At 33.8% G+C, this 72,089-nt stretch overlaps 2 protein-coding genes across 4 annotated transcripts; both read right to left on the minus strand.

Moving 5' to 3' along the window:
* Positions 1-29,978: 29,978 nt before the first annotated feature.
* Positions 29,979-31,475, minus strand: LOC127136935 (myosin-8). The gene is made up of 8 exons (XM_051063445.1): positions 31,381-31,475; positions 31,265-31,302; positions 30,970-31,096; positions 30,709-30,879; positions 30,486-30,614; positions 30,281-30,390; positions 30,050-30,110; positions 29,979-29,999 (listed from the first exon to the last, which is right to left on the minus strand). The coding sequence occupies exons 1-8, from the start codon at positions 31,468-31,470 to the stop codon at positions 29,979-29,981; spliced, it is 747 nt and encodes a 248-aa protein (XP_050919402.1). The 5' UTR covers positions 31,471-31,475.
* A 32,223-nt stretch (positions 31,476-63,698) lies between these two features.
* LOC127074931 (pentatricopeptide repeat-containing protein At1g60770) lies at positions 63,699-67,701 on the minus strand. Of its 3 annotated transcripts, none has more exons than XM_051016352.1 (3): positions 67,388-67,701; positions 64,885-66,135; positions 63,699-63,914 (listed from the first exon to the last, which is right to left on the minus strand). In XM_051016352.1, exons 1-2 carry the CDS (start codon positions 67,613-67,615, stop codon positions 64,891-64,893), a joined length of 1,473 nt encoding a protein of 490 aa, XP_050872309.1. In that variant the 5' UTR covers positions 67,616-67,701; the 3' UTR covers positions 63,699-63,914; positions 64,885-64,890. The 3 variants fall into 3 exon arrangements, with proteins under 3 accessions (XP_050872309.1, XP_050872308.1, XP_050872307.1); XM_051016351.1 differs by having other exon boundaries at positions 63,699-63,917; XM_051016350.1 differs by lacking the exon at positions 63,699-63,914 and adding an exon at positions 64,095-64,484.
* Positions 67,702-72,089: the final 4,388 nt, after the last annotated feature.

Consider the following 72,089-nt stretch of genomic DNA (forward strand, 5'->3'; position numbering starts at 1 on the left):
AGCCATCTAATTTCTAACAGGTTTGAATGACACCTTTTATGTTGCCAAAACTCAGGAATTTCTTATGGATCCTTTCCCATTCGTCGATTGCATTTACTCCATTGTGATTCAAGAAGAAAGAAATCACATAAACTTAGTGCCAATGAAGATGATTCCATTTTGGTTAATGCTGCACAAAGACCAAATTTCAAGAACAAAAGTAGTTTCAACAATTTCAAGAATTCCACTCGAGTTTGTACTTTATGTCATAGAAGTGGCCATACCATTTATTTTTTCTATCAAAAGCATGGTAGTCCCAATTTCAATAAACATAAATCCTCTATGAATGCAAGCCAACTTGAACACAATGAATCACCTTAACATGTTGATAAGAATCAGAAAGCTTCTTCTACAAATAACAATGTTCCTATTTCTCAAGCTCAATATGAGCAACTTGTTGCCTTGCTCGGACAATTGAATTTGGCAACCTTAGTTCAAGTCTCAACCACTAATCATATTTTAATAATTCATTCACTTGTGGAATCATCATCAGGTATCATGTGTAATATTGTTTCTAAACATGTTAATCATTCATTCTCAAGATTCATGAACTAATGATCATGTTTACTCATCGATAGATTTGTTCAATTCATACTATATTATCAAATTAGAAATGAGAGGAGGAACACGATGATGGTAGATCGTAGCTTTCTAAACCTTCTTCTTTAGCATTTTATTTTTCTGCAAATGTAAAGTTAGTGTGATATGAGTTAGAAATCACATAAAAGTGTTAACTAGTTCTAGAAGGATACTTCTTCTTTGGTGAATCTTGTCTACTTTTCCAATGTTTATTCCTTCGCTAAAGAAGGTGGTCTTGACTATGCTTTTACGGAATTTGGTTCGTTTTCTGATTGGGGAATCTTGAGTCTTTACGAGGATGAAAGAATAAGTGAAAAGTATGGTGCTTGCGCCATTCCTTTCTATGAATGATCTTTTTCCACCATGGGTCTTCTTCTCCCCTTCACTATGTTTGAGATAGGGGTTCTGAAACATTCAGACATGAATCCTTCACCACTCCATCGCACATGCTATTGGTGCAAGAATTTGAATGGAGAGCCTTCTGTGATCCTCTTCTTTCATCTATTCAGATTCCACCGCGACCCATAGACCCGGACAAGGTGTAGAGGATTTATCAACCAAGAATTGACAATTCATGGATTTGGACCACTTTTGGAGCTTCAATCCTTTGAGGACCGTTCTTACTGAAGGAGAATAACGATCCAAAGCGCAGCGAAATTTAAAAATTTATCCTTTAATGATCCTTACGAATGGGCATGATTAGTGATAGAATCATTACCTCTTGTGACGATCACGAACGTTGAACGATGACAACGCCTCTACTCAGTCCACACGAACGGATTCCTTCAATCTCAGTGCTAGCTGCTACGAATGAAGGCTTTGAGTGAGAGAGAGAGAGAGGGAAACGAAAAGTGAGTTCTCCAGAATGCTTCTGCACAAGGGTTCTATTTATAGAACCACTTGTGTGGGCTTCAAGCTAAAAAGCCCACTTAAGTGTATTTTGGCTCATATCTTATAATATGCCCAAAATTACTTAAGCGTGTGGTATCTTACCATATTTCGTATTCCATTTAAGTGCACCGTATCTTACGGTGTTCCTTAGTTACTCTATCTCTCATCAATCCGTCCTTTGTGTGTGACCCTGTAGGTTTTCGCGACGTTGGCAATTATATTAAATCACGCATTTAACATAATAAACAGTGAGCGGTATCTAGCAACACATCACTGCTACCCAAGACACGAAAATGTCATGTGATCTGACAAATCCTTCTGTGATAATAATTATGCGTATAATTACCCTTTTTTCCTTATGTCTATATTGAACACAAGGTATAGACCGTGTCATCCTTGTCCAGTTCAATATTGGGCCCATAGACATTTATCCTGTTACGCATGATGGGCAAATTCCATCTAGGTCACTCATGTCCCTCAGCATGCTTCGTGGAGTACCCATCAACTGTCTTTATGGTTATCCAGTTACGGACAATGTTTGATCAGCAATAAAGCACTCGACTCTACATCTAGGGTCCATAGTGGTTTCAGGTCGAAGAGTGGTATACACCATTATCACCATGAGAATAACTTATGACACTTTGCATAACTTTCTATATAGTATTCTCATAGCGGGTCAATCCGGTATAAATATTACTCTTAATATTCATACCTATGTTTAAGACTTGATAACTCCTTATCCATGATCCATGAGATGTGATCATCAGTCAACAAACATAATAGTCTTCATGCTTTAATGTTATCCCACTTCACAATAAAGCTTGACTACAGATACTTTAAGAATAATGTCCTTATGTTTAATGTGATCTCATGATTAAGTCATACTTGATACATTAAACGGACTAGATATTCTATGGACTTTATTAAACAAACATAATAAAGAAAAAAGCCTTTTTATTATTAATAAATAATTCGATACAAGTACCAAAAGTATTGGCCTCTAGGGCTTACACCAACACTTACTAAAACCCTTGTGTTTGCATACTGTAGTTTGTGACATCGGCGGAGGAGTGGATGACATATATGCCTATCTAATCATCAAGTATTGGGTTTTGGGTCACTTTCTACTGGAAAACTATCTTTATACATAGCTAACCTTACCGGGTCTGTTTTGGAGGATGAACTTAGTACTCTGGCTCGATATACCAATTGTGCCTCAACTACTTTGGCCCTTGGTGCATCATGTAACTAAGAGGCTTTTCGGTCTGAGTGGAATCATGCTGAAAATCAACAAAAAGAGAACAACATTCATGACCTGAAGCTTCAGAGGGATATGTTCCTGCATTAACTAATGAAAGATTCTACCTCTCTTTTTGGAAATTGTGAATAGGCTAACTTATCCTCATACTTCTCATCAAAATAGAACAATTTATAGAAAGCACATACAGATAGTTGAAATGGGCCTAACTTTTCCTTCTCATGCACCCTTGCCAATCAAATCTCGAGATCATAGTTTCACAATAGCTATTTATACGATTAATAGGCTTCCTACAACTGCCATGCCTAAGTTATCATCATTTTTATTTGGATTGTACAATAAGTTACCTAACTATAACCCACTCATTTGGTTGTGCACGTTTCCCACTTCTAAGACCTTACAATCAACATAAACTATAATTTATGAGCTTTCAATGTGCCTTTTTGGGAGTGCCTCTTACACATAAAGGATCCAAATGTATTAACAAGGAAGGTAGAATGTTTATCTCAAATATATGGTGTTCAATGAAACTATGTTTCCTTACTATGACCTATAGTCTCCATCACAAAACTCTGAGTCATAAAATTCATTTCAAACACAATGTAGTTCTATCTCTAGCTTTATGTATAACACCTCATTTCGTAGAACAAGCCCAACCTAAAGAACAAGTTCAACCTGCTAAACAAACACATACTATTTCTCACATTAATACAACCAATCACATAACACTACAAATGTTATTTTCTCAAACTGAGCCAACTGGTCTGAACCAAGTTTTACTTCCTGAACAAACTTATGAACCATCAAACATTCCAAATAACTCCCAAATTTTCACAAGTACAACCACTCATAATGACATCCCTGAATAAAACATTATCCCACCTTTGTTAAAAAATATCTTAGATCTCAAGTCACCTCAAGAATTTGAAAGTACTTCTTTTTTCTCTCACAAGTTCACATCTCAATTCACTAAGTTCCAATCTCTTTCCTTTCACAGCCATCCTCCAAATAACTCATTACTTATCAATGATCGTTGCAACACCTTAATCCCTTAATCAACATTTAATCAAATAATTAAAATGAAAATCCATAAATTAGAGTGTCACACATACTTCACCATAGCATAAAACATTAAATACGAAACATTCATGTGAAAGTAAGCAGCAGAAATAAACAAGTTCCATATAAAAGTTTCAACAACTGAAAAATCCAACATAAAAAGAACATATGGAAAATAAAGAGTGACATCTCATCCCAAGTTCTACATATCATACAGACTCCTCTAAGACCCATTGATAAAAGCTAAAGAGACATTGACGCCATCCTCTAACTCAAACGGCTACTCCTTTACCTGATTGTATATACTCCCGGAGAGTACAAACGCCACAACAACAAACATGGGGTGAGAATACATCTAACAAATGTTAACGGAAAAATTCATCAAAACAGGATAGTAATAATGAATATAACAGTATTCTCAATCATACTAAAAACACAATCAAATAAATCATATTGCAAATGCAATGCAATGCCACAAACTCTTTCTCAAAATGCATGTGGTACCCAAATCAATGGATTCAAAGGTATGTTACTGATATTCCCATGTCTCATTTTCCTCTCCGAATTGTGCCCCTCTCTGGACGTGAGACCTCCATAGTTCCTCTCTGAACCAGGTCATCACTGGACTGAAGTCCTACCTATCTCTGAAAAAATGAATGCATGGTTATAAACACACATCATGCAACAACATCAACATCACAAAATCACAAGTCTTAAAACATACTAAAAAATGTTCCACTCTTTAACCAATAATTCTCCATTAACAACCATCACTATAACCCCTTTCTGGATTACCATACTCAAATCGCCAATAAGGCTTCACTGAAATCCCTCTCTGGATTACTATTCTGAAAAATATATTTTTAAAACAATTACAATTATTTCTCTTCAAAATGTAAACTTATGTTATTACCCTAAACTTCAACTCATCAAAATACTCATTTAACTCAAAAGTCTCAAACCTCATAATTTTCAAAACGTATTAGAAACTCATAATTTCTCAAAAGCTCATGTTTTCTCAAAATTCTTCAAAACCCATAATTTCTCAAAATTCTCAAAAACTCAAAAGGGTTTAAAAGTTCACGAGTGATAACTCTACTAAGATAATGACAAGGATTTTCTCATTATACTCAAAAGTGACCCTAAGATCACCAAAAAGACTCTAATGTCACAAGATGCACAAAAATGCCACTAAAGGGCTCCGAAATCGAAAAACTCCAAAAAATGTCTGAAACTCGAAAAAACACTTAAATACTCGAAAACTCAAAAAAAAATCGAAAACACCCAAAATCAGGAATCACACTGAAAACGGCTGATTATTTGTCGTCGCAACGCCGGTGGAGCGTGGTACGGCCCACCCGTGATCACGAAAGATCGCGCCGCTCGCGAACTCACCTACCGTGAAATCACACGGTCTTCGACATTCCAACGCAGCCCAGCATTGTATGGTCTAATCAGCCGCCGAAGCGCAATGCGGCTCCCATGGTCGTTGTGGCTGCGATCTCAACGATCACCGATAGCGCCATTCCAGGGCGTCGTCCCCCCCCCCCCTCCCCCCAAACAGATTCTACCCAATTTTTCCCAAAAGTCCGATTTTAAAAAAAAAAAGTTTTTTCCGATTATAGTATGAGTGCTATCGTGGGGAAGTATTTGTTTATCGCCTCCATATGGATTAGTGCGATATCAATGTTGTTCAACAGTTACTAAGATTTTAAGCTTATATTTGCAAAATTGTTTTTAAAGCTACGCACTATAAAATGGATGATAGAAAAATAATGTTTCAGAGAGGTGAAAACTTGTCAGGATTGAATTTCATCTACCGATCAAATATGTAATTTACCAATCAACTATACACAATCATAAACCTTCATCAATATCATCACGTATCGCTCACAAAAGAGTTCATGCCTAAACTTCCAATGAAATTCCTACCTTATAGTTTAATCGACGATCTCTCGGCCTATTAAACAATATGGAGCATTAAGAATCGATACTCACGGTGAATGTTAAACCTAAATTTATGTCTGGAGTTTAGAATCTAGAAGAATGTTTATCCTAGATCTATATTCAAAGAGTATTTATCATTAACAGTTCAAGTCATAAGATAAATATGTAAACAAGAATAACATCGATAGAGATTCGTGAATAGATTGTATACAACGCCACAATTAATAAAAATACATATTATAACAGTAAACTTATATTTAATCCCATCAAGAGAGGGATTTAGCTACACATAGTAGCTAGATACAAAAAGAAAGATGAAGAGCAACAAGCACCCACCGCGATTTCCCAATTATAGAAGTGAATCCAACTCCGGATCTTCAAGAAGCACCCTTCACTTGTTGTTCTCTAAGCCTCACTCTCTCCAAAAAATGGTTTTTTCTTCAGCCCTAACTATATTTTTGGTAAGAGTCCAAGAAAAACAAAAGAGAAACCCGAAAATCTAATTTGGACTTATTTACACAAAGTTGAGAATTTACTGTCTCGCCCGACAAAGTCAGATTTAAGTGTCTTTCGTCTGGCTCAAACGTAGCAAACCGTCTTCAGCAAATATCTTCACTCGCCCGGTGAACAAGACCTCGCCATGTGAACTCAAAATCACAAGCCCTCGTCGGGTGACCAAGGCAAGATTTACACCTGGAATATAATTCTTTGGCCTCGCCTCAAGCTCGCCCGGAGAGCTCGCTTTCCCTTCTCCAGCTCTCGCCCGGAGAGCATGCTGAAACTTTCCATCTTGGCTTTGTTTCTACTTCTTTGTTTTGTGTCTTTTCCTTTGGTCTCTTGAAACATTTCCTGCAGACTAACATACAAATCAAGGATACCAAAGTCAATTGCAATTTATATGACATTCGATGGAAAACATGGGTAATTCAACAACAAAACCGCAAAATAGTCCGAAAAATGCCAAGTTTTTATATATCAATTATAACCCAATTTAGAACTTATCAAACTCTCCCCAACTTTGAACTTTGTTTGTCCTCAAAAAAGAACTTTACTAACCTAAAGAAACAAGAGCAACTACCAAGATATCAAGATCAACAAGTTTTTAGAAAATAAATGCATGGTTCAAACTTTCAAAATGTACAAGCAAAGTGATGCTTACCACTATACTATAACAAAACCATGATTATGAAACAAATTCTAAGTACAAAAAACATGTCAAAATTCTAATGCAACACAATTTTAAAAATGAATCACACCTAACACACAACTTCATCGATGGATGAAGAACAAACATGAGGGACTTGACTCACACCCAACAATCTTGCGAACATCTAGATCAAATTATGCATTTATCCAAAAAAAATCCATATTGAAAGTATAAAACACAAATCATAAGGACTTCAAGGGTTGTAATGTGGCTTGGGTAGAAAATAATGGTTTTATCTCAAGGTAATTGAAAGAAAAACTTACCTAATCAAATAAGAGTGATCATTTCTCACAATCTCAAGAATTCACAAATTTCATTACCTTTTTCCCATTGCTCAATTGTTACATCGTTTCACACAACTTATTAGCACACAAAAAATCTATTTTTTTCAATGTTTTTTATTTTTCTTTTCTTTCTCTTTTTTTTCAATTTTTTATTTTTCTTTCTCAACCTCATAGCAACAACATTTTTCTCCCCCAACTTGAATACAACCAACATTGTAATGTGAATGCTACCAAAATTTCTAAGGCAAGGGTTAAAATCCCAACCACAATTTATTGTTGATGGTTCAAGTGTTTCAAGAAACAAATTCAGAATCCATATAAAAAATCAATGATGAACTACTCTTTGTTGAAATCAAAGGAAAAATATCAAGTTCAAAATTGACATAGATTTTGACATTAAGGCTCAAAGGGGTTAACGAATTCTCGCTCACTCACTAGGTAGGTTACTTTTGGTCAAGTGGTTGTGCTCAAAATCAAACAAAATGTCTTGATCATTTTCATGCTTTCATACAATTCAACATAAATGAAAGATTAAACATAATAAAATTGAGTTAAAACAAGGATTGTTGGTATCTGGTGCATATAGTAAACAATGGAAGTTTCGTCACCTTTAGTTATGATCTAAAGTGATTCAAAGATGAACATGTATTGCAAAAGAATGAATGGAATTATATTTGTATAAATTAAAAGTTTCAAATATATAATTTACCAATTGTAAGACCCTAATTTTGACCCTAAGATCCCCCATGGCATCATATCATTGCTCATTACATTGCCTCAAGGATCATAGCTTGTTTGGCTCCTTAACCCTAGGATTGGGACTTGTGTGAGTGGTTTGAGACCACCAAGCATGCTTTAATTTTATATCATTGATTTTCTTATTCTGTTTACCAAAAGCACAAAAATATGTCACTAACTTATTTTATTTTGAAGCTCAAGCAATCATGTGTGCCCTTGCTCCTAGGAGGCTCCTATGCTCAATGAAATGGCCAGATGAAGATGAAAGAAAGCATGACAATGGTTCACAAAGCTCTAAATCATCATATATGTTTCCCAAGTATCTTAATTTGCCAATTTGATCAAGATAAACCAAAGGGTTTGAGGATTGTTTCCCAAGGAAACCCTAATTCAACTGTGCTTTGATTGTGCCTTGCTCATGAAGCAACCTCAACCTATGATCAAATTCAATCAAGGTAAGTTCTTTAATTAATCATTTTATGCATATATGAGCTCATATGAGTGTCCTCAATCATTCATTCATCAAGATTGGGAGGTTGGACTTGAGAAGTTGACCAGTCAAGTCATCTGACTAATCTGAAATCCACTGAGACCTAACTTTTGATGTGTTTGTCAAATGAAGATGATCCCAAGATAAAACATGTTCTTAAGAACAATATTAACAACTTTAATGTTCATAAAAAATCCATTTGAAACTTGGAAGGTCAACATTCATTTCAAAACATTATAGGTCATTTTGACTGAAACCCTAATTATGGGTCAACTTACCAAGGACCTAACTCCTTCATTTTTTATGATTTTGAGGCGAGACTAATTACATTGGAAATATTAAGATGTCTACTTCAAATTTTATGTTGGACAAAATTTCATAATCCTAAAAGAAACACATGTGATAATACAAAACATTATAGGTCACTTTGGACCAAAACCATTGAATCTTGAAAAAGTCCAACTTCAAGTGCCCATAACTTTCTCATCAAAACTCCAAATTATGCAAAATTTAAGTCCAAAATGATCATCTTGAAAATATCTACAACTTTAGTGTTGGAGGTTTTTCCATTTGAGGCTTGCATCATTGAAACAGAAGGGCTTGAAATTGGTCTTTTTTGGCAAATTTTTCAAAGGCATGTTTTGTACCTTAAACTTCATGACCAGTTTTCATAATTTTCCAAACTCCAAATGGATTTTTGCCCAACATAACTTTTGTGCCTTATGTCAAGACCTTTCGAACCATTACTCACATGCCTATGTTTGGATTTTTCATGAGTGAATTTCGAAGAGGGGAACATTTGTGACCAAATATGAAATTCACATGGAATCTTCATGCACAAGCAATTGCAATTCAAATTACACGTCCATTTCACTTCAGAGTGATATCAGCTTTCATTTCCAATTGGTTTTGGGCCTCACATACGCCTGTACAGGCCCATGCATGGAGGACCCAATGATCATGCACACGAGTATTTTCCCTCCTTGCCTTGCAGCTCAGCTATAAATACCATGCTTGCTTCATTCAATTTTCAACCTTAAGGCTACCTGAAGCTCTGCAGAATTGGAAACCCAGCCATTACCAAAGGAATTCTCATTTTTAATTTCTTATTTCAAGTTTGAATTTCAACAAAATCAGTTGATCTTCAATACTTATTCCTTAGCCTTGCATTCATATTACACCTAAAGATCAATTTGGAAGCAAGAGATTGAGTGGATCGTGATGTTTAAAGCTGCACTTCAAAGGTTTATCATCTAACTTTTTTGATCTGAATCTCACCATGTAATGTGAATTGCTTGTGTTCAAACGGTTTTCTAAAGTCCTCGTGTGAGAGGCAAGCCAGTGGTGGCTTTGAGTTTGCGTTTTGAAGCACTTCAATTTATGCACCTGGAAATTCAAGCTCAGATTTCTCATTCTATAGAGATCTTGAGAGAAATCCAGGGTTACAGGGGTGATGTACATCACCCTGACTTCATTTTGGTATAAGGCTCATGCATTATTGTTGAGGTTTGAAAACCTGCAACTGGTGGTCGGAATCAATTGGCTCACCGGAGAAGACGGTGGTTTCCACCACCGTCCCCACGTGGATGATTCAAGGCCTTTAGATCCCACTCCTCCGTTCTAATCGTGGCCATGCATTGTGTTTACTTTTTTAAATCCAGCGTGTGATGCGTTTGACTAATGCCTACCATGGAAGCACGCTTCTGGACCATTAGATGTTGCCACGTCAATTAATGAAGTCCATCCAAGGGGCGCTGATTTTCCTATTTTCTATTTTTCTGTTTTATTTTCTTTTAATTCCATTTTATTTCAAAAATTCATAACTCTTTTATTTCGAACCACAAAAAGATGAGACCAATGGCAAAAAAATTCTTGAAAAATCTAGTTTCATAATCTGATTTTTAATTATTTTTGTGATTCCATTTAATATTTTTTGTGAATTATTTTGTTTTTAATAGTTTTTAATTCATTTTAAATACTTTTTGATATCCAAAAATTCCAAAAATATTTTCTTAACAAATATGGATGATGATAAGTCTATGAAAAATATTCTCATCAATTTCTTAATTGATTTGAGATTTTAATTCATTTGTGTTATTTTTCTTTGTTTTTAATTGTTTAAAAATAGTTTCTGTTTTCAAAAAATGTTGAGAAAATTTGTCAAACCTTATTTGACCATGTTAGACTCATGATGATTCAATTGGACTTATTCAAGTTTATTAGTGTCGTACCCCAAATTTTGACCACCTTTTCATTTTTATTTTCAGCCGACACTAACACATCCAGAGCATACCAGTCATCCGGTCAAATGACCTAAAAAGTCAAAGGGAGACCATTTTAATTTTTTTTAGTCCCTCTTAGGAGTGAGTTTTAGTTCAAGGGTATTATTTAGATTTTTTTTTTTTAAAAAAGCATAATTTGTAAGAGCATGCTAAAGAGGATATTACTATTAATGTTCAGGAAAAATTAATAGGGTTAATAATCAGGATAATATGTCTTGTTTATAAAAAAAAAGTTGATCAATTAGGGGTAGTATTTACTTAATAAAAGTATAAATGGATGAAATTATAGAGGTTTTAATATTATTAATATAATTAACTCTCATTAACATATTAGTATTTTGGTTCCATTTTATTTAAACTAAATATATTGGTCAATTTGGTAGAAGAGCATGTCTAGGAGTTACAAGGGAGAGGTTTTGAGTTCAAATCTCACCTTTAGAACTTTCCCTTTTTTATGTTTTAACTTCAATTGCAATCAAATCTGTATTTTTAAAATTTTATTTAATTTTAAATATATTTTTAAATAAAATTTGCATTTTTATTTTAATATTCGAATATAGTATATTTTTAATCTAAAAAATAAAAAAATATTTCTTATTTTAATTTGTGGATTTAATATATTTTTAATTGAGAAAAATCTAACCTTTGCTCCTTTTTTTAATTTTAATCAAGATAAAAATAAAAAAAAATCAAAAAAATATATATATATACACGATATTAATATCATTGGTAAGAAGGGTCAAAATTGAAAATCAAGTTTAATTAGCATATTACTATTTGGATTCAATCCCATGCACATTATGGCACATTTGGTGGTGGAGCAAATCTAAAACTTAGAAGTGATAGTGCATGAGTTCAAATCCTATCTCCCTTATTTTGATTTTGTTCTCTATCCCTTTTGATTTTTTTTATTAGTTTAATTCTAGTTTTTACTATTATTAATATCATTAAAAAACAATCTTCTTGTATTAATTATTTTATTAAATTAGAGTTAATAGAGAAAATAGATATTATGATTGTTTTATTGTTAAATAAATTATTAGGATCAAAAATATCTCAAAAACAATCAAAATCAAAATATATTTTTATGGTAGAAAAAAAATAAAAATTTATCATTACGTTCTTCTTATTATTATAATATTAGTTATTTTTTTAATTTTTTGATATCTTTATCATTAGTATTCCATTATTATTATAATAATAGTTAATTAATTGGTTTTATCAGTAGTATTGATTATTGTATCAAAAACAAAAAGGAAACAATTTCTTTAAATTATTGTTTTTATTAGAAAAATCTTTTGTTTTTATTACTACAATTTTAAAAAAGTAAAAAAAAGCTAATAAAGTATTATCCTGAGTTATTTATATTTATTATTTGTTATTATTAAAGATCACGAGATTCTAAAATATTTCAAAACTCAAAACTCATCACACATTTCATACGACCAAAATCAAGTCCCCATTCAGAATCAATATCTCAATACGCAGATAAAATCATCCCATTCAAATCCCACATTTCCCACTTGTGATTTTTTTCCCTTTTATTTGTTTCTAACTTTATTTTTTATTTTATTAAAAAATCACAAATTGTAATTTTTTATTTAAATTTATTTTTATTTTTTTCTTTCTGTTTTAAGCATTTCTTAAATAATTATTTTTATTTATGCATTTTTATCAAAAAGAGTCATAAAAATTAAAAAAAAAAGTCTTATTTCATTTTTAAAGTTAATTTTCGTTTTTATTTTATTTAATTTTTAAAATATTATTTTTATGTGTAAATGCATTTTTGGTAATTTTGTCCAATTTAAAAGTATTAAAGACTAAATATCCTTTTTTATTGCAAAAAATTATTTAAAAAGAAATTGGAAAGATTCTGTTAACTTTTAATTTTAAGATATAATTTCATTTTTGGAAAAGATCAACATAAATGGTCAAAAACCAAAACCAAATCTCATTTTGATGAAAAGTTTTTATTATATTGATTAATATTTGATTTCTTACTATTTTGGTGGACCTAAGGTTTTTGTATAAATAAGGTCCAAAACTAACAATCAGGGGGAGGAAAAAGGGAAAGAGAAGGGATCGATAATTCACAAAATACATATTATAAAATTTCTGTCGGCACCTATTCGCAAAAGGGGAAGATCAGTTCAAAGACAAAAGAAAAAGGAAGAAGGAAAAGATCGAATCAAACACATAAGAAGGGAGAGAGTTCAAAAGTTTAATAATTTGGTTCACCGGGATATACCTTGATCCTGTAGGTTGGTTCTTTTTTTCACACCTTAATATACATATTTTGTTATTATAATTGCTTCGAAACTTTGTTTAACATTTTTTATGAGTTAAGTAAATTTGTATATAACTTACATTAGCTTTTATAATTATTTCAAATAATTATTAAAATATGTGAAAGTTTGAAAAGCCTTGTATTGTATCTATAAGGAATAAATAATATAAAATTATTTGGGATAATTATGGGATAGAAATTTGGGATAAAAAAAATTATGGATAATATGGGATAATTTTACGGGATAAAATCTCAGGGTTAAGGGATAAAAAATTATGGGATAATTTAGGGATAATTTTTGGGATAATAAATAGGGATAATTTTTTAGGGTTTTAGGGATAAATAATTAGAGATAAGGGATAAAAACAAGGGATAAAAACAAGGGATAAAGATAAGGGATAAAAATAAGGGATAAAAATAAGGGATAAAAACACAAGGGACAAACATGTTTAAAATTCTATAACAATTTCAAGAGATAAAAACAAGGGATAAAATTTATGGGATAAAAGTATGAGATAACAATTTCAAGGGATAAAAACAAGGGATAAAATTTATGGGATAAAATTATGAGATAACAATTTCAAGGGATAAAAACAAGGGATAAAATTTATGGGATAAAATTATGAGATAATTTTAGGGATAAATAATCAGGGATAAATTTTTATGGTTTTAGGGATAAATAATCGGGATAAGGAATATGATATTTTGTTACTTTATAATCATATAATATTGTTATGGGTTATTTTCTGAAATTAAAATAATCATCATATTTTTGTAAATTAACTAAGGGATAAAATCGGGATAAGGGATATATCGTATGACATCTCATTTAATTTTATTAATCAAATTAAGTTATATTTTCAAATCAAATGGGACAAGTACATGGGATAAAACTCTAAGGTTTTCAAGGGTTAAATTGGGGATAAAATCGGGATACAGGGTTATGTCTAATATTCTAGTATAATCAATAATTTATTTTCTTAAATAAATTAAATATTGTCTTTACAAACAATCATGGGATAAAATCAAATTCAACACACTTCAAACTATAAGTCATCTGCCCTAGTGCATCGAGGTATTTTTTTTCTTCCAAAAATCAATTACTTCTCCGCCCCCGATGCGTGAGAATTTTTAAGGGATAAAAACAATCAACAAACAACTTTTTTCCACCAGAACTACGGGACTCTGATCCTTCAATGAACTTGGAGGTACGTAGGCATAGAGTTGTAAACTCTAGCGAGTACAATAATCAAAAACATTTTTAAGTTTTCCTTTCTTAATTAATCAATTTTCTTTTAAATGATAAAATAATTTTCAATAAATAGATAAATAATTAATAAAGCAAACATCTCAAGGACACATTAACCCTAAAATTAGAGGAGGATCCCATTGAGTACAATGGAGGTAAGGGGTGCCTAACACCTTCCCCTTATTTAACCGATTCCCGAACCTAGCATCTTACCCTTAGTTTATAGGTTTTATCATTATTTCCCTGTTCCTTATGAACGAATAAAGGATGGTGGCGACTCTGTCATTTTTCCAGCCGCGACAGCTGGCGACTCTGCTGGGGAAGACTTATACTTTTCCTAAAGAGAGTCAATCCTAACCTTGGGTTTTAGGGTTGTGTTTTTTTCTATGTGTATTTGCTTTCCTTTATTTATGTTTATTTATTTATTTATTCACTTTATTATTTAATATATTATTATGTCTGTCATATCATATTGATTGGGATTTTCAAAGGTGTGAAGCCAAAATCCAGTCTTGAGAAAAGATATAAGCTTAAGTAAGGGGTCGTCCTGTCTCGGCCACCGGGGTTTTCATCCCGTAGGGTCTTTGATGACGATTCCGCCCAGAATAGATCAATTCAAAAGGGTTGTCATGAGAAGGCCCGCACTCCTTCATGATAAAACTTTGAGTTCGGTCCATGACTCTGGGGACCTCTTCTAGAACCCTCTTAACTTAGGGTGACCTTATGTTATCAACCTGCAAAGGTTGTTACTAGGTCCCTCCTAGACGAGACTTATCCCAAAGGCTTACCGTAGGAAGGCTTGCTCCTTCTCATGGTAAAACAAGGGTATAATCCATGACTCTAGAGCTATCATCCTACAAAAACTTTATATCCTACAAGTGAGGGGATTGGGTAGTCTAAGCCTAGATCTGACATATCATAAGGAATCTACCCTTAACTAGGTCATGCTTGCATATTATCTTACATGTCTCAAAATTGTTTGTGTTTCCCATGCCAATTATTATCCCTATCTATAAGGAACCTTCTTAAACAAGGTGTCCTTATATTCAACATTATCCTTAAACCCATATGTGGGTTCTATATCCATCACAATCTCTAAACTCGTATGGGTTGTCTTATCTGTCATTATCCTAATGTGACAGTTGCATTGCATCTAAAAAAATACTTTTAGCATTACCTTCAAATTAAAAAATTAAAAAATATTTTTGCATACCCATGCATTTTCGTGCATTTGCATACATACATATACATTTGCATATCCTTTCCACTTTTACCCCTATCTAGCTAGCAAGTCTCCCGATGCTCGCAAATGAACTTGCCACATGTCTTAAGAAGAGCAAGTAACATTTAGGAGAGAAGGTAACCCTTTGCCTCGCAAGCCGCCGGCCTATCCAATGCTTTAAATACAACGAACCTGGATGATGTCACCGTAACAAGGTCTGCAACAATATCTTCTTCGGCAGCAACCTTATGCGCCTCATTAATCACAACAAAGGAAGCTTGGAAGGAAATTAGATCCTATACTAATGTCTCATGACTTAATTAGAGGTTTCCTAGTAGGACTACAACCGAATAATCTCTCTCCTCGTCTATACCCTAAAAGTCATTGTGAGAATGCTTGTTGTGAGCACAAAATATAGGACCTATAATTCACTTTCAAAGAGGGAGTCCCATTGGTGAATGGTTACCCTTACTTTAACAAAGTGCAAGGACATCAAAAAAAGGCATCCCCTAAAGACAGTGGATCAATAATGAAGCTCATCCCTGGAATCAATAGACTTTATCATTGCTAGTTGTAATTTCTTTTTTGCTAAGGGTTGTTTGTATTTAAAATTTGTACTCTTTGAAAAGTAATTTTAATAAAACGAGCATGCATATTTTTGAATCAATCCATTCGTTTACACTCTCTTCTATGCCATCACTTGCTAAAAAATCAAAATTTTCCATTTCACTTTTACCTCTTAACAAACTTAAGAGGAGAATGATGTAATAAATAACTGAATTTGCTGAGTATGCTTTTGATAGTAAGACCTGGCTGACGATGTAAGGCATTGTTTCGCTTCCCCAAACACTTGAGAAATAAGGAGTTAATCCGTAGTCAACCTCCTCGAGCCAGAAGTTGGTGTTTCTTTTTCAATTTATAAAAACCCTTAATATTAACCAGGGGCAGGGTAGTTTCAATTGAGTCAATGATGCATTCTAGCTGCAAGAGAATCATTCTATAATCACATCAGTAAGAGGTTCAAGCAACATCTTCCCCACACCATTCAACATCGAGGAAGCAATGAAAATACAAAAGCTCACAATAGCTAACATGGCAGACACAACTTTCAAAATATCAAAAACAAAAGCACACATGAATTATTCCAAAAAGAGCCCGCTAAGTCAAAAAAAAGGGAAACAACCAGAAAATTTTTGACTTAGGCAAAAGTTAGGGCATCATGTTTAAAAAAAAACCCGCTAAGTCAAAAACCAAAACGGAGTTGACTTAGGCAAAAGTTAGGGCATCCCGATGGACCACAATTCAAAATAATTGGTCCATGCAAAAATAGGGATTAAAAAGCAAAAAAAAGAAAAAACAGAAACAAGCTTGTAAGTGAAAGTAGGTGACTGCCACCTCAAGAATCTCATCGGTGCTTGAACCATTACCTCCATCATCATTACTATCAAAACTCTCTTGCAGATTGAAAGCATTTGTTGAGTTAATTGAATTTAGGAATGGAGAACATCAAGGAGAATGGGTGGGATAAAATTAAAATTTGAGCCTTATATCCTTTTTTGTTAAACCGTGAACCAGGCCACGTTACAACCTTCAAAAGTCCTAATTGAAGCTAGGTTCACTATGAAAGCATACTCGGAAAAATCGTTGTTAAGCTAACTCTGAATGTTTGTTATTAACCATCTTGTTCTATCACATCTTCCTTTGTGCAAACCTCATGGACATATATCATCTGTATACACCATATATATTTTCCATAACAATTTTCAATTTCAAAAACTTGCATGAGCATGATGTTATAATTACTTTTCAAAAAGAACATTTTTCTCACAAATCAATACTTAGCACCAAGGAAATATAAACAATGGTCTGATCAGGGGCATACCACTTTGAGACATTCCTGACTAGGAGCAAGTCACCTAAGGATCCTCCCAATTAGGGGGGAAATCCTTATGATCCTAGGGGCACGTCATTTGAAGATCGTACTGATTAGAGGTGAAACATTTCAATATTTGACACACGTATGTCAAGTAACATCCATGACCCTCATGATCAGAGGCATGCCTTTCAAGACTCTCATACTGGGGCATACTAACTCAAGGTCATAATGAGGCCAATCACTCCAAAAAGTCATCTAATCCGGGGCATACTTTTCAAAAATTCAAATAATGGGGCAATTCATATAAAGGTCACATCGCAACATTGTATGATCTAAGTTCCTTTTCAAGACACTCTTCCAGACCCTAATAATCAGGGGCATACTTTTCAAGATTTAAATACTGGGCAGTTCATATCAAAGTCATACCATAGCATGGTGGGATCCAATTTTCTTTTTAGGAAACTCTTTCAATAAGGCCTACAAATAAGGGCAATACCCTCCAAGGCTCAATCACTATGGGACAGACCGCCGCAAGGCTTAATCAAAAGAAATTTCTCCAAAAAAATGGTTCATCAGGGGCATATCATTCTAAGGGTCGATTATTTAAGGACGAATCTCTCCAAGGCTAATATTACAACATGACGTCTCAAGTGCATGGTATGGCTAAGTCACTTCAAATTCATATTGACATGAATTTCTTCAAAGACCTAACAGACAGGGGCAACTATGGGATACTGCAGGGACAATCCCTCTCAATACTTTCAAGATGCATGTACAAGATCTATAATAGATCAACAATTGTCAACGGGAAGCCATGCTAGCGTAACATCCTACCACCTTTTGAAAAAATAACTTGGTTACACAAACAACCTCTCTAATCCCTAACAATCCACGACCCATCACAGGGGAACTTGTGGAAACATTCAAATCATTGTCATGCATTAATCATGTCGCTACACTCTAGCATCAAATCATGCATATCATCTCATTCATTTAGCACATTCCCATAACATGAATCTAACATCTACAAAAGCCCAACCTCATTTGACATTCACCCTAAAAGCCCAACTTTGATTGGCATCTCACAAAAGCCCAACCTTGCTTGGCACTCAAGACCTACAAATGGCCCAATCTTCAGCGGTGCAACTCGAGACTAATACATCATGTGCATCAATCATTGCATTAATACATCATATCACGCGTAGCATATCCATTAATATGGACCATTATACCATACAAAAATTAAACATGCATAAATGACATAGCATAACATGCATACATAACATAAATACATAACACAGACTGAGACTTAGGACTCGTCGTGAGAGTCTGGATCAATCCCCAACTAAATCGATGATAAATCTCAGTCTAAGCTTCTCCCGAGCTTTTTTTTTAATTGTACACCCAGTGGGTTAGTCTTAAGGACAATTCCCCCGCAAGTATCCTTGGAACTCATTCTCCAAGCAGAAAATACTTAGCAGCATTGTCCCCAATATGCCCTAATGGTATACAATTCCTTCACCAGATCCTTGCAGGGATTTCTTAGGGCTTTCTCCAACACCCGCGCTCCTTAGGGAACCTCGCCTAGAAGCATATTCCCTAGTAGACAGTCATCTTACATGACACCAATCTTCCCCATTAGGGACATCGAGTTCTTTTGTCAATCTCCTTTTATTCACGTCTTCTTAGAGAACTCCTCAATAAAAGTTCTATCACCATTGTCACTTTGGCTCTTACACCACTGTTCACTTTGGTTCTTACACTATTGCCACTCAGTCACTTCCGCTCTTACGCCGTTGTCATTTACTCACTTTGGGTTTTACATCGTTTTCATCCAGTCATTTTGGTTTTTACACTGTTTATCAATTCATTTGTACAGTTTCTTATACCGTTTGTCATTTCAGTTTACGGTTCTTCTACCGTTGTTACTCCTTTTAGTTCTTATACCACTATCACTACTCTCGGGGTTTTACGACAATGATAATTTATTTAGCATTGGTTCTTATATCGAGGACGATTGAATTCTCAATCCCCAGCTATACAAGTACAATTCCCAAGCAAGAATGCTTATTGGGCTTCCCCAATAAGTAACCATCTCCATAGAGCCTTTTCAATAAAGGACTTTCCCAACAAACTCACTGACCGTGAGTCATCAAAGGAATATATCCACTAGTCTGTCATCCTGAATGATCGTTATCAACTATTGAGCGGGTCTTCACCTCTCACATCTCCAGATTAATTAACCTATCCCACACAAGGGATGCGTTCCATCAAATACACCAGGGTTTATCAAAGAGTTACACCGAAGTTTTTCAAGGGGTTCCACCAAGGGTTTCATAAAAGTTTTTTTACCAAGAGTTCTATTAGGGATTCCATCAGAAGTATAAAGGATTTTCATCAAGGGATATTTTCAAAGGAGTTTTAGCAAAGGGGTTCAATCAAGGGGTTTTCATCAGAGATTATCCGCCGAGGGTTCACTAGGGTTTTACCAAGAAGTTTCACCAAAGTGTTAATATCAAGGGGTTTCATCATTTATTTATCAAAGGGTTTCACCGGAATTTTCTATCAAAGGGTTTTGCCAGAATTTTATCAAGGGATTTTATCAAAAGGATTTTTTCAAGGGATTTTATCAAAAGGGTTTATCAGGAATGTTATCAAAAGATTCCATCAAGGGGTTCATCCAGAATTTTACCAAGGGGTTTCATCCAGAGTGATCGGGGTATCAGTAGAGTACTACCCGATTCCCATAAAATGATCGGATGATCATGGGAATCGTATGCAAGTTTCACCTAGAAGGGTTAAGATTGATCAAAAAGGGTTTCATTAATAGGTTTCATTAAAGGTATTAAGGGGTTCATCATGGTTTTATAAAAGGGTTCCACCAGGATTCCACGAGGTTTACACTATGGGTTTCACTAAGGATTTTATCAGGGGTTTCATCAAAGGATTCTATAAGGAGTTTCATCAAGGGGTTCTATCAAGGGGTTTTACCAGATTTCTACAAAGGGGTTTCACCAGATTTTCATCAAGGGATTTCATCAAAAGGGTTTTATAAAGGGTTTCATCTAGGGATTCCATCTGGTGTTTTATCAAAGAGTTTATATCAAAGGGTTTTGATCAAAATATTATCCACAGGGTTTCACCAAAAAGGTTCAACAAATGTTATTATCAAGGGATTCTATCAGACTATTATTAAAGGGGTTTCACCAGATTTTCATCAAGGGATTCCACCAAATTCTCATCAAGGGGTTCTACCAGAATTTTATCGAAGTGGGTTTCATCCAGAGTAATCAAGGTATCACTAAAGTCCTACTCGACTCCAGTGACATGATCAGAGGATCATAGGCAAATATCACCCAGAGAGGTTGAAACTGATCATCAGGGACTAATCAAGGGGTTCCATCAGGAATTCGTCAAAGGGTTTCATTAGGGTTTTACCATCAGATGTTCCATTAGAAGTTGTATCAGGGGTTTCATCAAGAGTTTTGCAAAGGGTTTTATTATGAGTTTTATTAGGGGTTCTGCCAAGATTTTATCAAATAACAATCGGAGGATCGTTAAAGTCCTACCCAATTCCAATAAACATGATCGGGTGATTATAGGAATTGTATGCAAATTTCACTTGGATGGACTGAAATTAAACACCAGGGTATTATTGGGGTTCCATCAAAGGTTGTTTTTGATCCCATTAGAGCATCAAGGATTGTTCAATCATTGTGTACTCCCATAATCTACTGACTACGTGGTCAAAATTAGGGTCTCTCTCTATATTTAATCATCTTCCCCCATGAGAAGATGAAGGCTCAACGTCATCATCCTCTCAGTTTGAAGCTGATTAAATAGGGGCAGCTGTCGTACCCCAAATTTTGACCACCTTTTCATTTTTATTTTCAGCCGACACTAACACATCCAGAGCATACCAGTCATCCGGTCAAATGACCTAAAAAGTCAAAGGGAGACCATTTTAATTTTTTTTAGTCCCTCTTAGGAGTGAGTTTTAGTTCAAGGGTATTATTTAGATTTTTTTTTTTTAAAAAAACGCATAATTTGTAAGAGCATGCTAAAGAGGATATTACTATTAATGTTCAGGTAAAATTAAGGAATAATCAGGATAATAGGATCTAGTTTATAAAAAAAAAGTATAACATGATCAATTAGGGGTAGTATTTACTTAATAAAAGTATAAATGGATGAAATTATAGAGGTTTTAATATTATTAATATAATTAACTCTCATTAACATATTAGTATTTTGGTTCCATTTTATTTAAACTAAATATATTGGTCAATTTGATAGAAGAGCATGTCTAGGAGTTACAAGGGAGAGGTTTTGAGTTCAAATCTCACCTTTAGAACTTTCCCTTTTTTATGTTTTAACTTCAATTGCAATCAAATCTGTATTTTTAAAATTTTATTTAATTTTAAATATATTTTTAAATAAAATTTGCATTTTTATTTTAATATTCGAATATAGTATATTTTTAATCTAAAAAATAAAAAAATATTTCTTATTTTAATTTGTGGATTTAATATATTTTTAATTGAGAAAAATCTAACCTTTGCTCCTTTTTTTAATTTTAATCAAGATAAAAATAAAAAAAAATCAAAAATATATATATATATATATATACACGATATTAATATCATTGGTAAGAAGGGTCAAAATTGAAAATCAAGTTTAATTAGCATATTACTATTTGGATTCAATCCCATGCACATTATGGCACATTTGGTGGTGGAGCAAATCTAAAACTTAGAAGTGATAGTGCATGAGTTCAAATCCTATCTCCCTTATTTTGATTTTGTTCTCTATCCCTTTTGATTTTTTTATTAGTTTAATTCTAGTTTTTACTATTATTAATATCATTAAAAAACAATCTTCTTGTATTAATTATTTTATTAAATTAGAGTTAATAGAGAAAATAGATATTATGATTGTTTTATTGTTAAATAAATTATTAGGATCAAAAATATCTCAAAAAAAATCAAAATCAAAATATATTTTTATGGTAGAAAAAAAATAAAAATTTATCATTACGTTCTTCTACTTATTATAATATTAGTTATTTTTTTATTTTTTTGATATCTTTATCATTAGTATTCCATTATTATTATTATAATAGTTAATTAATTGGTTTTATCAGTAGTATTGATTATTGTATCAAAAACAAAAAGGAAACAATTTCTTTAAATTATTGTTTTTATTAGAAAAATCTTTTGTTTTTATTACTACAATTTTAAAAAAGTAAAAAAAGCTCATAAAGTATTATTAGGAGTTATTTATATTTATTATTTGTTATTATTAAAGATCACGAGATTCTAAAATATTTCAAAACTCAAAACTCATCACACATTTCATACCAAAATCAAGTCCCCCATTCAGAATCAATATCTCAATACGCAGATAAAATCATCCCATTCAAATCCCACATTTCCCACTTGTGATTTTTTTCCCTTTTATTTGTTTCTAACTTTATTTTTTATTTTATTAAAAAATCACAAATTGTAATTTTTTATTTAAATTTTTTATTTTTTTTCTTTCTGTTTTAAGCATTTCTTAAATAATTATTTTTATTTATGCATTTTTATCAAAAAGAGTCATAAAAATTAAAAAAAAAAGTCATATTTCATTTTTAAAGTTAATTTTCGTTTTTATTTTATTTAATTTTTAAAATATTATTTTTATGTGTAAATGCATTTTTAGTAATTTTGTCCAATTTAAAAGTATTAAAGACTAAATATCCTTTTTTATTGCAAAAAATTATTTAAAAAGAAATTGGAAAGATTCTGTTAACTTTTAATTTTAAGATATAATTTCATTTTTGGAAAAGATCAACATAAATGGTCAAAAACCAAAACCAAATCTCATTTTGATGAAAAGTTTTTATTATATTGATTAATATTTGATTTCTTACTATTTTGGTGGACCTAAGGTTTTTGTATAAATAAGGTCCAAAACTAACAATCAGGGGGAGGAAAAAGGGAAAGAGAAGGGATCGATAATTCACAAAATACATATTATAAAATTTCTGTCGGCACCTATTCGCAAAAGGGGAAGATCAGTTCAAAGACAAAAGAAAAAGGAAGAAGGAAAAGATCGAATCAAACACATAAGAAGGGAGAGAGTTCAAAAGTTTAATAATTTGGTTCACCGGGATATACCTCGATCCCGTAGGTTGGTTCTTTTTTTCACACCTTAATATACATATTTTGTTATTATAATTGCTTCGAAACTTTGTTTAACATTTTTTATGAGTTAAGTAAATTTGTATATAACTTACATTAGCTTTTATAATTATTTCAAATAATTATTAAAATATGTGAAAGTTTGAAAAGCCTTGTATTGTATCTATAAGGAATAAATAATATATAAAATTATTTGGGATAATTATGGGATAGAAATTTGGGATAAAAAAAATTATGGATAATATGGGATAATTTTACGGGATAAAATCTCAAGGTTAAGGGATAAAAATTTATGGGATAATTTAGGGATAATTTTTGGGATAATAAATAGGGATAATTTTTTAGGGTTTTAGGGATAAATAATTAGAGATAAGGGATAAAAACAAGGGATAAAGATAAGGGATAAAAATAAGGGATAAAAATAAGGGATAAAAACACAAGGGACAAACATGTATAAAATTCTATAACAATTTCAAGAGATAAAAACAAGGGATAAAATTTATGGGATAAAAGTATGAGATAACAATTTCAAGGGATAAAAACAAGGGATAAAATTTATGGGATAAAATTATGAGATAACAATTTCAAGGGATAAAAACAAGGGGTAAAATTTATGAGATAAAATTATGAGATAACAATTTCAAGGGATAAAAACAAGGGATAAAATTTATGGGATAAAATTATGAGATAATTTTAGGGATAAATAATCAGGGATAAATTTTTATGGTTTTAGGGATAAATAATCGGGATAAGGAATATGATATTTTGTTACTTTATAATCATATAATATTGTTATGGGTTATTTTCTGAAATTAAAATAATCATCATATTTTTGTAAATTAACTAAGGGATAAAATCGGGATAAGGGATATATCGTATGACATCTCATTTAATTTTATTAATCAAATTAAGTTATATTTTCAAATCAAATGGGACAAGTACATGGGATAAAACTCTAAGGTTTTCAAGGGTTAAATTGGGGATAAAATCGGGATACAGGGTTATGTCTAATATTCTAGTATAATCAATAATTTATTTTCTTAAATAAATTAAATATTGTCTTTACAAACAATCATGGGATAAAATCAAATTCAACACACTTCAAACTATAAGTCATCTGCCCTAGTGCATCGAGGTATTTTTTTTCTTCCAAAAATCAATTACTTCTCCGCCCCCGATGCGTGAGAATTTTTAAGGGATAAAAACAATCAACAAACAACTTTTTTCCACCAGAACTACGGGACTCTGATCCTTCAATGAACTTGGAGGTACGTAGGCATAGAGTTGTAAACTCTAGCGAGTACAATAATCAAAAACATTTTTAAGTTTTCCTTTCTTAATTAATCAATTTTCTTTTAAATGATAAAATAATTTTCAATAAATAGATAAATAATTAATAAAGCAAACATCTCAAGGACACATTAACCCTAAAATTAGAGGAGGATCCCATTGAGTACAATGGAGGTAAGGGGTGCCTAACACCTTCCCCTTATTTAACCGACTCCCGAACCTAGCATTTTACCCTTAGTTTATAGGTTTTATCATTATTTCCCTGTTCCTTATGAACGAATAAAGGATGGTGGCGACTCTGTCATTTTTCCAGCCGCGACAATTAGAATTGAATTAGAAGTTTGATCATACTTTGTTCATTTTATTTTATGTTTTATTTTAATTTCAAAAATACCAAAAAATATGTTTGACCTTTATTGACTTCTAATCTTCATTTCTTTTCTGTTTACCATTGATTGATGTTGATTTCATTCACATTTTATCATTGTGTTTTGATTATGTCATTTGAATTCTTCTTTTGTCCATTCCATTTCATCTTCATCTTTTTATTTTTATTTTGGCCAATGAGTTAATGATTTGTGGTTAGCCTTGACATATGAGGGGCTTAACCTTCTTTGATCCAAATCAAGTTCAACTTGATCAAAGGTCAAGTGAATTGCTTTGTGTCCAAGATAGGTTGCTTCTTGGTCAAGCAAATAACCTAAAATACATACAAGGTCTTTCCTTCTTTTCTTTTGGCATGGCAAGTTGTAGGAGCTTGGCTTACTAGTCATGATCTCTAACTTGTGTTTATTTGCCTATAGTTTTATTGACCGGCCTCAGATAGGTGTGACTACTACATTAGTCCACTTACGATTGCTTAACATAGCGTTAAATTGTCTTATGACACACTAATACTAACTACTAATTACTAACTTTAATTCAAGCATTTAATTCTTGCAATTTACTTTAATGCAATTTAATTTCTTGCTCATTTATTTCTATTTCCTTTTCCCTTTGCTCACTTGAGCTCATATTTTATGTTTATGTTATTTTCCTTTTGCTCACTTGAGCACCTTATTGTACATAAATATATTGTTGCTTTGTGTTTGTTTTGTCTTTGTTTGTGTGAACCCAATGCAAAAAGGAGAAAAGACTTAGAATTAGGACCTTACATATGCTTAAAGGAGTTCAAGAGAAACTAGGTCTCATGCCTTTAGAATTCTAAACTTGTTGAAGAGCAACTAGGCTTCATGCCTTTAGAATGCTTAATCTCAAAGTTGACTTGAAATGACCCCTAATCTAAACTCACTCTTTGTCCATTCCTCTTATTGCATTGTGAACTTTTTGATTGTTTGCTCTTGTGTGATAGGGATTCCAAACTTGAGATAGTAAGAAGGATCATTGTCATGAATAGCCAAGTTATGAGAGACAAGCCAAATGGAGATCTTAGGAGCTTGATTGAATATTTGCTTGATTGCTTTGAGTTGCTTGCTAAGTCCAAAGGAAAGAAGCATCTTGAATCATCTTTATGATCTCAAGAAAGGAACTCCAAGTGTTTTATCTCTTCCCTCATCTTGGCATGTTTAGGACTAGCCATTCTCTTCTTCTCCTCACTCTAACCCAAGCCAAACTCATTTTGTGCAAACATTGACATTGTTTTCAAAACTAGAAACCTTGGCCATATGCCTTTGATTTTTCAAACTCTTTTCATTAATACTTATGGTAAATGAACCTTAATTCATACTTTGACCTCATTTTATGAATGCTTCTAACTTGTAAATACAACTCACTTAAGTTATTTTTATGGTTTCAATAGCCACCTTTGTTAAAACTTTTTTCATAAACATTAGCCATAGGTTTGAGTTATCATAGTGGCTGATGTAAACCTCACCTTATCCTTAGTGATTGGACTATAAGTCTTCCATACTTATTATAGGGTGGATCCCTCACTAGTATGTTGAAGCTCTCCTCACATGGTGGATTGTTTGTTTAGGTTGAGTTTTCTCCTTTTGATAACAAAAGACCTTAAGGCTTTTGATCAAATCATTTTTTTGAGATTTTTACCCCGGACTACGAGGTTTTGATCCTACCTTTGTGATGGTACGTAGGCAATGGGTTCATCCATTCAAACAACAAAATTGTAAATATGTATATTCTTTTCTCATCTCCCCAATCTTGTTTGCACATATATTTTCACAAATACCAACCTACAATACATCTTTGCAAAAAGGGCTCCCTTAGAGTACTAAGGATGTTTTGGGTGCTTAAAACCTTCCCATTTCATAACCAACCCCCTTACCCAGATCTCTGATATTTTTATTAGTTTTTGATTTGATAAAACTTCTTACTTGGTTTTTGTTCGCTTTCTAACCTTTCCTCTGGATAAATAGAAGTGTGGTGGCGACTCGAATTGTATGATTTACTTTTGATTAATCAATGAATCTAAAGGTAACGAATACCCCGTTACACCAATCAATTGTACATTATTATAAACATTCATCAATATCATCATGTATCACTCACAAAAGAGTTCATGCCTAAACTTCCAATGAAATTTCTACCTTATTCCTTAACCGACAATCTCTCGGCCTATTAAAAAATATGAAGCATTAAGAATCGATAATCACGATGAATGTTAAACCTAAATCTATGTCTAGAGTTTAGAATCTAACATAATGTTTATCCTAGATCTATATTCGAAGAGTACTTCTTAGTAACAATTCAAATCATAAGATAAATATGTAAACAAGAATAACATCGATAGAGATCCGTGAATAGATTGTGTATAACGCCATGATTAATAAAAATGCATATTATAACAGTAAACTTACATCCAATACTAACAAGAAAGGGATTTAACTACATATAGTGGCTAGATACAAAAAGAAGGATGAAGAGGAACAATCACCCACTGCGATTTCCTAACGATAGAAGCGAATCCAACTCTAGATAGTCAAGAAGCACCCTCCACTTGTTGTTTTCTAAGCTTCACTCTCTCCAAAAATGGTTTTCTCTTCAACCCTAACTATTTATTTGCTGAGAGTCCAAGAAAAACAAGAGATAAACCCCAAAAATCTGATTTGGACCTATTTATACAAATTTGAGAATTATTGTCTCGTCCGGCGAACTTGGTCTCGCCCAACAAAATCACATTTAAGTGCCTTCCACCTGGCTCAAACGCAGCAAATTGTCTTCAGCAAAATATGTTCACTCGCCCGACGAACTCATAATCACAAGCCCTCGTCGGGCGACCAAGGTAAGATTTGCCCCTGGAATCTAATTCTTTGGCCTCGCCTCGAGCTCGTCATAGCTTGCCCGGTGAGCTCACTCTCCCTTCGCCATCTCTCGCCCGGTGAGCATGCTGAAACTTCACATCTTGGCTTTGTTCATACTTCTTTGTTTTGTGTCTTTTCCTTTGGTCTCTTGCAACATTTCATGCACACTAACACACAAATCAAGGATACCAAAGCCAATTACAATTTATATGACATTCGGTGGCAAACATGAGAATTCAACAACGAAACTGCAAAATAGTCCAAAAAATGCCAAGTTTTTATACATCAATTATAGCCAAATTTAGCACTTATCAGTTTTCCAATTTTGAAGTTCTTGTCAAAAAAAAGTGATTTTTCATAAAATGACTTAAAAATTAAGTTTCTCTCAATTTTGGGAAAATTTCCAAAAAAAAATACAATCGACTCAGTAAAGTTTTGGGAAGCATGTCAGAGTTCTCAATATCATGTATTTGGTGAATCAAACGACCCAAACAAAGTCGTTTGAATCCCTGGGGCAAAGTCCCAATTCAACTGAAACCAAAACAACAAAGAACATATAATCATACATTCAAATCATCATAATACAAGGTTATCACATCCAATAATAACTTATAGAGACCTGATGGGATTTATCCTAAATTCTCTATTAGGGTCTTAGCACTACGCCAAATAAGGGAAAAGAGGGCGCTTTTTTTGGCCTATAACAGCGCTTTAAAGCGCCCTTTAATCTGGCGCTGGCATAGGTAAAGACAGCGCTTTTTTCCTGGTGAAAGCGCTCTCTAAAGTGGCTCATTAAGCCCTTTAAGGGCCACTTTAGAGGGCGCTTTTTAAAGAAAGCGCCCTCTAAAGTGGAAACTTTTAAGGGTTTAGAGGGCGCTTTTACTGGAAAGCGCCCTCTAAAGTGGAAACTTTTAAGGGTTTAGAGGGCGCTTTTACTGGAAAGCGCCCTCTAAAGTGGAAATTTAAAGGGTTTAGAGGGCGCTTATTTTGGAAAGCGTCCTCTAAAGTGGGTGGTTATTTAAATTTTTTTTTTTAAAAAGCGCTATATTTTTTTATTTATTTTAGACAACCTGTATATTGAAGCAGTACACCTAAAACTGTATAATTTGAAGCCCTTTTTAACACATTGCATTCAACAAGCCTTATATACAACAATCCATACATATACAACAATCCACTGATATATAATCGTTTAACTTCTAAAGATTCTAAATATACAACCAATTCATAACTTAATAAAACTAAGTAGCAAAAGCATCTCTGAGATGTATGTTTTTTTTGCTAGCCGCAGTCTTCTTAGGGTCCGCTTCCTGAATCGAAGTTCATTTCTAGCAGCCATTCCTCGCATGCCGGTTTGAATACAAACAGCTTTGGAATAGGTAGTTTTATAAGCACTTCTCGAAAGATACATGCGGATTTGTTTCTGGATTATCAAAGATGCGGCCTCCCTTCTCATGCATTCATACCGACGTCTTGCAAGTTGTCCTATGTTAAGTTCATAGGATACGTAAAACTAAATGACTTAGAAAATGGATAACAAGATTATTCATACATAGTATCAAAAAGGATTCAAATAATTGATACCTTTAATAGCCCTTTGTAGTTCTATGGCAGAAAATCGCAATAACTTGTACTGTTTCTCACAAATATATGTGCGAGCTTTTTTCTGAATAACGATTGTGGATCTTCCTAGGACCTTGGCACGACATGCATCTAGTTCTGCCATTTGACCTGCTCTCAGGAAAACTTTTGTCTTTCCTATCTGCAAAGAAACCCAAACAACATTTTATTCCAATCCATATTATCATACATAGCGTGTTCGAAATTTTTTAGCATCATCATCTATGATTCAATGTAACCTGCGAGCAAATAAAAATGCTATAACTGAGATTAAGATAAGAACTACTACCTGATAATCTTTAAGGTTTGCTTTATCTAGAAGTCTCTTGCAAGCCGTCATCTCATCAGGACTGCAGATATATATTTATTATTAGTTATTTCAGATATAGTTGTGTTATTTGAACATCTAAAACCGGAAAAATTTCGTGACAACAATCTAGGTGGTTAATTATGTTCAGTACAATCACATTCATCTGTATGATCAGAAAAAGAAAACACGGAAAAAAGGAGAAGTAAATACCATGATTTTAGAACCTTAGGTTCCATTATACTAAACCGCTGAACAAATTCATCAAAGTTCTTTCGAGTTGGATATCCAGCGCAACTTATCCTAATTGCCTCCATTACACCCTGTAAAAGGCATCCACAGAGTTTGAAGTAACTTGAAACAAAAATATTCATGTCATAATAAAGAACAAGGCTAATATGGGGGTTGAATGAGCAACACATCGAAGCTGCTGTAACACATCGTTGTTCTCAAATATCCCCGGCTTAAGAAGATTATTTGGCTTTACACAACGAATGTAGTGTGGCTTAGTCGCACTCAATGTATCAAGCAAAGATTGCAGTTGTTGCTTCATTCCATAAGCAATAAGAATAACAATGATCAATAGTTATATACAAAAGACTTATAATTTTCAAGCATATGCATGTTTAAAGAAAACCGACCTTAAACTGAGTGGCTATAGAAGAAAACTTTGTTGATTTAGTACTTTCCTCGTGTAAAGGTGGGAAAAGTCCTGAAACAAAGGAGCACTTGGAAGCACAGAGCAGCGCAGCGTGTTCCGGAACAACGTAGTCTTTGTTTTTATCAAGGAAAAGATCAATTTGATACGTGACCTGAAATCAAAGTTCGACATATATACTAAGCTTTTAACTTTTTATTTCATGGTTGATATAACTGCGTAGACCAAAATGTATTTTACTCACATCACCAGCATAGTGATTGATGGTGAAGTCAGTTCGTGACAACTTCGGTTTGCTGAATCGCTTATTGTCCTTAAGTGTTTGATATAGCTTTTCAGCAAATGTTTCGTGCGTTGATCTTGGAAACATACTACAAAGAATAAGCAGGACAATATATAAAAGAATGACTATAAAACATAGTTATTGCTCAAAGTATATATATTTGCATGCGCTAACGCCACTTTACATTATGTAAAATGACATAAACAAACCATTAACTATAATACAAATATTTGAACTATTGTCATTTAATACATACCAGGCCTCGTCCAGAAGAGCAATAACGCCGCCAGGTTTCTGGAGTTATAAACAAGAATGAGATGACAAACTGATAGAACTTTTCTAAAATGACAAAAATGCAAGGGTGAGTTGCACCTTCTCAATAAGATCGAGAACATCTTGATTATCAACGAACTCTATATAACTCCAATCAATTTCTTCCTTTGTATATTCCTCTTGCTCCATTTTGAAGACATGTTGCATAATGAAATAATGAAGTGTTATTTGAGTCTATAGAAATTGTTTACCAGGAGATAGTAGAAAAATCAAACCTGGTTGAAATGCTGCTGTAACTTCTCATTTGTCAAATTGATACAAAATTGCTCGAAGCTGAACAGGGCCGATGTAAAGTTAGTTACTGTTAGAACAATAACTGTGGTTCAAAAGTAAATAGATACGAAAAAATGTAAATAGAGAATATATATGTAGAATTGTATAATGGTCTAACTGAAAATTCATCATATAGTTTTTACAAAAGATAAACATTGACTAGAAAATATATATGTAGAATTGTATAATGGTCTAACTGAAAGCTAACAGAAGAATAGTCGACTCTAATTTACTCTATCAAATAACATCCATACCTAAACTTCTTAAGTTACTAGCTACGCTATGTATGCTAGAATAAATACACTCATAAGCTGCATAGTGTACCTTTGATTGGTAGAAGGTGTTTTAGATATTGCTGCCTCCTTTTTCTACATCGAGAAACAAATGGAACAGTTGGTGAAATTTAACCCATAATGCCTAGTCTCCATTGCTAGCATTGCAACACAATAATTATTGTTGAGAATACTCAATAAATGTATGAACCAAGAAAAATGAAACCAAAAATGAACAATAGCGAACGTCAGAAGAGAAACCAAGTAATATGAAGATTAGAAAAATACTTATGGTGTCAAAATCGAACAGCTAACAACGAATTAATAAAAGGAGGAAACGTCGTAGATCTAACAGAGGTGGAAGGAGAACGCCTTAGAAGTAGCGAAAGTCGTAGCAATGAGAACCCTAACGTGAAAAAGAACGAAAATAACAGAGAGTGAAATAACAAAACGCGCAGTATGTTATAATTTTAATGTTTACTAAAGGGGACCTTAGAGGGCGCTTGTGGAAAAAAAGCACCCTCTAAAGGGGGCCTAAGAGGGCGCTTATGAAAGCGCTCTCTAAGGCTTTCCAAAAGCGCTTTATAAACTGGAAATGCACATGGACTTATAGAGCGCTTTTTTAAAAGCGCCCTCTAAGGGTAACCTTAGAGGGCGCTTTCTAAAAAGCGCCCTGTATTGTTGTCCCTCTATCTCCTCCTTATTTTTTCGCTTCACCTTAGAGGGCGCTTTATTACAAAAGCGCCCTCTAAAGTGCGCTGTCTATTCCAGTTGTTCGCTCCTTATTTTTTCGCTTCACTTTAGAGTGCGCTTTTGTAATAAAGCGCCCTCTAAGGTGCGCTGTCTATTCCAGTTTTTGGCGTAGTGTAGAGCAAACACGTAAAAACATTTAAATGGGTCAAATGCAAAAAGGGGGAAAATCAAGGATAAACATACAACCCCTAAGGCATTGGTAAGAGGGTAAGAAACTCCTATTATCCCGCATTCCTAAAATCACCCATCAATGGACAATCCCCATCCCCCTTCCTTTACCTTAGAATTGCAGCAAAGTTGGTGATTCCCGTAACTTCTCGGTTTTCTCCTCTCAAACTCTGTTCCCCTTCCCAAAATTCTCTCACATCCTTCTGCCTCTTTTCACGTATGCTATAAAATTCTAAAAACCTTGTTTCTCACCATCTTTTAGTATTTATATGGGCCTAATTTCTCAAATTTACTCTTTTTGCCCAAATTAATCTAAACCTTTCTCATCTCATCCCAAACTTTCTTATATTCACAAAAATGATCAATCCTCCTATTATTCAATTAAATTATTATATAAATTAAATAAATATTCAACTTAAATAATTATTTAATCAGAATAATACATAATTTTTATTTTTTATCTTATTACGAAATATTTAATATGCCTAATTATTTCAATAATCCCCATAATATTATTTTAATTATCCGCTCTCAAATCTCATAACTGCGTAATTAGTAAATTACCGAAATACCCCTACATTTCATAAACATAAAAAATTAAAAAAAAACGACTAAGTTGTGGTGTTACAACCGTCATATGCTTATACGAGCCAAAATTAGTAAATTCAAACCAAAGATCTTTCTTGTTCACTCAGAGCTTAACACTACAAAGCAGACCTTATTTTAACCTAAGCGGTTTGAAGCCATGAAAGTTGAGTACAACTTACTTTTAAAAAATGGCACTTGGAGACTTCAAAATATTCCTCTTATAGAAAATAAATATGCTTCAAGTGGGTTTTTAGAATAAAAGAAAATCTAGATGGACGTATTAATAAGTATAAGGCAAGGCTTGTAGCAAAAGATTTTCACCAACAACAAGGATTTGATTTTCATGAAAACATCTCACCTGTTTTGAAACCTATCACCATCAGAGTCATTTTTTCCTTGTATCTCACATACAAGTGGTAAATCCAGCAAATTAATATAACAACTCATTTCTCAATGGTATATGCAACAACCACCTAGCTTTGTCAACACCAATTTAACTCTATGGTCTAAACTAGAATCAATGGGCATGAAAAGCTCCATCAAGTCTTACATCATTTTGGCTTCTCCTCCAGCAAATGTTATCATTTGGTCTTTGTTTATAAGCATCAATACGTAACAATATACGGATTAGTTTATGTTTATGACATACTCCTCATTGGCATATCCTCGAAACTAATTCATGATCTCATAACCAAACTCCATGATAAGTTGGCATTAAAAAAGTATGACCCTACCAAAATATTTTCTTGGAATTGATGTGCAGTATCTGTCTAATGGCTCTAAACTTCTTATACAAGCAAAGTACATCAAAAATCTTTTGTTCAAGGTCAACATGGCTGATGCAAATGGGGTAAGTACACCAATGTTCATCCATTGCAACCACGCAAGCATGAAACTGATAAATTAGCAGACCTTTCATCATACACGTCTACATTTGGAACCCTTAAATATTTTATAATAACTAGATAAGACATTGGTTATTGTGTCAATAAAGCCAACCAACTTATGTGAAAATCACTCATGGCTTAATGCTTTGTCAATAAACAATGTCTTGACAAAGATGTCACAATAAACATCTTTGTCAATAAACATCTTTGTCGAGACATTGGTTATTGACATCTTTGTCAATAAAGCCAACCAACTTATGTCAATAAACATCTTTGTTCTTTTAACTTAGATGAGGGATAATCCCACCGATGTAAAAGGAGTAATGATTACACCTCAAAACAGAAAGAAAAATAAATAGTTGTTTCTCGACTTGCAAATGGTTAATCAATCATTAAAAAATATTAAATCAATTATGTAATCTTGACTCTTTTGAACTGATTATGTAATTAGTTAGCCTTATCTTACGTTAATCTATTCTAAAAATACCATTAGCAGACTTGATATTCATACTTTATTATTTCTTTCTTTTTCGCTTTTATTTTAACATCTGACTTTACTGCTCTCTCAAATATTTAAGTTATAGGTTTCTTATCATTTCAAGCTTTATTATCATCTTCAACCTAATATCGACATGTCTCAAGAATCTTGGCCATAGCTTCAACTACATGTTGGAGATTTTAAAATTGACTCTTCTTCCTATTTTTTATATGAAGATCCAATAAAGGAATTTGTTTGTTTACCAGTTGCTTGTGATTGGATCATAGAAGGACAACCAAATAATATAAATCCTAAACCCTAAACCCTAAATCGATAGAGCTTTTAATCGATATGAGATCAAGAACCGTTATGGATATTTCAATGGCTGATCTTCACGAACCAAAAGACATATTTTCATTTTGTTGAAAATAACGAACAAAATAGAGACTTTCTAAGACAATCCCCCAAAACAAACAAGAGCTTTTTAACCGGGTTAACTCGAAACTAAAAAATAAATTCTTACAAAATAAGTATATTTACTCAAGAGATAATACACTCTTTGAAAATTACAATTAAGCCCTCACCTAAAACAGAATTTCTCACTTAGACTCAAGAATATTCTTGAAGCACTATGGCTATATATATATATATATATATATATATATATATATATATATATATTATATATATATATATATATATATATATATATATATATATATATATATATATATATATAATATAATATATATATATATATATATATATATATATATATATATATATATATAATATATATATATATATATATATATATATATATATATATATAGCCATAGTGCTTCAAGAATATTCTTGAGTCTAAGTGAGAAATTCTGTTTTAGGTGAGGGCTTAATTGTAATTTTCAAAGAGTGTATTATCTCTTGAGTAAATATATTTTTTTGTAAGAATTTATTTTTTGATTTCGAGTTAACCCTGTTTAAAAACTCTTGTTTGGTTTGGGGGATTGTCTTAGAAAGTCTCTATTTTGTTCGTTATTTTCACCAAGATTAAAATATGTCTTTTGGTTCGTGAAGATCAGCCATTAAAATATCCATAACGGTTCTTGATCTCATCTTGATTAAAAGCTTTATCGGTTTGAGATTAGTTTGGATAAAATATCAACTTGGTTTCCGAGTTCATCTTGGAAAAAGCTCATACTGTTTGAGATTTCCACTATACAATCTCAATTGGTTCATGGTAAGCTTGTGTAAAACCCTGATTCGGTTTGGAGGATAGCCAACTCAAAACCTCATTTTGGTTCAAGTTCATCCTGTGGGAAATATCTGCTTGGTTTGTAGGATAACAACTATAAGCCTTGTAAGTTGTTTGGCTGTAAGTTAGCCTTAAAATTTTATTTCTTTGTGTAAGACGGTTTGTGGGCATATCCTTATAAAAAAATCTTAAGTTTATTGAATACTCTCAAATTCTTGGGGGTATGAGTAGGTCAACTTAGGTTGAACTTGTATAAATCTATAGTGTTTCTCTCTATCCCTAATCTCTTTTCTTTATTCTCTTATCGATGCTTATTTACTAATTCATTTTCAAAAGGTTTTCAAACTTGTATTTTTCAAATGATTTTGTTTTTAACCAAGAATTTTCAAACCTCCATAATTCACCATCCTTTATGTATGGAGTCACAAGTCCAAGAGTCTCCTTTGTTTTTGTAGATGTCATGAAGAGTGAAGATGCCATGTGGCGGTTACGGAAAGAGACTTGGGGGTGCTGCCACTTTGGTAGGAATTCAAAATACGTTTTCTGTTGGGGGAGTTTTTACCTCAAATACGCTTGTCAGACCCCTTTTGTCCTAGTCGCCGGATAGATTAAACAAAATATATATCCTTGCACTAGAGATGGAACTTGGGTTTCTCGTGTTCATGTTGTGGTAGATGAAAATTATACATCTACTAGTCAGGGAAGGAAAGAAAGGTAAGCCTCCACTCCCGAGTTAGAATAGGTTCAGGATGAGAACCCTCTTCATAAGTGTCTCCGATCTAGGCCCTCGGGTGGGGCAGTCATATGCACAAGTGTGTCAAAACTCCTAATGTTAGCATGTCCAGGTACGATGACGTGTAGTGAGTTTTGTTCCTCATTATCCATATGAAGATTATTCTTACTTCTCAGCCCTCTGAAGAAGTTCATCAAACGGAGTTGGCCGAATTGTCTTATCGTGCCCATCAGATATCAATTGTTCTGGCTTTTGGTGTCGTTGATCGGGGAGACATTTTCTTACCTTATCTCCTTCTTCAAGAGAGCGAGAAATTAGAGAAGCGGGTTGATGATCTTACGGTTGATAGGAATATGTACTTGGAAGATATCTAGGGTACTTCAAATTCATTTCTAGCTATAAAAGCAACTTTCAAACCCTTTGGGTATTATAGTCCTCTGGTCTAAAAGGTGAAACAAGTCATTCGAGAAGCGCCTGAGAGGGGTGAAGCTTTAGAAAAAGAAAATCAGTCCTTGGAGCTTTCGCAAAAAAGATAGAGGAGTTGGAGAGGTCCTTAAAAGATTCTAAGGAACATCAGAAGAAAACTGAGGTTGTCCTTAATACAATGTATGAATAGAGTATTTATTTTTGAAAAGAGTTGTCTAAGTCGTTGCAAAAGTTTTTTCGTGGCTATGGATGCCTTTGAGAATTCCCTAAATCTCGAGATCGGGTTCGTCTAACCAAATAATTAAGGATGGCCAGGTGGTTTTTGGCTTGTTCGCGGCTTTGGTACTTTTGTCTAGTAATGTATATCAGTAAATATATTTCTAGTTTAGTTCGTTATTCGTTCGAATTTTACATGCCTTGTGATATTGTTTGTGGCCCCAGGTTCTTTTCTCTATGACTCATCTTTTTTCTCTGAGTTTTTTCCTCAAAGTTTATTGTACATCTTTGGTGATCGTATCTAGCCAAGGGTTGGTACCCCTTACGACGCCCTATGTGTAAATCTGGTTTGAGGTCGATGTATTGGTAAACCCACAATGGCCTCTAGAATGGCTAGTTACCCATATGGGGTGAACCGATTATTAGTCAATTTTTAGGATATCTTTCATTGTGTGTCCATTGGCGTCGTGAGAATTTGTTTTCTTTAGCCATACGCATGTAGCATTTATGGGAACACCCCTGAGTCTTTTTATGGGGATTTTATCCCTTTAGTCGTACCCCGAACACGTTGTTACCTTTCATGATCACAAAGGAAAAGAAAACTTATTGAAAAATTCCTTTCTTTACTTAAATGATTATAATACATCATGATAGTTTTTCATATACAAAAAGGGGAATACGAATTTATCATAATCAGACGGCCACGCCAATGCTTGTTTTCCATATGGTATATGGAAATTGTTCTTGGTCTTCCCTACATTAACCACTTTTGTTCTCCAAGTTGGATTGATGTGCTTTTCTGGTAGTAAGTTGAATAACCATATCCTTAAGTAGCCTAATTTATGAGGTCACATTGATTTCCATGGATCTAGCTTCGCCTTCCTACTAATCTTGCTACAAATCTTGGAAAGTCATATTTGCTCCAGACAAGTCGGCTTTGGTTATAACTGGATCATCATGCACGTTGTGGTATTTCATATTAAGATGAAATGGGGGGAGCTACCTCGTCCAACATTGCCTCAAAGGACCTACCTATGATTCATTTATAGACACCTTTGTGGAGAACGACCAGGAACTGTTAGTCAATATTATTGGTGTATCTTCCTTCCCCTAAGGTTACAATCAGCTCTACGTACCCTCATAGGTGGGTTACTGTGTCATTGAAATCATGAAGGTCTAACCCTTCGTAGACAATATTTCTTTCTTCAAGCCCATTTATTCAAAGAGATCTGAATACATTATATCACAAGAGTTGTCTTCGTTGATCAGTATCCTATAAACATTAAAGTTGGCATGGTTTTCGTGATTACCAAGGTAAATTTTTCATTTGGGATCCCCCTGACTTTCTCACTCTCTCGAAACCCAAGAATCAACCTTTTCAGGCTTGTGGTCAACGTATTTCACTTATTCTTGTTAACAACCATCATATCAATAAGTTTTCTCTTCATCATACTCTTGGACGAGTTTTTCTTCCAATGGGTTCTCTCCATTATGGGAGCGATATACGAGTGTTTCTCCTTATTCTTTAATTCTTCCTCGATGTTTGCTTCCTTACCTTTACCGCCAACCATAACTTCCACAATCTTCTTGGGGGATTGTCTCTTCTGGGAGAAACCTCTCGGGCCCTCATACCATCCTTTGTGTATTCGCACACCCTCCCCTTCTTTATAAATCCATCAATTGTATCTTTCAATTGGATGTAATCATTGGTGTTATGATTGTAATTCTTATGGAAATTGGCAGTATTTGGACTTATCAGTCCGAGCGGATTCTGTGATAAGATGCAAGTTTCTTATTTCGACCTCCTTGAATTTTGTATTAGCACATTTCATCAAAGTTCTCTCGCGCGAGGTGTTCAAGAGAGTGTAGGAGTTAAATTTAGGACATGGTATTCGTCCATGTTCCTCTCTGGGTTGCACGAAATCTTTTTCTGATGGTCGACTAGATTCAGAGTTCCCCAATTCCCGATCACTTGCATCTGCCAAAAGTTTCTATTCATATTTAATGTAGGTTGCACCCTATTGGGTAAGTCTTTCAAATTCCGGGTCTTCATGCGCTCTAACGTTTCTCAGAATGTACACTTTAGTCTAAGACCTTTCTCAAAGATCCAATACTTTAGGCTCTCATTAGAGCCTCCAATAGCTACCACCATATTGGTGAAGTGGTCGATATACATGTGTAAGGTTTCATTTTTTCCATGAGTAACTCCACTAAGATCGGCCATGGGGGTTGGTTGTCTTTTCTTGGTCTTGAAGTTGGCGGTGAAAGCCTCTAATAGGTTATACTAGGAATTTATGCTTCCGTCAGGAAGGGACTTAAACCAATCTTGAGCATACTCAGTTAAGGTTAGTGAAAAGAGCTTGTACTTCATGTCTCCATCATCATGGAAGTAATTTAGTCAGTCGCTTACATGTTTGATGTTCCTATCAAGGTCTACATTTTTGTTGTAACTCTGGAATTTTAGAGGCTTCTCCAGAGACTTTAGAATTCTTCCATCCAATATGCGAGTGATCAGGGAATTCTTTTTCCCCGGTTGCTGTTAACGTAGGATTTTCTACTTGGTAGGGAAAGTCAGATGGATGCTGCATTTTGTGAGATGTTAAGTGTTAGCATTAGTGTATAAGAGTCGATAGTGATGACATGTCGACTGAGGTGTCTCGAATGACATCATGAGATGTAGTTTAAAAGGATCTCAAGATGAATATCTTGAGAATTGTTTTGAAAGAGTCTTTGGAACAGGCCTGGGTAACTACTCTACACCATGTTGAGAAGGGGTTTTCTAACAGACTCTAAAAACTTAGAAGATTGAGGAAACCAAAGACAGATGGGACTTCTAACTTTCAGCAACTACCTTCGACGAGTAGGAAGTTACTAGACACTAATCAATTAGAGAACATGGGATAATGGTTTCAGCAATTCCAAAGCTTTGACAATGTTGCAATATGTGGAACAAGAGTTGCATGTATTCGAAGACGTGTCAATTTTTGTAGGTGTAAATTGTCGAAGGTAGTTTTTCTTACTTTAGTATTTGTAGCATACTAACGTGTTATAATCGAGGTCACAAATTTCATATACATTCTCTATAGAATTGGAGTGTCCAAGCCAAAGAGAAAAACAGTTTGTGAGCAATTATGCGAGTCTGCGTATCTTTTTATTTGTACCTTTTTATGTTTCCTTAATTGAAACATCTTTTATTCTTATCATTTACTGCATTCATTCAATGTTTTTTATTTCAAGTTTCTTTTACTTTAATTCATTCTTTATTGTCCTTAAAGTTTACTTTCACACTGTTTGCACTCAGACATTTGTAGTCACATCCTACACTTACATCAAAATAAAAGTTTTTGCACAAAACCAATCCTGAGATTTTTCGAATTAATCTCAAAACTTTCAAACTCGTGATTGTTATCTAAAAACACCTATGAAAAATTGCACTAGGGGCTTCCCTCTTGTTCCTTTCTCTTATCTTAGGCCGGTGGATTTCGGGGGGGGGGGGGGGGGGGGGGGGGGGGGGGGGGGGTGGTTGTCCCTCCCCCTTTGAGATTGGGGAAAGGATTATTATGCACATGTCATTGGTGATTCGAGTTTTTTTGGACCTCTTATGGATCCTTTCTTGGTTGGGCGGCTTTATGAGAAATTGCCTGCTGCACAATGTTGCTCTTCAGAATAGCATTATGTAGGTTCTCTTTGATTCGAGTTAATTTGTCTGCAAAGGCCTGGGAGTTTTATTACTGAATCATCTTGAACATATCGTTCAACAATTCATTAGCTCCTTGGAGATGTTTACTAGTAAATTTGATAAACAAAACAAGTTTATATTAATACTTAAGGGATCAAACTCGAAAATCTCCTAGAACATATTTGTGTGAATTTAAACCTTTGAACACCATGTTATGGTTGAAACTGAAAACACAATGTAATGATAACAATGTGAAAGTTTGACAAGACTTGGAATGTAAAAGATTTTGAAGACAAAGATAATTGAAATCAAAATGTAAAAATGAAGATAAAATGATAAATGATTGAAATGTAAATGAATGCAGAAAAAGGCTTGAATGTAAAATTTCTTGAAATTTATAAATATGGAACACATACGTACATTCTCTTCACTCGTTTCTCAATTACGTAGAAATATGAGTGCAATTGCGGACCCCTATAATGTAAACAGGCGTCCCCTTATATACTAATATAAAATAACCACCTACAAATGGTCGACTAAACAAATCACGACACATTTTACTTCCATCCAGTTGTTATCTTCGACGAGCCTCTATGTTTCTTCGAGTAGCCATCTATTATAATCTAATTCTTCTAAAACATTTGAAATTTCCACAAAGTTCACAGATGCTACCAACGCTCATCGACCTTCAACTGCTTCGACCACACTTGTAACACGCATAGTTTCGACATGTTCAATAGCTTTCATCATGACACACTTATTCTCACTTGCCATCTATAGTCAGGTCGAAAAATCCAAGGTAACAGCAGGCCAATATTAGCATGCAAGAGCTGGAAACCGGGAAGTGCCTCTCGTTTGGTTGCAGTACTGGGCCATAATGTAGGCTTGAAGGATGGTTCACTTACGTGGAATAGTGGAGCATATCTAACAAGTAGAGGAAATTTAAGAAGTTCTTTAATTTGCCCTATATTGGACAAAATTTGCGGAAGAGGAATGGAATAAGTGGTTGTTACGACTTGTTTATTTTTCCTTTTTAGAGGCGGGGAGGGATTCCTAGCCTCTTCGGTCGCTACAGCGGTTTGCCATTGAATGACGAAATGAGTGACTTAGGATGCTACCATCTTCTGATGAATCTGATGTAAAGAGTTTAACTCTAAACATAAGGATATTAAATTGGAGATGGAGATATGGATCATATTCAATCGAATCCATATCTCCTAGCCTCTTCGGCCGCTGCAGCGGTTTGCCATTGAACGGTGAAATGAGTGGCTTAGGACGCTACCATCTTCTGATGAATCTGATGTAAAGAATTTAACTCTAAACATAAGGATATTAAATTGGAGATGGAGATATGGATCATATTCAATCAAATCGAGAAATGGTGGATCATGAAAATCATAGGAATCAAATATTGTTTCCAACAGACGGCGTCAATGTTCTGCTTCGAAACCAAGTGATGATCTGAAAGGTTGAATTTGTGGTGTATTGTGGTGGCTCAAGGTTTCAATGCAATGAGGGGAGCACTTCAATGCTCAAACCAGTATGAGACTAAGAATTTAAGTTTGAATGGTGAATAATTTCAATACCTAAGAAATGCCATGATTCTCTCTTTAAAATGTGAGAGTTAGTTAGCAACTGAATGTGTGTGTGGATGTATGAAACACTGTCAACTGTCAGATCAATTTGGATGTAAAGGATAGATTTTATGAGCAAATTCGCCTATGTGGTAGAAAAAACGAAACCCACCTATTCCACACCAATATTGTTTTATGATTTATCCGTGATTTTCGTGCTTTTGGACTATATGAACAATACATATTAGAAATTGAGTATATGATGACGTTCCCTTTCCTCCTTCAAGAGCATAGGAAGATTAAAGATGATGTTCCTCCTTCCAGAGCATAAGAAGATCAAAGATGAAATGAAGGTTCTTGACCTATAATCCATAATCCAATGAGCGATTATGGACTTATATACTAACAACATTCATATTAACAGAATGTTGAACCCACTTTTTTAACAAGGAGCTAGCATGTTAAATGATATCATGCAAGTATCAATCATGATCGCCAATTATGTAACTCTACACAGTCATATGTTACACACCTCTACTCTAAAAGTATGTTTTATAGTACATCATTATGTTGAACTAGATATCAATACTATAAATTCTCATAAATATAAAACTTAGATATACTAATGTCACACACTATCAAAGATCTTAACCACTTCAATGTCACACACTATTAAAATCTTAAAAATATCTCATACGTAATAAGAAAAAGAAAAAATCCTCTCTCACATGCGGAGCTCCATCAACTGACTTTAATTACCATGTGGAAGGTTTCCCTGCATACACATGCGAGGAAGAGAGCACACAAAAAAGAGATGAGACAAAAATAATCAAAAGGTAGAACAAATATACATTGAAGTGTGAAAGAAATTATTGAATTTAACAACATTATGGTTAAAAAAATAAAATTATAGGCTTAGGATTAACATATAATTATTTTTCAACTTAACTGTCATCGCAGCAACATGTTCCAAAATGGCACATCCCAACTTTTCCAGGAGCACAGTCGATCCACAGACAATTAAAGTCAAACTTACACGGATAATGAAATGCTATTATGCAAAACAATAAATAAATAAATAAATAAATAAATAAATAAATAATGTTAATAAAAGGGAATGAAAAATTATGCATATGTTTTTTCGAAAAGGGTGATAAATGACTTACGAGGAAATTCAATTGCAACAATAAATGGAGAAAGAAAAAATATCATAATATAAACAAACTTGATAATTTTAGTCATGTTTTTCTTCATTTGAATGAAAGTGATAAAGAATTGTTTGATCACTTTATAATATATGAAACTATGTGCTATGATTATTTCTATTAGAGTTTTTTGCCTTCATAGAATTGCAAGAAATTTTTGTAAATATTAAAATGTTTATTGAATGTCTCTTAACTATATTGTTGTGTTAGTGTCTATTTAGTTCACTCAATTGATCACTTGAACTTATTAAGGACTTAAAAAAATAAAGTTTTGATAGTTATTAGAGATTATTATTATTTTTTTTTTACTGTGGTTGACCTTGGAGTTAAATGAGAAATCAACTAATAGCTTTTATTAATAATTTTTTTATATTTCAAAGATTAAGATAAGGCGGTTATGAGTTCTTTTACCTTTTCATAGTGTTAAGTACGGATATTCAAAAGAAATGTCCTAACACGACTTTTTAGAGAGAGGCTATCTCTTCTTTCTAAAAAATCTCTTCTCAAACTTTTAGAGTTTGTTGGTAGCTGCCTCCCAATTTTATGGTAGCTTTGATCTACCACCTATATGACGGTCATCTCACTACTACGGAATATATATCTTATCACGGTTGGGAGAAAGATTCTACTATGAACGGTGATCTGTGGTAAAGTAAGATGTGGCTGTATGTGTCCTCTTTACCATCACGAACTACTAGACGTTGTAAAAACATAGAAGCGCATAATATACCAATACATATGTATTAAACAACCGTAGTAAAAGGTTGAGGTCAGGTTTTGATACCTAGCGCCAGAATTTTTTGCAGATTTCAATACATTTCACCACGATTCTATATCTCAATCGTGGTAAAAGACTTAGCGCACAATATTTCACTATGATCCTCAATTCCAACCGTGGAGATATGCTTATTTGAGTTTATTATAAATTATGTGAAATGTTTATTTCACAAACTACTCACTAAAAATAATACCTTTCAATATGAGTTAGAAATTAATAATTTGATAAATTAAGTTATATTTTTAAAAGAACATTTACACTAATCAATATTTTACGAACTTTTATAATCCATTATCCGCATTTTACTCTTTAACGATTAGAACTTGTTTCAATGCTTATAATTCTTCTGTTAACACTTCTTACACCTCTAGTTAATTTTACAAAATATTATTTATTTTGTAGACAAAATTAGAGGTTAAGGAAGTAATAGTTGAAGAACTAAAAACATTGAATCACGGTCTAACCTTTAAAGAGAAAGATATGAATAATACTCTGCAGAAAGCTCGTAAAATATTGATTAGTATAAGTTATTTTCTAATATAACTTAATAAATCATATTATAAATTTTCTAACTCAATTCGAAGGTTATATATATTTAGTAAGGGGTTGGAAAAACACTCAAACCATATATGATATCATAAACTCATCTTCTATGACATGTTGATTGAACGTAATGAAAGTTGCAATGTACAACAACATAGAACTTTTATCGACAACAACATACCTTAAAGAACATAGAACTTTTATCAACAAAAAAATAATCATCAACAACATAGAACTTTTATCAACAACAACATACTTTAAACAACAAACAACATAACTCAACAAAAACAAAAACATCAACAACATAGAACTTTTATCAAAACCAACATACTTTAAGCAACATACATATCTCAACAAAAACAAAATCATCAACCATAGAATTTTTATCAACAACACCATACTTTAAACAATGTACAACATAGCTCAACAAAAACAAAGTCATCAACAACATACAACTTTTGTCATCAACTACATATTTTAAATAACATACAACATAGCTAAAAAAACAAAATTACCAACAACATAGAACTTTTATCAACAACAAATATATATTAAACAACATCGAACTTTTATCATCAACAACATAACTTAAATAATATAGAACTTTTATCAACAACAACGTACAACATAATTCAATAACATACAACTTATATCATCAACAACATAGCTCATAACATAATATACCTTAAACAACATTCAACATAGCTCAACAAAAAACAAATCATCAACAACTTACATCTTTTATCATCAATAACATAGCTCAAGAAAATATTAACATATCCAAACAAAAAATATCACATCTCATAACATAAAAGGTGGAAATGTCTATGTACCTGGAATGTGAAAAGGAAGTGAAAGAAATGAGTTTTCTGTAACACCTTTCCTTGATCCATAAGATTTGAAGAAGATATGTTGGAGTTTTATGTAGAAGTGGTAAGGATAAGGCGTGAGAGAGTGTTAGAGCTTTGTTAAGAAAGAGACCGTTGTTTTGTCCTGAAAGAGTAAAATTTTGCTTAAATATAAGTTATACTTTTCACCACGGTTGCTAAACACGGTCGGGATTAAATATAAGTAAATTTTACGGTTGTTATACCAGACCATGGTGAAAGGTATTTTAATCGTAATGTAAAAATTAAACTTATAAGTGACACAATCATTTTATAACCAAAAAAAGGAAAAACATTGGTGCTGGAAATCGAACCTTGTATGCTTTTACCTATCACTACGGTTATTAATATGGTTCGTAGTGAAACATCTTTTAAGAAAAAAAGGCAGACGTGTAAATAAGAGTTCTTACTTCGGTTGGTATAATAGTCGAGGTAGTAACATGTTAGGTGTATTTTATAGTAGTGTATCCTCCTATATGAAGGGAAGTACCTCGTTTATTCGACTTCACTTTCATGCTTCTACCGGAACTAATTCACTCATCGAATACCCTTTCTCTCCACCACAAGCCACTTTCAAGTCTCCTCTCTCTGCTGATGCGGCCGTAATCAAAGCGACCACCGCTAAGAGATTGAAATCTTGTTAAGGATTGTCTTAGCATCCCAAACTTAACAATTGTTTGTGTACCTCTCTTACTTATATATGCTCCATGCCTTTGATGTTGATCACTTCCAAAGCCACCATAGATTTTCTACAGGTTGCAGTTTATTTCTTTATCAGATCTATTTATTTCTATTTTTGTGTTGTCTATTTAGAGTTTTTGTCTTTTGGGGTCTAAGCTAGCACTCTTGGTGTTTTATAAAAAGTCTCAAAAGAGTTTTGCGTCTTATAGCAACACTATCTTTAGTCATTAATTAATTTTTAAACATTCGATAAAAGTGGATACTCTTGAGACCAAAATTAGTTGAAATGCACAATTACAAGTCAAAGAAATCATCCTTAATTGGATTTAGAAAAATACTATGGATTTTACTTCTTATATTGCCACTAATAGTGTTCTTGAGAAAGTGGATGAATTGATGATAGGTGGTTGTTTTTGGTTTGGTTGTGTCTTCTTATCTTGTGATCAGACTATGTGTAATGTCTTGTATGTCTATGTAATTTGTACTAATAGAGATGTTTCTAACCTATGGATGAGATATGTGATATGTCTCTTAATGTTTATAATGACTACTGGTTTTTCACTTGATGTAATGGTGTTTTACTTTTAAAAAAATGTATATTTAGATTTTTAAGAACCATTTAACTAATGAAAGTATAAGAATGAAATGCAAATGGATAAAGAAAAAATTGCAATTAAAATGATGGGCTAATTGACTGAGTTTATAAAACAAAATGAGATTTAGAAGTTATATTTATAGAAAAATTGAAAAAGGACATAATCCCCTTGATCATAAATGTGGCTTACCAAATCTAGTTTGGATTGTCGTTAATGGGCTAAACTCGCATGTGATATGTGTTTTCTTAGAGAATTTATCCTGCCACCTCCCAAAATTTGGATTGATACATTGAAAATAATTGATGCCTTAAAAATATATTGAGGCATTGTAAGATATTTTTCTTAACAACATGATCCATATTTATGACAGTTTAGATTCATTCTCAACCCTTGAATTAACACTATATGTTTTTTCGCAGCTCAAAGAAATTGGTATCTGCAGGAGGATTTTTAAAAATATCAGGTTTTTCAACGTTTTGTAAAAAATTTGATAACAAAAGATACTTTTTAAATAACCGGTATGTTTCTCCACATAACGGTTTTTTAAAAAAATAACTGGTATACTGAATTTTTTAGTATATTACCAGATTTTTTGTCTGGATTTTTTTATAACATTTTGGCAAGGGTAAGTGGAAAATTAGGGTTGACATGAGAAATTCTCGTTTTCTTACCATTGGTGGGTGATGTGGTGTGTCACATTTTGCTTTTTCATAATTTACAGGATTTGCATGTGATTGGTTTATACAATGCTTTCTCTCTTATGTTTTCAAGATATAAGTTACTTATGTTACTTTATATAAAAACACGAATCACGAGCATTTGAGGTTAATCACGAGAAAACAACACGTGTTCCACTTTATATGTTCTTACTTACATTAGTGTTTGGTGGAGCGATTGACGTTCTTCGTGGATCGGCCATATGTTCTAACTAATAATGAACTTGTATGTTCTGATATGTTTTGGGATGAATATGTCTGATCAAAAACTAGTCTTTTAAGTTAACTTTCTACTATTAGAAAAAGAAAGTTCTTATTTGCGGATTCAAAATTGTAGTTCTCTTGGGAAAGAAAATTTTTCTTCTTGCCATTAATGTCAATTCAGAGGGGTTTAGGTTTCATTTCAAATAATACTACTCCATAACAATTTATAAGTAAAAATCCAATATTTCAAACCTATTAAAAAAATATAAAATTTGATGTCTTTTTGGAAAGATGTAAAAACAATTTTGATTGGTTGTTGTTTATGGAAAAAATGAGAGAGAAATTAAATGAAATGCACTTTGTACTTAATTTTATCTTATAAAAGATGAACTTTTTAGAATAAAATGATTAAATGAAATAAAGTTGATGTTTTTTACTTATAATTTGTACCAAGAAAAATGATTGTTTTTTTCTTATAAACTGGTACGGAGGAAATATATTTTAAAAGGTTGCGAGAATGTCATACATGTCAATTATGATTGAGATAAAAAAAATTGTTTTTGATGAGTTGGCAATGATGATCATGATTATTTATTATTTAATATTTTTTATAGAATAAATTAATTTATAATTGATTATTTTAATTAATTTTTTATAAATTTTTGTTTTATATTTACTTGGAATTTAATTAATAGATTAATAAATATTTTCCCAAATGCCAGATTTCCCTTTACTTTAAACAACATGGTATAATATGTTGTCGTAAAAAAGTTGTAATCTGACATGTTTGCCATCGCATGTACTACCTTTGATGTTTTATTGCACTTTTCCAACCCTTCTCCTATAGTAATTAACTAATTATGCCATCTGACCTAGAAACAATCCCTATAAAAAGTACATACAAAACAGTTGCTGCTAGAACCATACAGTATTGTTTTTCAACAGTTGGGCATCACCATTTAATTTGAGCTTGTGTATAACAATAATACCAATCAAGTTTTAAATATTTGCTTGTGTAGATTCAAAGTGACCTCTGATATTCATCATAGCAGGTAATCACTTGTCTTATATTGTACTCAACTTGACACTTTGTTGTTTTGTTAGGTGATATTGGCAACACTATATGTGACACGGTAGCACATGTTTTCTATCGAACATTTTTCATGATCATTGTCTACTTCATGGCTGGATTCAAGAGAACTGTTGCTTGCTTCTTCCTCGCGTTGTTCGTCATTCTACTAATAGCTATAACAAGTCATAGGAAACAACAAATGAAGAAAGCATTTTTGTCTTAATATTGAGATGTGTAACAAGACTAAAGTTTCACGTTGATTTGTTTATAAATAGTATTAGAATTTATGTATCACATACATATTAAATATGTTGTTTTAAGCGGGGTGGAGAGATGTTGAAGTGGTTTGGATCTTAGGCGCCATCAATTATTTATGAAATATTTATTAATTTATTAATTAAATTCCAAATAAATATAAAACAAAAATTTATTAAAAAAATAATTCAAATAGTCATGATAAATTAATTTATTCTATAAAAAAATTAATAATAAATAATTATAACCATCCTTGCAAACTCATCAAAAACAAATTATTTGTCTCAACCATCATTGACACCTATGCAAAATTGGAGGGGGCATCAAAATCTTAAGTGATGTAAAGTTCATAGACCAAAAAGTGCATTTAAGCCTTTAATAAATGAGCATTTAATCCTAGTGTGTTTATTTCGGTCACTTGTTAGTTTGGAGTTTTGATTCAATTACACTCCTTTTTTAAAGGGACGAGAATATTATTATTATATGAGTATTTTCTTTTTTATGGAGGATTTTTATGTGGTCCTGCTTATCTTTAGGAGAGGAGGGTTATAGAAGTTTAAGTTGATCCCACACTGGAGAGAGTTGAATAAGACTCAGTCCTTTTCTAAGGAAGAATCTTCCGTGGACCTACACTTTTTCAAGATAGTCTGAAGTTAGACATTTATAGACGATCCCACACCATGGAGGGTTTCACATGAATCTTTCTATTTTATATGGGGTGTTTCATGTGGTCATATTCCTTTGCAGTATAGGGCGTCAAGTATACATTTGTGATTGTTGCCACATTGGGATGATATTCATAAGGCACGGTCCCTTTTCCATATAGGAGTTTTACGAGGTCTTACTCCTTTTTAGGATAGGTCAATGTGTAGACGCTTATAGTTGATCCCATATCATAAAAAATTTCATAAGACTTTGTCCCTTTTCTAGGAAGGAGTTTTATGTGGTCGTCCTCTTTTTCACGATAATCTGATGCATAAACATTTTTATTCGATCCTTCTTTTGGGAGAATTTCATTGGATTCTGACCCTTTTCTAATGAGGAGTTTTATCCAATATGCTAAAATAATAGAAAATTCCAACATATAGTAAATGGGGGACTCGTTAAATTTTTGTGTTTCCAAGAGAAAAGGTTGTATTCCAACTACTTAATTAATCATAAGATATATATTTTAAATAGGTACAAAATATTTGGTTGACCTCTTTTAACAAGATCTTTGCAAAAATGAATGAGGGTTTGGCTTTGTTAATGTTCAGCAAAGAAATTTTGTTAAAATAAATATGTAAATTGGCCATGTTCCTTGTTACCGGGAGAGTCTCACCTTGTGAGGTTTCTAACTTGTACACTCCAATGTGGAATATATCATTGATCTTGTATGGGTCTTTCCAATTTTAGATCAATTTTTATCATTTAACATGATCCATCGGTGTTTTAGGACGAGATCTCCCTTTTTCATTTTTCAGGGTATGACATTGAAGTAATAAAAAATAATCTTAGAGCTTAGTGGTATATTCTCTTACGTGTGTTGTTTCTCTAACTTTGTATACTAGGTCTAGGTTGCTCCTTAGGTATGCTTGTTGCTTCCTTTATATTTGTTTTCTATACACTAGTTATGGGTCGGTCTCTCCCCAATATCATTGTTTTTTAGGCACAAACCATATTCAAAGGAGTTCCCCGGATGGATGGATATGGCGGTGTAAGATATAAGTATAATAATTGGTATAGATCTTGTTCCTATTATCCTTTCACCTTTTCTATTTTCTTCTTTATACCGTTAAAAATTACTTTGTTTGTTGCTTTTACCTTCGCGTTTTCTTGGAAATGCTCCATTTATATGAACTTATTTTTTTACATCAAGGTTTTGGCAAAACTCGAATAATGTTAAGATTATGAATTGTTTGTTTTTGGTGGACACTATGTTCTTAGGTAAACCAAACATGAAAATAATTTTATACGAATAAAACTTACGTGCTTTTTCTGTTGTGATTATTGTTACTGGTTCCTACTCGATCTATTTTGTGAAATAATCTATTCTTATGATAGGGAATTTTATTTATCAAATGGTCATAAGATGTTGATGCCTCGCGTGTTTAAATGTCGTGGGGATTCTAATGAATACAACACTTCACTAGGGGCATGATGTACCTTTTCATACCTTTGGCACTTGTCATATTTCTTTATGTATTTTATGTTATCATATATCATGGTGTACAAGTTGAATTCAAATCAGAAGAGCTTATTGTTAGATTATGGAGGTTTGCAAAAATGTTGATTGAAAAAACAGAATTTGAAAATATTTTGTAAATCAAACGAGTAAATATGCAGTAGAATAAAAGAATAAAGAATAGATGTAAAAGTAAGGGAAAGATAATAAATATAAGTGTGTGTGAGAGAGAGAATTATGTATGTTGAGTTTTTTCTCGTTTTAAGCACATGTTTTTTATTTTTGTTGGAAGAAATTAACGGTTTAAGAATGTTAAGAATAAAGTGTTGAAAAATAAATGGGCCTAATGTAAATGACACAATAAAATTATCCTGATTCCCTTTATTCCCATAGAGGATTTTCATTATGTTTAGAATTCTTTATAAAAATCTCATACCAAGACCTTTCTTACAATCTTGTAACACATACACAAGGAAGAGCACTACTTTCTTACGAAAAATATTTTTCACCACACAATTTGATGAACAAGTAATACACCACACTTTATATAGAATTTTTGAAGAATTTGTTGATGGATTGATTTCCAAATTCACACTTGAAATGTGGACTTATCTTTTTAATATCACAATTAAAAATAATAACACTTGAATGCTCATATTTTATTTTGAAACTCTTATGATGTTTGAAAATATGCAGTGTTTCAAAAGAAGTGAAATTTGTTTTCTGATGTAAAGTGTTTTATATACATTCACAGAAACCTTTTTTAATGGATGTCGTACTTTGAAAAGGATCCAAGAAACATTGGTATGCCTTACATTGATGTTCTATCATCAAAAGCTGCATTTTTACACGTGGTAATCGATTACCATGTTGATGTAATTGATTACCATTAGCCAACATATAAAGATTTTGAAATTTTTAAACTGGCACTCGATTACTAGGGGGTTGTAATCGAGCACCAATGTTATTCTTTTGAAAATACCACTTTTGGAAGCTTTGCTTCAATGGTTTCTATTCACAATCTTTGAAAACACTTAAGATGAAGTTTGAATGATATTTATATATATATAATATATATATATATATATATATATTATATATATATAATATATATATAATAATATATATATATTATATATATATATATATATATATATAATGAATTATCATATTTACCTTTAAGATGATGATTATTGTAATTCTTCCGTTTGCTTTCCATTGATCATTCTTTATGATATCTTCATTTCTTCTTCTTTGAGATTCAATTGTCTTCATCAAAACCAAGCCAAGCTAGAAGATGCATTATTCACAATCTCCCCCTTTTTAATGATGACAAATAATATGTTTTGGTTTTTTGGGTCTAGGTTGAAAAACTCCAATTTAATTGTATAACTCCCTCTTAATTGATTGACGTTGACTCAAGATACAAAACAAACAAGTATAGACTTCCACTCTTGGAAATTGTTGGTGTTACTTCTATGGAGATGACTTATTCAGTCGATTTTGCATCTTTGGAATATGAAAAAGAGGACAAAGTTACATGGGCCTTAGAAATCTTCAAGACTATGTTGAAGGACTAAGAAAACATGCCACAAGTCATAATCACTGATCACGACACCACACTGATGAATTCGGTTGTAACAGTGTTTCCTACATCGTCTGTATTACTTTGTAAGTACCACATAACCAAAAAAGTGAGAAGTCGATTAAAACCTGTGGTTGGCACGAAACAAGTCAAAGGTGAAGATGGAAAAACTGTCAAACCTGGTGTGGTGGTGGAAAATATAATGGATGCATGGAGTTCTATGATAAATTATTCCACTGAAGCATTATATGTCGAATCTGTTATACATTTCAAGAGTGAGCGGGCGATATATCCATATTTGCTTAAATATGTTAAGGGCACGATTTTGGATCAAGTTAAAGAGAAGATTATTTGTGCATGGACCGATCAGGTTTGACACATTGGCAAAACAACAACTAACAGAGTTGAATTTGCACATGCTAGACTTAAGCATTATTTGGGAAACAGTAAAGGTAATTTTTGTCGAGATTGGGACGTTGTTAACAAAATGCTCAGAAACCAACATAATGAGATACATACATATTATTTTAGTCGGATCATTATTGTGTTAGAACACCGATTCAAAGACAATATCCTTTATTGACAATTGCTTGACAATGTATCTCGGGCGACATTGAATTTTATTTTTCACAAAGCCAAGTGAATCATTAAAACAGTTTGAGATAGATCAAAGTGTGTATCTACACTTAGGAAGACATACGGTCTTCCATGTGCTTGTTTAATTTCAAAGAAGATGAAGCTTGGGAGACCTTATAGCAAGTGTTTATAATAGGGTGTGTATTGCTTTAACACGATATGGTTTCTCGGAAACATTCTTTCCACTCAGGAGTAAGCCACCTCAAAATCCATATGAATGCATCGTGTGTATTGGTTGGCTATCAAAAAACTAACAGTTTGTTCAAGTATATTTGAAACTGGATGTCTTATACCAAAGACATCATTGGAGTGGACTGCATATTTCACACAAGATGTTGAAACTTGATCGGATCACTTTTTAGAAAGTATTGATGAGTTCGCCAAGTTGAGCGACAATGAAATAGGAGCAAATAAGGAAAGATCTAAGAATGAACCACCAATAGATTTAGAAAGTGACATATGTTTTGATGCATTTTAGTTAAAATCTAACAATGTAACATGTATTTTATATATAATGCACTACATAATGTTATAAAATTGGGTGGTATTTTCTGAAGAACTTTTCTGTGTTTGAAATTCCGCTCAGCATAATGTCGTGGTTATGTTCTACATAATTTTTAGGTTGTTCTGAAGATGCATCTTCGGACACACCTTCTAATTATTAAAAAAATAGGGAATTATCCAGAGATGCAACTTTGGATTGACCCCTATTTTTGAAAGAAAAAAAGGCGGATTTGGATATGTATCTTTGAAGTCTATCAGGATTATATGATATAGTTAGTAAGTTCCTTACTAATATGAAACTTGTATAAATAGGGTCTCTCATTCCATTTTATTTACAAAAACCAGCATGAATCTATATCCCTATCTTGCATGTATGTATTTCAATGGAACAAATCCCCCACTTCAGTTTAGGGTCTTCGAGGACATACTTCTCGTCGATTTGAAATCCAAATTGAATACTCTCTTTCGATATCTAGAAAATCATAGAGTTTTCAAGCTCGAGTACCGTTCACCCTCATTTGACAATAAAGGGAAAATATGGTTCATCATGCTTGAACTAAAGAGTGGTGATGATTTGAAGGTTATGTGGAGTACCTTTTACCGTTACTCGATAAATGGTCTGATTGAAGTGGATGCAACGATACAAAGATCAACCGAAGATATTATAATGATGCTGCAATATCCTAAACCACCCATTTATAATGACATGTAGTGTTAAATTTGTGTAATGTTTATTTATGTAATGTTTATTTTGATGTTAATTTATATTGGTTTTTCATTTTTCCATTGTTGTTTCTGCATGTTCCTGTTTTGAACTAACAAAGCATATTCCGAAGATGCATTTTCGGAAATCTCACCGACTATTACTAGAAGCATTTTACTTGATACCCCTCCCCCCCCCCCCAATTAAACCTGGGGCACACACACACACACCTCTGTTTTGAGCGAAATTACATTGACACCCTTGTAAAAATTCGGAAAAATTTGAAATTTTCAGTTTTGTACTGGAATTTTTTTGAATTTACATGTTTTTACCGCTGTTGTAAGACAGATACCATAAATTTCAAAATTTCGAAAGACATATATCGGAAATTTCAAGTTTTTTGGAAGAGTTATACCGGATATCATGACTTTTGCGTAAAATGGTTAAGAATCTCAAAAAAAATTGGATTTTTGGTATGCTCTCAGAATTCTCAAAAACATGAATTTTCAATTTTTTTGGTACAACGGCCTGCATAAATGGTTCGATTAAAAAGTCATCACATATAATAGATACATTTTTACCACAAAAGTTGTTCTACATACAAGATTACAAAACTACTTAGGATGACTTCCTAAATTCATCTTCACAATGCCTAATTCATCTTGAATATGTTGATTCTCATGCTTTTGCATCTTCAGTACAGTCTATCTCCAATGGTTAGTGACGGGTGGCAATGGATTATCCGGTTTCAATTAGGGATGGCAATTTGACGCATCCCCAATGGGCACCCACAAATTTACCCATAACGGGTAGGGTAAAAACCCGCAAAAATGGGTACGGGCATGGGCTCGAGTAATTACCCATAAAAATAAACAGGTATGGGCACCATGGTGCCCACCCCGCCCCATACCCGCACACAATATATTTATGTATTTTTATTTATATTTATATATTTTAGTTTATATTATTATATAAAAATGTATGTATATCAATTATAAAACGTATATCAATGTTATCATTATGTATTTAATATAAGTGTTCGTTTATTTCAACAATAATTTGTTTGAAAACTTTGTAATGTTTTTAAAAACTTAAAATTATATGATATTTTATAATTGATCTATTTATTTTTAATAGGAATTTGGGTCACAGGTACGGGCATGGGTATTTACATACCCATAGGGTACGGGTACGGGTGCTAACTTTGGCACCCAAGCGGGTTTGGGCTCGGGGACGGAGATTTTTTCAAATCGCGGGTATGGGGATGGGTATTATAGTACCCTACCCAAGCCCTGCCCATTTCCATCCTAGTTTCAATTTTACCTGAACCCGACGATTATCATTGACAAAACCAACAATAATGATTTTATGCATGCTCGTATACATAGGTGGAGCCAATGTTAGAGGGAAAAAGGTAATGTTAAGTCTCTTTGACAGGTTAACAAATACGAAACTCTACCTACTAGCAATAGGGTAACCCATATCAGGAATCGTCAACCATTTTTCTCGACCCTACACACCCAAGTGTTCTACTTTTAAGGCATTTATAACTTCAGAGGTCGTGCCATAGAATAAATTGGAAAATAATTTAGGGTGTTTATGAACTTGAGTATCTAACTGCGTCCGATCCAATGACCATGACTCTTCGCCTCATCCAAGTAAAGATGCAATAGCCCGAAAACCACAATTTTCATTGTCACCCACATCAACAATGTCATCAATGTATGGATGTAAGAAACCAGAAAATTGAGGCAAGTAAAGATGCCTCGAAGATACAGTGGCTGGTTGACTTTGACTTGGCAGACTTGAAGGTTGACTTCCTATTGGTGTTGTGCATGATCTTTTTGTAGTTTAACTCCCTTGCGAGCCCTCACCATACTCCCACTGTGAAGGATCACGATGCACATCACTCTCTTCACCCTTTCTGCTCTTCTTAACTCCCATCTTTGGCGTGTACTTCACCGGCGGTGGATACATCGAAGTTGTGGATAGATGTGTTAGTTCCCTAACCTTTTTCTTTAACACCCTATGGCCTACAATATCTAAAGAATTGAAATTTATCTTCAACTCTTCACACTTTGCTTCTAAATCCAACTTTGTACCAGTATCTTCATGATTGACACCATGCTCTTCAATGTCTAATCTCTTCCAAAAAAACATGAATTGGATCTAAAGGAATAGGTTTGCCTTGTATTTGGAAACCAGAAAGTTTACACGCACAATGTAAGTCATGTGTTTTTCTAATGAAGCAACCACAAGCGTCTTTGCTTGTACCAACAAATTTTACCATTTCTAGTTCCTTCCTTATATGTTGTATGCACTGCCTTAAAACAAAATCGTGCAAGTTGGTATATAATGAAGTGTTATACTAATGCTCAATGTTGGGAATAATCTTTGGAACAAGACCCTGATTGAACCAAGCTGCAACTTCAACATGGTGTTCACGGCATCCAAACTTTAAAATAAATCTCCTCGGCTGGTAGTCAACATATTTTTTAGTCTCCAATGAACAGATTGCACCCTGCTCGTTGTTGTGTTACCTAAATGAGTGGCTCTATTAGTCCAAGCGGCAACAAACCTTTCTTTATAAGGTGTCAACCATGTTTCAATCACATACTTAACAAACAAAGAAATATCAACACAAATTGTCTCAAAGTGCTCTAACTGTGCGACAAACTCAGTTTCTTTATTAGCATACATGATGTTGTTCCATAGATCCATGATATGCTCGTGTCTTTCTGATTTAACATACTATTTACATTTCATGCTAACATTTTCTTAAATATGGAACGAACATAACAGATGAGTTTAATTTGGAAACACAACTTCAATTGAATTCATCAATGCAAGTTCTCAATTCGTCAACACAACATTAGGTAGCAATTTCTCTAAAGATAACATCTCTTTGAGCTTCTCCAGTGCCCATGCAATGTTTTCCTCCCTTTCATGCTCCAAATAGGCAAATCCTACCAAAAACGTCAATTTTGTTGACATAACACCAACAATCTCAAGCATTGGTAGCCGATACCTATTTGTCTTGTATGTACAATCAAAAATCAACACCAAGTGAAACATATTCAACAACTTCACTGAATCTGGATGTGTCCAGAAGATATCAGCAACAACATTTGAGTCTTCCTTATTTCTTGTTCAACACATATATTTCTATATATGAATAAGACTCGACAACATTTGTATTTTTGTCAATAAAACTTTCTTGTTGGCATTGTATGTAGCTCTAGCTTTATACACTTGGATAACACTTATGAAGCTTCCTGCATCTTTGTCTTTCAAGGCAGAAACTATGTATCGTGGAGCCATGTTGTACTTCGACATGTCACTCACAAACTGTCTCTATTGAACTTTTAGACGGTCCAATATGTCATGGCCATCTAAATCCTCATATATTTTATGATTGTGAAACCCACACCTACTCATCATCTTCCAACCGCTACCACTCAGCGCATATCTAAGCCTAAAAGGGCATTTCACTTTTATACTATAAATGTCCTCTGGGGATTTATTGCTTTTAGATGTATTCTTCCTTTTATAATTACCTCCTCTCTCAAAAATCCAAAATCAATTTATCTTTCCTACCTCATTGATCATATGCAGTATCAGAACGAACAATCATAACTATAATACCATGTTGTTTGACAACATTTTGTTCTTGTACTAATACTTCAGATTGAGACTCAAATATCTGTCATTTACATCACACAAAAAAAGTATACAATCAATATCATATAAGGGCAAGAAAATATTTAATTTAAACTTATTACATAGCAAAACATACTTTGTATGTGGTAAAGAACTGCATACAATCGCTACACGAATCTATAGATGACCCTGTCAGCTCCGGACCACACAAATAAAGCATTTTTTTGAAAGTTCTACTCTATTATCAGAAATTTCAAGTATACTCAAAACTTCGAGTATATCGGAAATTTAGAAATTTCAGATAATTGTTGTTTGTCCACGGAAATTTTGAAAATTTCTAGTATTTTATACCGGATTTTTTTGAAATTTCAGGTACTTTTTGTCGTATTTTCCCAAATTTTTTATATAAATGCGTGAATTCTGAAAATGCGAAAAATTGCGTACCAGAAATTTCAAATTAACTACCAAAAATTTCATTTTTGTAAGTTTGAAAAAGTAAAAATTATGGAAGAAAAATAAATTTTGAAGTGTAAATATTAGCAGGGACATTTTGGGAATATTGAAAAATTGAGGGGGGGTGTCAGGTATAATTGGGGGGTGGCAAGAAGAATTCTCTACTATTAGTGACATAGATCCAATCTTTTTAAACAAGATTTTGAATGAGTCCTTTGAACTTCAAGAGGTCTTTTTGAACAAATATACTACTACCACCCCCTAGTCAAGATATCTAAACAAAAATTATGAACAAGTTCTTAAATAGTGGTTTAAATTTCTCTTCTTTGCAGAGTGATGGTACAACACCAACTACCACACTTCCATACAGCATTGTCCTTGCAAAATTTTGAATGAGTCCTTTGAACAAATATACTGCTACCACCCCCTAGTCAAGATATCTAAACAAAAATTGTGAACAAGTTCTTAAATAGTGGTTTAAATTGCTCTTCTTTGAAGAGTGATGGTACAACACCAACTACCACACTTCCATACAGCATTGTCCTTGCAAAATCACTTCACCCATTTTCGAAATTTACAGTACTGAAGCGGATTTTTAAAAAAATTGGGACGAAATCGAAAATTTTGAATCAACTATCGAAAATTTCAAAAAGAGTAAGTTTTTTGTCGGAAATTCCAAAATTTTAGGTATTAAGGCTTATTTTTTTACCGAAAATTTCAAAAATTCCGGTATAAAATCCCTTTGGGTTTACTAGAAATTTCAGAATTTCCGATAGTTATAAACACTTGATTTTTTACCATAAATTTTGAAATTTCCGGTATGGATACAAAATTTGTTTTCATACTTGAAATTGTGAAACATCTGGTAGTTGCATTTTTTTCATATTTTTAGTTGGAGTTTTTTTCTTCTTTTGTAGTGAAATATAGAGGCAGAGACGACACTATTGCAGGCAGAGCTACCAATAAAGCGGCAGACCAGGCTAGGGCTGTTGAGGGTGAGTCTTCTTGGATACAGGTCGGATGATTGGTTCCAACCAGTTCACACCAAAAATGGTTGGCTGAGTAGGGTGGGTTTCACGCTCCTCATATCACTCGACGCCGCCAGGTACGATCAGTTGACCAGCCTAGAAATGGGGTGACGGAGAAGACGGGAGATGAGGTTGTTGCTGGAGATGTTATTAGAGATGTTGTTGAGGAGGTTGTTGGAGATGTTGGTGGGAAGGCTACTGGAGAAGCTGCTGGAGATGTTGTTAGAGAGGTTGTTGAGGAGGTTGTTGGAGATGTTGGTGGGGAGGTTGCTGGATAGGTTGATATAGCTGGAGAGGTTGTTGGGGTGGTTGCTGGACCTAGAGAGGTTTCCTGGATCTTTGTCTTTCAAGGCAGAAACTATGTATTGTGGAGCCATGTTGTACTTCGTCATGTCATTCACAAACTGTCTCTCATGAACTTTTAGACGACTCAATATGTCATATTCATCTAAATCCTCGTATAGTTTATGATTGTGAAACCCACACTTGACCATCACGTTCCAACCGCTACCACTCAGCGCAGATCTAAGCCTAAAAGGGCATTTCACTTTCATATTATAAGTGCCCTTTGAGGATTTACTGCTTTCAGATGTATTCTTCCTTTTATAATTACCTCATTTCTCACAACCCAAAATGAATTTAGCTTTCCTACCTCGTTGGCCATTTGTAGTATCAGAACGAACAGTCACAACTATAATATCATGTTGTTTGCCAATATTTTATGCCCAAACTAATACTTCAGATCGGGACTCAAATATCTGTCATTTACATCACACAAAAAAAGTATAATATCAATATCATATAAGAGGGAGAAAATATTTAACTTAAATTTATTACATACCAAAACATACTTTGTCTATGGTGAAGAATTGCGTACAATTGCCACATGAATCTGTAGATGACCCTCCCAGCTCCGGACCACACAAATAAAGCATTTTTTGAAAGTTCTGCTTTGTTACCGAAAATTTCAAGTATACTCAAAAATTTGGGTATATCGGAAATTTAGAAATTTCTGGTAATTGTTGCTTGTCCATGGGAATTTTGAAAAATTCTAGTCTTTCTTACCGTAATTTCCCAAATTTTCTATATAAATGCATGAATTCTGAAAATACAAAAAATTGTGTATCGAAAATTTTAAAAATAACTACCCAAAAATATCATTTTTGTAAGTTTGAAAAAGTAAAAATTATGTGGGTGGGTGGGGTGGGGGAAATTGAAGTGTAAATATTAGTAAGGACATTTTTGGCATATTTAAAAATGGTGGGGGGGTGTCAGGTATAATTGCGGGGTGGCAAGAAGAATTCTCTACTATTAATGACATAGATCCAATCTTCTTAAACAAGATTTTGAATGAGTCCTTTGAACTTCAAGAGGTCTCTTTGAACAATTATACTACTTACCACCCCTTAGTCAAGACATCTAAATAAAAATTGTGAACAAATTTCTAAATAGTGGTTTAAATTGATCTTCTTTGCAGAGTGATGGTACAACACCAACTACCACACTTCCATACAAACAACCCCGTTTAAGAATATATATGGCATACCTCCTCCCTAGCACATGCCATTATTGTGGATATATTACTTACAACAAGAGAAACAGTTATCAAACTCATACAATTTCACATTTAGATAGCATAAAATAGAATGACATTGCAGTCTAACAAAAAGAGGACTGACGGATCCTTTAAAATTAGTTATTGCGTTTCCTAAATCTCCAGTCATATAGGTAGTCTACCATGAGTACCGGAAATTTTGAATCTACTACCAAAAATTTCAAAAACAGTAAGTTTTTTACTGTAAATTCCAAAATTTTCGGGATTTTGTACCAGAAATTTTAAAATATTAGATTTTAAGGCTTAGTATTTTACCAAAAATTTCAAATTTTCAGGTATAAAATCCCTTTGGGTTTACCGGTAATTTCAGAATTTTCGTTAGATATAAACACTTGATTTTTTACTGGAAATTTTAAAATTTTCGGTATGTATACAAAATTCGTTTTCCTACTGGAAATTGTGAAATTTCCGGTAGTTGCATTTCTTTTCCTATTTTTAGTTGGATTTTTTTCATTCTTTTATAGTGAAATATAGAGGCAGATACGACACTATTACAGGTAGAGCTACTGATAGAGCGGCAGACCAGACTAGGGTTGCTGAAGGTGAGTCTTCTTGAATACGGATTGGACGAGTGGTTCACACTGAAAACTGTTGACTGAGCAGGGTGGGTTTCGCGCTCCTCGTAGCACTCGACGCTGCCAAGTAGGATCAATTGATCTGTCCAGAGATGAGGTGGCGGAGGAGGTGGGAGATGAGGTTGTTGCTCGAGATGTTGTTAGAGAGGTTGTTAAGGAGGTTGTTGGAGATGTTAGTGGGGATACTGCTGGAGAGGTTGTTGGGGTGGTTGATGAGGAGGTTGTTGGGGTGGTTGTTGGGATGGTTACCTCGGGCTGCACACATAGTCCGTGGGAGGCCTATTTAGACATCTTTTATATATTATATATTATTTATATTATTTTATATTACTCAGACATCTGCATTAGAAATTTCTTTAGTATATAAGTTTTTTTATCTTCCATTCATGTTACATCAAAATAAACTAACATTTGATAAAAGATTACATAACTTAAAAAATGGTGATAACTAAGAAAACCTAGGCACTACCAGATGACTCTGAACGTTTAATCATCTTCATTATATTGTCGACAGACCTTGAAATCTTAGCATCTAACTCGATCGGCCCCTTTGCTATCCTACAGCGAAATGATCTCCACAATTACTTCACATCAACTCAATAAGATTGTATTTCACTTTCTTGTCAGTATCAATCCAATCTTTACGAAACTCGATTTCTCACATTTATATTTCGGTATCAGTCAACAGTTCATTCAACTTGGACGTCAGGCCGACGAGAGATGTGGTGTCATCCGAAAGCCGGAACTTTACAGGAGGTGAGGCTTCGTTGAAGTACACTTCTGCCTTAATCAAAAAATTGAGGAAGAAACATTTTTTGAAATGTTTCTATAAAATAACGAGCCACCCCCTATTTATACAACTTTACATTTACTCTAAACCACACAAAACTGTCCGTGCAATCACAACCATCCAAAATTATTGGCAATATCCTAAGCGTTTATAATTTCACACAAATAATACTACCGAAAATTTCATTAGGGTTGAAATTTTCGCTATCAACCTATAAATTTCAAATTTCCAACAACATATACCGGAAATTTCCAATATCCCGAAAATTTATAATACACTATCAAAAAAATTGGTACGTATCTAGAAATTTTATTTTACCTTCCAAAAATTTTAAACACGGATTTTATTCAAGTTTCCATCAGGAGCAGTTTTGACAATATAAAAGCATAAAGGTATGAAGGGTGTTTAAACAGGTGTTTCAAGTTAAATGCTCTACAAATGATCACCTGTGTTTTTCGGGGCCCTTTCCGATAGTGGACAAAATAGGACCAGTAGCTTATCAATTGCACTTGCCTCGTTCTACTAGAATTCACAATGTCTTCCATGTGTCACAACTAAAGCTATGTCCCGACCTTGCCAAAGCTTTCATGATCCCTCTCCCTCCTACCAATATTCCCTCCTCTGCTGGCAGGGAACCAAAACAGATTTTATTTAGAAAAATGGTCAAGAAAGGACATATAGATGCCACTATTTTTCTAAGATAGACTACTTAGAATTTGAACAAATTCTAGGCACTGGCGATGCAGTACAGTGTGTTTTAGGGTTAAATCCCGTGAGGACATTTATCATCTAGATAATATATCCATTTCTACATAATTTACTTTATTATATTTTTGGTAATAATACAAAGGATTATCCATTTCTACATAATTTACTTTATTATATATTTGGTAATAATACAAAGGGCACTACTGATATGGAGTATTCAGTACCGTCATTGCAGCCCCAACACTTTCCAAAGAAAAGATTTTGCATCATCTCTATCCCTCCCAAACAACTACAGGAAGGTTTTGGATCTGGAATCTTCTGTATTTCAAGAAATGGCTGTACTGCCACTGGCTCCCCTTAGAAGATAGTAACATCATTTCACATTCATGATCAGTTCCAAAACCACCCTTTCTTCTTCTTCCATAGGTTAATATGTCATGGTCATTTTCCAGTAGAGTGCTACCATTGAATTACATTTTATGCCTAGTAAAATAAATAAATACAATACCAACACTTAATCACAACAGCAAGTACACAAAAGAAAATTAACCCCATTATTTCAAGTATATAAAGATTACTATTTATAAAAATTACTCAAATCATCTGTGAATACTAATTAAGCTATCCAAATTAAATCCAGGCTCTTTATTTGCAGACTATGTCATTGCAGAAAAACATTTATGCTCGGAGGTTTACTGGTTAGATCCTCTTGGTAAAGCAACCAAGCAACTCAAGTATTGCAACAAAAAAATAAGATATCTTGAATGGTCTATCAGCATGCACCACTTCAAAATGTTTAAAGTGAAATTTCAAATTTTATGGCCGACAAGAAAGGACACAACCACTCAATTTACATCAATGAAAACTTGAAGGATGAAAGTACCATGAATCACTCAACAGTGATAGCCTCGAGCAACTTCTTGATGTCTTCGTTCACATTCACATTCTCCATCTTCAATCTCCGTTGCATAGCAGAACTAGTCCTACCAGCAGCTGCATAAGTTCTAATCAATGATTCAAACACCTCTACCCCTACAGAATCCACAGATTTCTTCAAGATCTCTATATATTCTTCTGCACCATCAACATCCTTCTCTTGTTCATAGTGCTTCATCATAATACCAATTGTCTCGGTTGATGGAACCCACTTCTCACCATTCCCTCTACCAATTGATATTGCTTCAGATAAACAATCAACCGCCAACTTAAACTCACCTTTTCGTAAATGGTAGTCCAAAAATATTTCCCATGTTTTGGCATTAGGCTTGGCCCCCCTCCTCCGGAAGCGTTCCTTTAGCTCTTCAGCCTTCTCCAACATGTCTAATTTTGTGTATGCCCCTATCAGAGCATTTGCAACTCGAATATCAAAAGTAGTGCAGCTCGATTCCCACTCACGGAAACACTTTTCAGCTCCCGGGAGATCTTTCAAGTTAACCAAAACCTGAATCATATTCAAATAGCTTATGTTTGCAGTTTTAGGAAATGCCAACCTAAGAGAACGCCAGACCCTGTAAACCTCGTACACTTTGCCTATTCGCCCATACAATGTAATCAGAAATTGGTAAGCAGAAAGATCTTTGTGAGCATTCCTCTTCTCCAATTCCTTAAGAGCCCCTTCGGCCTTCTCAAACAAGCCAGCATCAACATAAATAGATGCGAGGTTGCTATAAGTTGTCCAATCTCCCGTTACTCGACCGTCCCTCTTCATCTCATCAATAACCCTTTCAACACCAGAAATGTCATTAACAGCAGCAAGAGCTCTCATCCAAATATTATACGTGTAAGAATCCGGCATGATATTGCTAGCCTTCAATTCTTGAATGATGGAAGGAATTTTCTCCGGTTCACCAACTTTCGTATAAAGAGTCATAAGGCTGTTGTAAGACATTGAACTCAAAGGAAAGCCGAGATCCTTCATTTTTTCGACAACACCTTCAGCTTTATCAGCCAGCAATTCCTTGCAGTAGCAGTTAAGAAGTGCACCATAACAGAGATGATTTTTGGTAGACTCGGGGAGATTGACAAAATAACTTTCAGCAGCAGTAATACCTCTAGCTTTTGCAACCAAATCAATATGTATAGCTTGGTCACTAATGGTCTTAATCATATTCCTCTTCGCCATGGTTTCTGATAGCTGTAACACAAGAAAAAGAGCAGTTTTTCATAAATACAAGCTATGGAAAGCATAGTCTGCTGCCAATAATCTTTATTTCTAGAGTTGAGTGGTTTTGTTCCACACTCACCACATAGACAACAACACAGCATATAACAAAAATAATTACTTAAATTTTAAAGAATTAATACAAGAACTATGTTTGGAATTGGATATCATAAAATGAACGGAACGGAACGGAATGGAAAGGATCAGAGTAGATTGAAGCAGAATGGAATGGAGCGGAATGAATATTCCATTTCCATCGTTTGGAAATTTTAGGACAGACCAAGCCAAATTCTTCATTCCGCCGAAATCAAAGAAGAAAAAATATGGCGGTAACTGATGGAGTGGAACTGAATCCATATCAGTGTCACTCCATTCCGGGCTGCTCCATCTGATTTTAAATGATCCAAATAATAGGATACCACTCCATTCCATTACATATTCCATATCGCTCTGCTCCATTCAATTCCATTAATCCAAACAAAGCTTAAGTGTTTGTTTGGATTGACTTACTTGAACTTATCTACTAACATATCACTTGTGAGACTTTTCGGAAGACCTTATAGAAACAGCTATGACATGTCTATGAGTTATTTTCAGCTTATTTTCAAAAGCTATTCATACAACTTATAACTTCCAATAAAAAACAGATGGAGTGTTTGACTTTATTTTATCTTTTTGTGATAGAAATAGCTTATACACATAGGACCGATTTGTATAAACAGCTTAGTTGGAGCTTATAGCTCAAGTGCTTATCAAAATAAGCACTTATGAAAAAGCTTGCATAATAATTTTTCTAACAAAAGATAAAATAAGTTTAAACTATTTTTATATGTGCCATAAATTATTTTCATAAATTATCTTTAAGAAATTATAAAATAAGCTTTAAAAAGTTTATTAATAAAGTTATAAGCTGTTTTAATATGCTCTTCCAAACAGTATCGCAAAACTTATTATAAGTCAATCCAAACTACCCATAAACACTTAATTGATAAGCACTTATGCAATAAGCATTTAATTAAGCAATTTTACAACCACGGCCTAAAAACATATAGTTATATTAATAAAAATTAACAATAACTATTTCTATCACTTAGAACCTCATTCCATGATTCAATAATAACAACAATAACTACATTACAGATCCAAGCCTATATATCATTGCATTTTGAAGAAAATAAGAACATAATTAAAATTAACAACTTATAAGTGCTTAAATGTGAAATACCTTGAGAGCAGGTTGATAGAGTTTGCGTTGGCGAAGCTTCTTGAGGGTATCGCCGACCTCCCATTTGTAAACGCGCTTTCCACTCTTGATGAACTGGTTGAGTTGTTGACGAACATTGAGTTCAGAACCACCGTCTTTGAAGAGCTTCAAGTAAAGCGCTTCATCTATGTACTTTTTCGATCGCTTCACTATGCTTTTAACTTTGCCGTAACGTTGCGCCAGAGACATTTTCGGTGCTCTTGTTGATCACTGATTCGTGTTCTTAGAGATGGAAAAAGTGTTCAGAAACGTAAAACCCTATTTTGTCGCAGAACAACAAAACGAAGAAGATGAAAAAAATATTGGGCTGGGTAGTTCGTCTTCGGGCCCAAAATGAGTCGTATTGCCCATTCAGAAGATACTATCCACACCTCAAATTTTTAAATTATAACCCTTAAGGAGCTTTTAGTTCTCTTTCAAAGAAAACGAGGCTTAGTTAGTAATACACTAATTTGCGATATTCTCAAAAAAATGTAAAAAAATGTGAGTGAGAAATGTGTTGCTAAACTTTTTCTTCTTTCTAGTACTTTGGTCCAAAAGCATAAATTATATGAAATGTGTTTAATTCAGTAATTAGAGATAATTAATCACAAAGTGTAATAGAACTCAAGCGCAGTAGAGTGACCTTCTAGTATGGCAAAGTAGAGTAGACCTGAAAGGTTAGCACTTCAATACCAAAGTCGTTAAATGAATGATAAGTAGTATGAGTATGAGAATGAGTAGAATACATGGGTTTTGACGCGTGAAAAGTTTTATATAGGAAAAGCGGTTAAAACCACTTTCGCTTAATCTGATGTCCAATGTTTATCACCGTCTTATTTGATCTGACAACCAAGAGATGAAATTAGGTTGGAATCATGTATCTTGAACTTCAGTGAGGTCGTACTTATTCCTCGCGATTTCCTTCGTAATGCTTACTTATTGGGCCTTAACATGTGGGCCTAAGACCTTGTTCCTACTTGTTGGGACAATGGTTTCGGTCGTGTGAGTATCTAGTATAGCCCCTTATCTAAGAGAGCGGAATAGTCGTGATACCAATATCATTGGGAACATGCATGTATCTTTCTTAGAACTCGCAGTGTTTCACTAGAGAGTTGATACACATAGCCCTAGAACTGACACTAATGATGCTCTTCATTTTAGGGTACTCAAGAATTTTGAAGAGTTCGAAGCAAGATCACGATTGTTGGTGGCATGGTCATATTTTCCAACGTCTGTTTTCATGAATCCCGGGGTTGTTATAGGAATATATAAAGGATTTTTTTGGTAATTATCTCTCTTTTTGCAATTTATGAGACTCCAAGGGTTTTTTCCCTGATTTATGTAGAGCCCCTTATATTTGTCAAGAGACTTTACTAGTTAACATCCTAATGTTTCGCGCCATTTCTCCCGATGAATCTTACCCTGCGTGAATCATCATATTTGTTTGTTTCAAGGTAATGACCCGAAGTATTTTTCTTTTATGTATTTATCTTGCCTTTGTTAGGATCTTTTGAGAAGGTGGTGATGGAGTAATTGAAGGGAACAATTATGGTCGGTGGTGGAAGAGTAGCTAGTGGCCTTGCTCCTATAGAGGTTTTACATTTCCTATTTTACCCTTGATGAATCTCAATGTTGTGGATGACCTTAGTTAGGAATGCAAGCATTAGACTTATACGTAAGGCTTACCCATTTTGTTGTGATCCCATAAATGACAAAGTAATGTGATGGTTGGAATCTCAATATCGTATTTATACACATGGTCGTTCTTTGTGTGTAACTCGAATATGAATAAGTCTTTCTTATGACCCCAAAATGTGATGGAAGATAATTCATATGCATGGGTGGACCAAGAAATAATGGATGTCATATCCTTCTTCGTTGGTAAGGGTGGTTTGGATCATGTTTTCACTGAGGAGTCTCCCTCCTCGAATTGGGGTGTGCTTTCTCCAAAAGATAACAAAAAGATATGTAGAAAGTATGTGTGGGACATCCCTCTTTAGGAATGTTTGTTTTCCTTGATAATATTTTGCCTCCCTTTTATTCACTTTTAGGTGGTGTAAGACCCCAATTTTGACCATAAGATCCCTCATGTTATCTCACCATATGCATTAGCATTGGGATCACACCTTGGCATCCTCCTTACCCTTCCTTCATTGAGTTTGCATTGGGAGAGATCACCAAGCATAATTTGATTGTATCGTACTTTGTTTTTCATTATTTACTAACTAAAATACCAAAAATATGTCAATGTATAGTTTGTTACTTTTGTAGGTAGTGTGTGTGTTCACCCATGCTCTATCAAGCTCACATCTAGGGTTTAAGACCCTCAATGCAAGGAGCACAATCAATAAATGGTTCACATTGGCTCTCGGCCTTCGAGACAATTGATTCATGTTCATCCTTAACCTCTCTTTCTCCAGTTGGTACCTCCATCCTGTCGAGATCGGCCGAGTGTTTAGTGATGATTCAGACCATTGACATTTATATCCTTGTGATTGTTTTGTCAGCATAATCATCATATATACATCTACATATACATCCATAGATTTCATTATTGCATTTTGTGATTCATTGTTTTTCTGATCCTCTGCTATAGTGGTATCCTCTCCCCCACGCAAATTTGGTGTGTCTGTCCTCTTTCAATTGTAGAGTGTCAACCTCCTTAAGCAGAAAGAATTTAACCTTTCTCATTCCCCCACTGAGTTATTTCCTCGTGGATGATCATTATTTCAGCTTCCTCCTCAATTGATTATCTGGATGGAACCACTCCCCCTGAGTTATATCCTCATTGGGTTGAGTCTTTGATTGACTTTTTCTTTCTAGATCTTGCCTAAATAGATACTTTGATCCCTCGAGAGTCTGTTACCCAGTAAATGGTAATATTCTTCTCGATTTGTGAGTACTTTACTTTTTCCCAATACCTGGTAAACGTAATCTACTTCCATTATGTTCCCCAGCGGATCCGTTTTCACGTTTCCCAGAAAGTTTATCCTTGATATGTTCATCTTAACCGATGACGGATATTCTTTCCTTTGAGTTTATCCTTGATATGTTCACCTCAACCGGTGACGGATATTCTCTTTTTTGGTTTTCTACCCAATAAAGGTAGTTGTAATCCCTATTTCATTCCCCAGAGGGTTAATCCTTGATATGCGCATCCTAACCGATGATGGGTTTCCTTCTGTTTACGGTCTTCTGCCCAATAACTGGTAGTCGTAAATCCTGTTTCTCCCTCAGAGTCTATCCTTGATATGTTCATCCTAGCCGGTGATGGATATTCTCTTTTCGGTATTCTATCCAGTAACTGATAGATGCAATTCCTATTTTTTTCTCGGCAGTCTATCCTTGATATGTTCATCGTGATTGATGACGGATATTCTCCCCTTTGAGTTTATCCTTTATATGTTCGCTTTAACCAATGACGGATATTCTCTTTCTTTGCGGTCTTCTGCCCAGTAACCGACAGTTGTAAATCCTATTTGACTTTTCCTCAACTGATTAGTCTTACCCAGTAGCTGGTAATGAATACACCCTCTATTGCCCTCAGCGAGTCTTCCTTGATATGTTTACCCTAATCGGTAACAGATGTCCTCTCTGTCAGATTATGTTATCTCCTTACCCAATAGTCGGTAATGGATAATATACTTTTGTCACTTCTATGTTGAAGTTCATTTCTTCCCTAGTTGAGTTTGAGTGTGTATTTCCTCAGTGAAATTGACCTTTTATGTTTGGATTGAGTATTTCAGTTTTACCCTGATTTACCCGTTTCCCCTGCAGATTTTTCTCCTTTATCCCCGATTGAGTCTTTCCATTGATTTATTTTCATGGAATCCCTCGTGTCCCCCAGCAGTTTCAAGTCTTAGCCTGGCCTACGCGCAACTTTTTATCCCCCAGAGTCTCTGTCTCCCTAGTGAGTTTTCCTTATGGGATGCATTGTGCTCCTGCGAACTTTCAGTCTCTCCGGATTCTTTTCCTTTGTGGCAACATTTACCCGCAAAGATTATTTTTAAATTTCATATAATATGCATCATGAGGTCTCTTAGGGACCAAAACTTTCTTCTATTGTTGTTATTTAAGCCCATTCTACTGAGTCGATACGAAGATTTTAACCTTCATCTCCTCAGCTAAAACGTCCTTAAATAGGGCAGCTGTAAGACCTCAATTTTGACCCTAAGATACCTCATACTATCTCATCATATGCATTAGCATTAGGATCACACCTTGGCATCCTCCTTACCCTTCCTTCATTAGGTTTGCATTGGGAGAGATCACCAAACACAATTTGATTGTATCGTACTTTGTTTTTCATTATTCACTAACCAAAATACCAAAAATATGTCAATGTATAGTTTGTTACTTTTGTAGGTAGTATGTGTGTTCACCCATGCTCTATCAAGCTCATATATAGGGTTTAAGACCCTCAATGCAAGGAGCACAATCAATAAATGGTTCACATTGTCTCTAGGCATCATATATGGATCCCTATGATCTTCACATGTTATTTTGATAAAGAAATCATCAAGAATTTGGAGTTGGTTTGCCTTGCAAACCCTAATTCATCTGGGTATCTTGTATGACTTCTTCAACAAGTTTCTTCAATAATTGATCAAATATTTCAAGGGATACTTCACATTACATCATCCTATACATATATTATCCTACATGAGTCCCAATATTCAAG

Source organism: Lathyrus oleraceus, chromosome 4 (assembly GCF_024323335.1).
Source record: "Lathyrus oleraceus cultivar Zhongwan6 chromosome 4, CAAS_Psat_ZW6_1.0, whole genome shotgun sequence".
Taxonomy (NCBI): Eukaryota; Viridiplantae; Streptophyta; class Magnoliopsida; order Fabales; family Fabaceae; genus Lathyrus; species Lathyrus oleraceus.

Coding starts and splice junctions, on each gene's coding strand:
- LOC127136935 (XM_051063445.1), bottom strand. CDS start 31,470: ATGGAGCAAGAGGAATATACAAAGGAAGAAATTGATTGGAGTTATATA. Junction 31,303..31,380: donor TTCTCGATCTTATTGAGAAG/GTGCAACTCACC, acceptor TTATAACTCCAG/AAACCTGGCGGCGTTATTGC. Junction 31,097..31,264: donor GCTCTTCTGGACGAGGCCTG/GTATGTATTAAA, acceptor TATTCTTTGTAG/TATGTTTCCAAGATCAACGC.
- LOC127074931 (XM_051016352.1), bottom strand. CDS start 67,615: ATGTCTCTGGCGCAACGTTACGGCAAAGTTAAAAGCATAGTGAAGCGA. Junction 66,136..67,387: donor TCTATCAACCTGCTCTCAAG/GTATTTCACATT, acceptor CTTGTGTTACAG/CTATCAGAAACCATGGCGAA.